The sequence below is a fragment of the Podarcis raffonei genome, chromosome 9 (genome assembly GCF_027172205.1).
Source record: "Podarcis raffonei isolate rPodRaf1 chromosome 9, rPodRaf1.pri, whole genome shotgun sequence".
Taxonomy (NCBI): domain Eukaryota; kingdom Metazoa; phylum Chordata; class Lepidosauria; order Squamata; family Lacertidae; genus Podarcis; species Podarcis raffonei.
Window position 1 is genome coordinate 33,759,897 of NC_070610.1, and position 72,089 is coordinate 33,831,985.

Here is a 72,089-nt window from a genome sequence, read left to right on the forward strand (position 1 = left end):
GTAATTCAATTCTTTGCTTAAAATGGAATTTTAAATGAATGTAATACTTTTCCATATTAAGTTTTTAAGCTTTAACTGAATATTTTCATTTTAAACCCAACCCAGTTGTATCATCGTTTTTAAAACTGAATAGGCAATAGACTGCAAATAGTCTACTGGGAGGGGAGGATATATTATTAAAATATTCTTATTGGTAATGACCTTGGCTCTAAATATTTGTTTCAAATATCTGATATGCTCTAATTAGAAGACTTCCCTTCACCTTTCAGGGGATGACAGATGCAGACCCTCCAAGTATCCCTATTTTCCAGGCACAGTCCCAGATTTACAGAAGCTGTCTTGGTTCCTGATTTGATCCAGATTGACCCACTTTTCCTTAGGACATCCCTATTTTCATTGGAGAAATGTTGGAGGGTATGGAGTTATGCAACGTAATCGCCAAGGATGTAAGTAACTATACAATCTTTAGAAGACATCTGAAGGCAGCCCTGTATGGGGAATTTTTTTTAATGTTTAATGTTTATTATGTTTCTATATATGTTGGAAGCTGCTCAAAGTGGCTGGGGCAACCCAGTCAGATGAGTGGGGTATAAATAAAATCACAACAACTATTATTACTAATGTTATTATTGAATAGAACGTCCCTATTTTCAGCGGAGAAATGTAGGAGGATATGGGGATATTAAAATGAAGGCCAAACCACGGGATTATAGAACAGTATACACAGCATCCAAAACTGATCTGATTTGGACCAGCCATCACAGGAAGATGCAATACACAGACTATTCCATCTCTTGATGTCCAGTCTCATATCTTGTGGGTGAGGGGATGGGATTCTAAGCCTGTAATCAAATTTACAGTTACCTCGGGGAAACACCCATTATATTCAGTGTGTCTTGCATCTGAGCAGACATAAATGGGATTGCACTGTTAGAGCACATCTATAGATGACTTCGGGATTGAGACAAATAAATGTTAATGCCCACTTGTGTTTGGCAACCAACGTGAAATGAGACATAGGCAGATTACTAGCATATCACGCCATGCAACACCGATGAACCTTAAGTATGCTAGGAAAACAGGTTATTGTGGTAAACCAAGTGAGTTTTTTCAGAGGCAACTATAAAACAAATAGAGTAATTACAAACATTTAAAACTGTATGCCATTAAGATATACTTTAATATATGTCAATGTAACCCAATATTACAGATGTGCAGCACAATCTTAAGCATCATTATTCAGGAGTAAGACTTCCTTTGTGTTCAGTGAGCCTTACTCCCTTTGAAAGTGTGTATTCTTAATACAGTGGTACCTCGGGTTAAGTGCTTAATTTGTTCCAGAGGTCCGTTCTTAACCTGAAACTGTTCTTAACCTGAAGCACCACTTTAGCTAATGGGGCCTCCTGCTGCCACCGTGCCACCGGAGCATGATTTCTGTTCTCATCCTGAATCAAAGTTCTTAACCCGAGGTACTATTTCTCGGTTAGTGGAGTCTGTAACCTGAAGCGTCTGTAACCTGAAGCGTATGTAACCCGAGGTACCACTGTAACTAATATACTGCTCCTAAATAAAGGTTAAACATCATAAAGTTTAATAAGAATAAGTAAACCAGACACACAACAAAACACTGTTTACTGTCTCATGTTTTCATGCTGACAGTCACTATGGTTATTACTAAATACTGTTAAATTTGTTAACTTTAATTCATTTTGCAACTACCGTACTAAGGAAAATATCCTGAAAAATAGATAACACTCTAATATTTGTCACTGTATTCTTTTTGGTGCCTGCTGAAGATATTCTTATTCAAACAAGTCTAAACAGGTGTTTCAAAAGTTTGTATGTGTTTTAATTGTCTTTCGTTCACTGTAGTTTTAACTTTCTTAACTTTAATTATGTTTGCAATTTTAAGTGATATTTTTATGAAATATTACAGATAACAGATAATGGTTTCATATAATGTGCAGATTTCATATTAAAGTAGATTTAGATATTTAGGCTGCAACCCTATACCAATTATATGAAAGTTAGCTCCATTGAACTTAGAGGGATTTGCACCTGAATAGACATGAACAGGTTTGAGCTGTGAGGCTGCAGTCATATACACACTTATCTGGGAGTGTGTTCTGGACTCAATAGGACTGACTTTTGCATAGATATGCAGAATTGCGCTGCATTTTTCAAAAAATGACATTTTCGAAGGTTTGTTATAGTTGCCCTTGAAGAAAGATTTCATAGCCAAAATGTTCTGTGCTCCCCACAAACTTTTCCCTAACACTTTAGGGGATTTTACCTGTTGTATTTTTACTCTTGTCTGATTTCAGTGCCATATGTTTTCAAATAATCCCAGTGATGTTAAAGTAAATATTGGAATGTTCTCCTGTCTGCTTTTTCTTCATGAACCACCTCTGAGCTCTGTATGAATATATCAGTTAGTGGAGACCTTTTCACTTTGCTCATTGGCAAAACATTTGCAGGGAAAGGAATTTATTGACTTATTTATTTTCGCAACAGTATAGACATTCTGGCCAGATACATAAACTTGCAAGGCACTGTAAACAGATTGTGGAAAGTTATTGATTTTATTTCATTATATTTCAAAAGCTCTTCATATAGCTGTAAAACTCAGCCTGGAATCTAATATTCCCTGCCTGCATTTACTGAGCACTTACATTTCCTCTCTTTTCCCCAGTGATGCTTCAGTAAGAGGTAACCACCTTCCAAAGTGTCTGGCCTTTCCAACTATTTAAGAAATTTTTTCACGATGAATCTAACAACTGTTGGCTTAATGGCAACGGAATGACCCTCAGCACAGCATTTATAATAAAATGCTGTATCGTAAACACATTCATGTGCTCAAGCTAAGCAAGTGTCTGCCACAAAATTAGATCCTTGTTTTAAAAGACTTCTAAATGCGAAATAGTTTTTCCGCATCTGAATATTTAAAGACAGTTTAGCACTTAATAGGCCATGAACGAGCCTCAGTGTTGATATAAAAATGTGCAGGGATGCTGTTATCTGCCATCCAGTTTGTGTCTTACAGGTCACTGCTGCTAAGTAGGTAATTACAGGCATAAAAAGGAAATATCTGGAGAACTGGATGTGGAAGAAAAACTGGGTTCAGATTAATTCTTTATGTGCAAATTATATTTATATCTTCCTTTTCCTCCAAGGAGCTCAAGGGAATGCACATCATTTCCACTATTGCTATTTTTATCAAGACAACAACCCTGTGAGGCAGCTTACACTAAAAGGTAGAACTTGGTTCTCCCCAGTCCTAGTTTACACTACACCACACTGGCTCCGTTACTTAGCTGTGAACTCTCTGGATAAACTTGGGTAAGTCAGTCTCTCAGCCTCTATATGATGAAAGATATCACTCCTCAGAAGAAGAGTGAAGGATATGGTCAGAAGAAGTGAAGGATGCAGATGGGATAGATGAGGACAAGTCAGAGTATATCATTGGACAAATGGAAACTTGAGGAAATGGCCTGCTTGGTTGACTTACTCCATGTCACTCATTTCTTGCTGCTCCACTCTAAATGGCACAGACAACAGAATACTTAACATAGTGATCAGTAGTTGTGTGTTGCACCATACTTGTTAGGAGTGTGCAATAACCACAAGTTACTGTTCATATCTTGATCTGGGGCTTCAGGAAACAGCCTGATTAACTCTGTGCTTTGTAGCCTGCCTGCCATACGAGTCTGCTTTATTTTTCTTCCTTGGTCCAATTCACTATTGAGAATTTATTTTAAAAGCTGTAACTTTTTTCCTTCATACAAAAGTGATTCTAATTTGCAGGCCTTCTACCCCCTCCATAGCAGATAATATGTGCCGGCTTAAAGGCAAATAGGACCCGTAGCATCTTTAAAGTTTGTGATGAGCATCTTTAAAGTTTTTCTTTTTAAGGGAATTTTTATATATAAGCCGCTTTGAGTCCCATCAGGGGGAAAAGTGGGACATAAATAAAACATATAATATTAATAAGAATAGTGTTGAGAGAAAAACAGAGACAGAGATCTTCTAACGAATGTTGTTTCTATGAAATGAAAGCAGGTGAAAGAAGCGACTACCACTTGAGACTAAAAGCAGGGAAACACATTTCTGAATGGTCTCCTATGTAGAAAAAAGCTCATATAAGTATAGCAGATCAGGGAGAAGGCTAATCTCACGCAGAAGGCTAAGCTTTTTAGCCCTGCCGTGTCAGTTTTCTACTTCCAGGGAGCTTTTATGTGGAGGAGCATTTTAAAAATGTGGTATTTTTACCTGCTCTCTGAATTGGGGCAGAATGTTCTGCCGTCTCATTCTTCTGCATACATAGCCCAGGCATTAAGAAAGCACATTTTCCATGGCTATTAGCTACCATAGCCTTCATTTAACATACAGGGCACATTCTAGCATTTGAGCATATTTTGTAAGTACTACAGCATGTTTAATAGGTTGCTTTAGACTTCTACTTCCAATGGCACTCCAACTTTATATTTCTCTTTTCATGAGAATGTAGACTACTAGGAACAGAATGAATTTGCACCCCATTCACTGTCGAGGGCTTTTAATCAAAGGCAGCATTGGGCAATGTTGCCTGGTGCCAGCTGATATCTAATAAAAAAAGAGAGATGTTACTGCAAAGGTCAGCTTTGACCCCTTTGTTTAATGTGAACAGAATCACATGCTTTCAGAAGGCACAAAAAGCAACTTGCCACTTTAGGAACAAATACAACCACGGGAATATGAGTGAAGGAAGCTTAGATGGAGTTTAATAAAAGAACTCAAGAAGTTATTCCGTCTTCTCAAGTATAGCTTTTATTTCAGCACATGGGGGGAAAGAAACAAAAGCATTTTCTCTCCTGTACTGCTACAATGAAATGCCAGAGTCCAGACCCAAAGAGAGAGAGAGAGTCCATATGTACCTGATGCATTCTGCCAGAGTAAATGTTTCCTTGGTGGTAGGAGGTCTTGATGGAGTGGGAGGGCAGGAAGAGTTTCTGACAGTGTTAATTGGCTCAAATATGATTTTTTTAAAAGAAAAGAACAGTCAATGTCTAAAAATAGAACACGTGCAGGGTTCATGTGCCTGTGAGTCAGAAATCCTCTGACTATTTGAGGAAACACACAGATTTGGAAGGCAACGTGTCCTTTGGAAGGTGAAACAGACTTCTTCATCTTGATGATGCAGGGAAACTCTTGTGGGCCACTGTGAGTAAATTAGTTATGTTCTGCTGAGTCCTCAAGGATGCCAGGATTGTTGACCAGCTAAATAAAACTCCTCTGAAACCAGAGATTCTAAAGAGCAATGGAAAACACCTGATACTCCATAATGGGGGAGTGGAGTTACCAATGTCTAGGAACTATAGATTTGATCATTAACCTTTACTGCAGCTTCTAGCATACGGAAAAACACAAGAATGTAAGAACAGCCTGCTCAGTCAGGCCAATGGCCCATCTTGTCCAGCATCCTGTTCTCACAGTCAACAGCCAGATGGCTGTGGAAAACCAAGTAACATGCTGTGGATTTTTAAAGAACATACCGTATTTTTCGCTCTATAAGATGCACCAGATCATAAGACACACCTAGTTTTGGGAGGAGGAAAACAAGAAAAAAGTATATTCTGAATCCCAGAAGCCAGAACAGCAAGAGGGATCACTGCGCAGCTGTTCTGGCTTCTGAGATAGCCACGCGAAGCCTCTTCAGGGCAGATGTTCTGGCTTCTGGGATAGCCGCGTGAAGCCTTTTCAGGGCAGCTGTTCTAGCTTCTGGGATAGCTGCTCAGCCTGCATTCGCTCCAGAGGACGCACACACATTTCCCCTTACTTTTTAGGAGGGGAAAAGTGCATCTTATGGAGCGAAAAATACGGTAGTCCCTATTCATTCATCCAAATGTTTTAGAGCAGTGACACACATGATCATGTGCTCATAGTATCCAACGCAAGGCTTCATCTACAGACATCTGCATTCAACAAATGGCTGTCAGTGCTAGGGCTATTGTTTCAGGCAGGCAGGATTGGGGCCAGCAGTGGAGACCCACTCTGTCTTCAGTGTTTAAGCTCTCTACTGACTTGTAAATAGAGGTGGAGAGAAATTTGATTCTGTTCACCTTTAAAGTGAAATCTACTTAAATTGTCCTTTCTGGGAGGAAATGCTTGAATCAGACCGATCGCCCTTTGATACTTTGCACTCCTTCAAATTTTGCTATACAATTCAATAGCCAAATAACTATTCTGTTTGTTGGCTTTTTCCCCAAAGACAAAATAAAGGCACTCAGTTCTTGTGTGGAATTAATAACAGCTAAAAGGAAAACTGGGAATTAGGAAATGTGGTTTTATAAAACAAAGTGGTTATAAAAGATTGTAAGGAATGAGATTTATGAAGAAATTGAAGGCACATGGAAAACATGGAGAAATCGAGGTTCTTCACAAGTGGGAGGAAAGGAGAAGTTTTATTTTGGAAAACCGCAGATTATGTGAGGCCTACAGATATGTAGTGCCATTCATAGCTCAAGTAGTGATGGCCAGACATGCTTTCGTTATATTTCTATTTCTTATTTTATAACAAAATCAAACAGCTATCGATGATGAACAATGAAATCGCTACACATCTAAAAACCTTGCAGTTGGTGACATGCAGTTACTGACAGTCCCTGGGGCTCTTGTTTTCATGACAAGCACCCTCTGTATGTAGAACAGCAGGCTCCTGTGCACTAATAGTGCCAAGTCTGGAGCTGTCACCAGCATGCCAAAGAGTAGGAACAGAGCTATAGGCACACCATTTTCCTTTGTTTCATTTTGACAGCATAGGAGGATTTGGTTTTCTTTTTTGCTCTTGGCATACTTATTAGGGCAAATGCTTCCTTCTACAAATCTATTGCTCTCATAAACATTTGAGGAAAATGGGAAGAATACAGAATACCATATTGACTTTCCCAGTTTTTACAAAAAAAATTGTACCCATGTGTATATGCCTACCAAATCCACAACTTGATGGAGTTATCTGCTTCGTTTTCTGATGTCAATGACAGTTCAAATCACCTTGATCTCCCCAGAAGCACTTCTCGCCTCCGGATCTGATCCGGGAGAAGATCTGGTAACAATGCCCAGGCCAGGAGGAAAGTGCATTACATTAATGAAGGCCACTAATTAGTTATTTAAAAACAAATGAAATGTTATTCATATACTCTTTCTCTCGACCAATTGCCCATTCCCCATCCCCACCCCTCGTGATTTTTCAGAATGACACAGGGAAAACGATATTACAGGGTAACAGATTGTGTTTGTTTTTATTCTGAGGCTGTTTGATAGCAGAAACTGCTGCAATTATTCCAAAACTTTCTGTGAGAAGTCACATAGACGGGTATTCTTTATGATGGCCACAGTGCCGGCTAATTATAGCATTCAGTTGTTTTCAGATCATGTAAAAGGCTAAAATGCAGACCTGGAACCTAAGAAGTAAATCACTGAAAGGATAAAGACAGTGAATGAGACTGGGACAGTAAATGCAAGTAACTGCTGTTGTTGAGCTTACAACGTCTGCTTACCACCCTTCCCAGTGAGCGGTGGTTGCATACCAATGCAGCGCCTCTTCTCTCTTCAGGTGCGCCATACCATCTTTGTCTGTCTCTCTGTCCCTCTTGGCCACCACAGAGGTTCACGGGTTCCTGCCAAAACCCATCTATTCAAACGAGCCAATCCAAGGCGACTGGGGAGGGGCATGGTGAGCGAACCTGAGGGAGGCAGGCTTCCCTTGGGTCCACCCACTATCTACTTAGCCCGGCCGACCCACAAGTGCAGCGGACAAGCTGAAACGTTCTGCAACAACCCACGAGGTCACTCTATAATTTGCTCATTTGGAAATGGCAAGAGTAAAGGTGTGTGGAAGAGTGGTGTGATGTGCCCATAAAACTGGTCACTGAAGTCACAGTATGAGTCAGATAAATAGGGCCAGCTTTAGAAATTTTGGGAATTTTGTGAGAGGTGGGGAGTTTTGAAATAGGTCTGGAGTACACTACATCAGCTACCCCTGCTCTAGCATCCTCCAGTTGTTGCCAGACTGCAACTCCCATAATCCTCTGGACATGCTGTCTGAGACTAATCAGTGTTTGGAGTCCGAAAACATCTGGAAGACCACAGGTTCCTCATCCCTGAACTACACTACACTGGCTCTCAAAGCAACAACAGCTAAGATGGGTTAGATACCCCTGCATTTAAGGATCATGGAAGCAGGTGATATGAAAGATCTCTGGCTTGGAGGCAGATATTCACTGCTGATTAGAAGCGACAATACTGGGTTAGAAGTCTGCTGTGGTGTAAGACAGCTTCCAACATTCTTCCTACTGTATCGGTGTAGAATTATGTATGGCTTGAATTTCTTGAACAAGTGCATGTAGCATCTTCTCTGGGGATGCAATGTCTGTTTCATAATATGCTAATCAGACTAGCAGAATAAGGCAGGTACTTGGCAGGTCTTATATTTTTGCTCTGATCCTTGGACAGCTCTACAGTAGCAGGGCTCTTTCATCCTAGTCTTCAAAATATGTGTTGCTAATGGTATAATGAAGTCTGCTGTGCTGCTAAGGAATTGTCCAGTCGTCGTCATCACCATTATTATTATAAAAACAAATAATAATAATAATAATAATAATAATAATAATAATAATAATTTTATTACTTATACCCTGCCCATCTGGCTGGGTTTCCCCAGCCACATTGGGTGGCTCCCAACACAGGACTAAAAACAGAATAAAACTTCAAACATTAAAAACTTCCCTAAACAGGGCTGCCTTCAGCTGTCTTCTAAAAGTCAGATAGTTGTTTATTTCCTTGACATCTGATGGGAGGGCATTCCATAGGGCAGGTGCTGCTACCGAGAAGGCCCTCTGCCTGGTTCTCTGTAACCTCGCTTCTCGCAGTAAGGGAAACTGCCAGAAGGCCCTCAGCACTGGACCTCAGTGTCCGGGCAGAACGATGGGGGTGGAGACGCTCCTTCAGGTATACTGGGCCCAGGGGCGGACGAAGGGAGTGTGGTGGGTGCAGTCCACCCCGGGTGTCACCACTGAGGAGGGTGACAAAATGCTGGGCGGCACTCACTGTGGGGCCTGAAACACGCCTGAGCCACGCATCTTTCCTGGGAGAGACGCAGTGACTTGGGCACGCGCAGGCTCCGCACTGCCCAAATGGTCCGCCTGCTGCCTCCCCCCCCCCCAGGTATAGGGTGGCTGAGTGCGAGGAGGCAGGCAGAGTGCGGAGGCCCCGTGGTGCGCCTTGCCCCTATGAGTGGCTCACCCCACCCTTGGGTGTGCTGCCCCAGGCGCCCGAGCGGTTTCCTCCGCCACTGACTGGGCCTGAGCTTTAAAGGTCAGCACCAACACTTTGAATTGTGCTGGGAAACATACTGGGAGCCAATGTAAGTCTTTAAGGTCTTCCTTTGAAGATGTAGGTGTTATCTGAAACACTTCAGAACATCCTCTGACTGGCTGGGTTCCTCCTTTCAAACTCTACAAGTATTTAAAAAGGGTTTGGGGATCACACCTATCTCACCTTTTATTGCAGGAGGGAAGCAACAGAACATACTGTTTTCATGTTTGAGAGATAAAAAACAAACATGAACTTAAACTGTTTTGGTGGAGCAGGTGGTGCAGAAGTGGAGCTTGATTTGCAGGAGTAAAATGAGAGAAAGCTGCTCTAGAAAAGAAACATGAAATAAATGAATGTGTTTCCTCCTGTGTTACCTGTTTCTTGAGATATGGTATTGGGATATGCACCTCGATACTGACCACCTCTGTACTACCCCTTCCCTACCCATCAAGATTTCTCCAATGAAATAGGGGTGTCCTATTCAGTGATGATGTTATTTATAACCCACCCCACTGACTGGGTTGCTCCAGCCACTCTAAGCAGCTTCCAACATTTTAAAAAACATAATAAAACATTAAACATTTTTTTTTAAAAAAACCCTTCTCTATACTGGGCTGTCTTCAGATGTCGTCCAAATGTTGTATAATTAATTATCTCCTTGGCTTAGGGATTGCATAACTCCATACCTTCCAACATTTTTCTGATGAAAATTGGGATGTCCTTAGAAAAGTGGGTCAATCTGGGATCAGATCAGAAACTGGAATGGCTTCTGTAAATCCAGGACTGTCCCTAAAAAACAAGCACACTTGGAGGGTCTGCGGTTCAGCAGACACTTATAAACAATAGGTGATTTAATGGAGTGTGTACAGTGGTACCTCGGGTTAAGAACTTACTTTGTTCAGGAGGTCCGTTCTTAACCTGAAACTGTTCTTAACCTGAGGTACCACTTTAGCTAATGGGGCCTCCCGCTGCCGCTGCACCACTGCCGCACAATTTCTGTTCTCACCCTGAAGTAAAGTTCTTAACCCGAGGTATTATTTCTGGGTTAGCGGAGTCTGTAACCTGAAGCGTCTGTAACCTGAAGCGTCTGTAACCCATGGTACCACTGTACAGAGAAAGCCTTGAAGCCATGGTAGAAAAGGACTGGATTCAAAATGTAACAACTCAGGCATAGAGGTTGCCAGCTGAGCAGCACACCTGCATGCCTCTAGTGATATTTTAGGTGTACCTATTCCAGGTTTCCCCTGCAGAGTTTATATAGCAGTAATCCCAAGTTGCTTTTGTTAGAGTTAGAGTTAGAGTCCCACTGACGTTTCACCAGCCCTCGCAGATCTGGCCTCTTCACACATCTCTCTAGAACCTTAGGCCCTAGAATTTAATGAATGTGAAACTGTGTTGTTTGTCATAGGTATACAATGAGCAGACAGTCCACTCACACGTGAATCTGCTTTGAAAACTGCATGCTTCCTGTAGTCGTGTGGTACTGAAAGGGTAGGAAGTAAAGTGGTACTGCTGAGGAGGTTGAAAAGGCACTTAGGAAAAAACAAAATGATAAAATCTGTTCTCAACCTCTGGTCATGAAAATCCCTGCGCCGTTCCAATTAATGCAATTTACTGCATCCAGCACTATCAAAACTGATGAGTAAGGTCAAGACCAGATCTTTCATAGCCTCAGCTGCCCCTAAAATCTAACAAAATAAAACTAATAAGAAATGATAAAAATCAAGAGTAGCAGCTAGAAAGGCTAAACCTCCATGGAGAATAGGAAGGAGATGGAACACAATGTTGTTTCAGGAACAGCTGAAAAAGGTTGTGGGTGGGTTAAAAAAATAAAAAATAAATAAAAGGCAACATAGTTCTAAGAAGTTATTTATCACAGCAAGTCTCACCAGAGCCTTCTACATTATTGGTCAATGGAGAGTTTGCAGTTCAGGAGCCAGAAAGCTTGGTGGGCCATGCTTGCAACTTTGCTGATGACTTTCTGACAGAAGATAACTTTGCCCACACTGAACATAAGAATATAAGAAGGGTGTTTGTTTGTTTGTTTGTTTGTTTGTTTGTTTGGCAAAAGAAAAAATATTGGTAAATAAAAAGGAAAATTTCCTGGATGAGAAAGATCCAGGTTTGGGGCAAGTACTGTTTGGTGAGAGAATCTTTGCAGAGATTTAAAATCACAAAATATTAAGCAAATTAAAGAGTGGAAATATAGGCTGTCCGACCTTTTAAATATCCCCTTCTAAGTTGCTTCCAAACTTCCCCACCTCCCATAGCATCGAAAGAGACAATACATTTGGTAAGTTAAGCATGGTTTACTTACAAACTCTTCAAAGTTTAGATTCATGTTCTTTTCCATACAGCATTCAGAAAAACACAGGCAGTAAAACTTAGGTTCCAAAATGGTAAATATTTCTAAATTAGTTGTATAGAAACACAAAGGTGGCTTGTTTAAGCCACGTGGTTAGATTCACATAGTGGAAAATGGAAGAACAAAGGCTTGATAACCCTTCCTCCCAAGGTGAGGGGGAGTGACCTGGCTAAACCTGGCAGCACAGCTTACTCTATGGCATTAACTCTTTCATGCATTAATTAGACTTAAGCATGCTAGTTAAATGATGCTGCCTATCCCACAAAAAGAGCCCAGCTGGAGCAAGCCAATCTAGTCCAGCAACTTGTTCCCACAGTAGCAAACCAGATGCCTGTAGGAAGCCCAAAAGCACTGCATCATGGGACTGCCCTATGTGAATTGGTGTCCTTGTTATTTCCTTGGTGATTGTGGTTTCTGTTTGAACATTATAATGGGTTTATAGTCTTTATGTACTCCACCTTTGGTGCAGCTTATAGACCACAAACAAGCAATACTTATGAGCTTCAGCAGTGGTGGAATTTTGTACACTTGTTTAAACCAATTGAATGGAACTCATGGGAGATGCAGTCTAAAACATCGGGAGAGCACCAGCTTGGAGAAGACAGTTTTAAAAGATGTATGCACTATATATACCCACTGCTTTTTTCAGCTGGAGCTTACAGGAGCCATTGCCATTCTAAGAGAACAGGGCAGGTGTTCATAGTGAGCTCTGGTACCTCTTTTTCTAGAAAAATAGCACTGACTATACCCCATAACAGGGTGGCCTACAACAACAATAAAAGCAAATTTAAAATGCATACAGTGGCTCAATAAACCATATTGTATTGATTTACAGGGCCCTAGACAATTTGGGTCTAGGATACTTCCAGGACCACATAATCCCTTATATCTCTGCCCAATCACTGAGGTCTTTGTCACTGTTCATGGTCCATGTGGCGCAGACACGTGGTTCATCTCCACCAGGAACCATAAGTTCAGTATTGTGGGCCCAAATTTATGGAACCTTATTCCAGCTGAAGTGTCCTCCCTGCTGAACTTCCAGTGCCTACTGAATACTTTTTCATTAAGGCAGGCATTTTAATTGAAGTCTGATTCTATCGTTTTAATTGGTTTTTATTCTTTGCATTGTTCTTTTCTAAACTGCTCAGAGAATATTTTATTTAAGTGGTACTTAAATTGTGTATATATATATATACACACACACAAACTGCATTTAAAGCATCACCCAGATAAAAGAAATAAAAAGCAGGGACAGGTTAAATAGCCTGAGAAAAATTTAAAGAGAGTCTTTACTTGGTACCTAAATTTGTTGAATGTTCTATAAATCCAAGGACAAACATAGGAACAGCTACTGCTTCTAGATCAAGTTGTTGTCTAAACATAATGGTTTTAACTTTGTTCTATATGAAGAAAGCAAACTTGAAGGAAATACATTTGGGCATTGTGTAACGTTTATTAGAACAGGGACGTTTTGTTCAGCATTCCCCTACATAGCTTGTTTTCCTCTTTCCATCAGAAAGCAAATATAAATTGGGACAGTGTAGGTCTTTGTTAACATAACCTAAATAAAAGTGTACTCAAAACCTCTAGTTCAGATTAAAAATAATTAAGCCTAGGCAGTGTAACAGAAAAGAGAGAACATGAACTGGGTTGTAGTGAGTAAATGGAAACATAGCATTGACGTAACTTTGCCCTTAGTCTTTAAAATGCAATTTAAAAATGAAAGAGCAACCAAGCAAGAAAAAAATTAGATGAAGGAGTAATGGAGAAGTAGAGCTGTGTGTCATCAGCATATTGCTGACAACATACTCCAAAACTCCAGATGACCCCACTCAGCCGTTTTATGTAGATGTTAAACAGCACTGGGGATAAAATCAAACTATAAGGAACCCCACACTGAAAGCTCCATAGGGTCGCAGAACACTCCTTGAGCATCACCCTCTGGAAATCAACATCCAAGTAGGACTGGAACCACCACAAAGAAGTGCTTTCGATTCCTCAGACAGCCATTTCAGAAGGATACCATGGTTGATGGTATCAAAAGCAGCTGAGAGGTCAAGAAAAATGGAAAGGACACATTTCCCCTGTCTCTTTCCCAACAGCAGTCATTATGCAGGGTGACCATAGCAATTCCTGTGCCAAAACTGGGCCTAAGCTCCAACTGAAATGAATCTAGAAAATCAGTTTCCTCAAAGAGCATCTAGATATGGTCCTTGACCACCCATTCAAGAACCTTACCCAAGAAAAGGAAATTGGCAACTGGCCAATAATTACACAGATTTTCCAAATCCAGGGAGGGTTTCTTGAAGAGTGGTTTTACTACTGCATCCTTCAAACAGGCAGGCACCATCTCTTCATGTAGGGAGGCACTAATCATTTCCCTATTCCAGCCAGCTCTCCCCTCCCTGCTAGTTTTTATCAGCCAAGAGGGGTAAGGGTCCAGAGCATAAGTCACCCTGACCGATCCAAGCATCTTGTCCATATCCTCAACTGAAACTCATCCCACATAACAGGACCAGACAGTGCTCGGGATACTTCTTGAGATTCATCTGCTGTCATAGTGGAGTTAAGTTCCCAGCAGATGTAAATGGTTTTATCCTCTGCTTTGCCAACAAGTCACAGCAAGTTATTGTTGGTTCTGTCCCCTCCTTTACACCAGACTGTAAAAGGCCCCACAGGACCCAGAAAAGCTCTGCTTTTCTGCAATGAGGATGCAATGGAGGCAGCAAAGTATGCCTTCTTTGCTGCCTTCACTGCCACTAGATAGGCTTGATGATGAGGCCTCACCGGTGTTCAATTGCATTTGATTGGAGTTTTCCCCATTCATATTCGAGCTGTCTCCCAGCTTGATTATGAAAGCCAATCACTATTTTTTTTTACGGAACATTGATTTATGAAGGAGAAAATAATAGTAGTATTAAAAGCAGTAACTAGAAAGCAAACGTTCTTTTCTAGCCAATGAGATACATATAATTACTTAGGACCCTTGAGAGAAGGCAAATGTCCACCGAGTTTGGTATTGTGTACAGTGACTGATAGTGGTTTTCTTGGATTTCATTCAGCTGGAGATACCATGAATTGAAGCAAGGACCTAGAATTGAAGCATTTGCTCGCCCACGGAAGGTTGGCTCTTCATATTATATGCTGCAAAGGTTTTTAAAAAAATATATTGCTTGGTAAATAACCTCCAGCCTACCCTGGTTGATTGAAAACATATATATTTACTTTTTATGTAATGAAAAGTACAAAATGTAAAACAAGCAGCAGAGAGAAAATACATATTTTATAACTCTGCCAAAGGCATAAAAACTGTTCCTCTCCCAGTCGCAGTGATATCAAGTTCTTCCACAGATGTTATCATTTTCAAGTTAAGCAGCCATACAAAGATTTGTAGTTGACAGCAAGACAATCTAATCATGCCCATATTGATGGAAAGGGAAAGAGGTCAATGTTATTCCATAATATAAAATGGTTTCCTGACATGTTTGAAGGATTTGCCATTTTGATGTTGGCTTTGTTGGTTTGTGTCTTTCCTCTTGGTATGAAATCTTTAAACCAAGAGCGCATTTTCCCCTAACAGTTTGCCTTTTTCACAGTGTGCAATCCCATCCATTTAGAACACCAAATTCTGAATGTTTAATCACAGCCTGGAACGGTTTGCATTTTCCTTCTTTAATAAAGATACAAATGAGACTGTTGTCTCATTTGCAAGTTTCAAAATAATTTGGAGCTTGATATGCTCTATTATCTACTTAATTATTGAAAAACACTGTCATGTTCTTAGAATTAAAAGCATAAATATTGAAACTATGAAATTAAATACGTAGCTTTAAATAACTTTGCCAAAATACAAACTAAACTCGTGCTAAACGCATCAACATATTTCTAAATTAAGGTAGGATCTGGTAGGAATTCAGAACCAGCAGTGATTGTCAGGACTGGTTCAGCTGCAGTTCAGCACAGAAACTCAGAGATGAGCAGTAAGATTGATTATTTATTCAGAGAAACAAAACACAACAGAGAACTCCATGGCAGGACTAGCCCGAGTGAAGCAGTTGCCTGGACTGAGGATCTGAGCCTCCCAGTTCCTCCTAAGCCTTTTTCCCAGCTGGCTGCCTTCCCAACAGTCACAGACTACTTAGATACCAGACTCTCTCTGTCTTTTGTTCTGCGACATGTAACACCCTCCTCGTTTTTGGGGATAGATGAGAAAAAGGGGAGAAGGAAACAGTGGAACTGGCAGGGGCCTGGGGATCTGTTCTTCTCCTCCTCAGTTGCCTCAGTCTCACTTAAACCTGTTGTTTGCCCAACCTCCAACTCGTCTGCACTCCATTCTTCCTCTGACTCGTCTCCTGCATCCCACCACCATTCTCCTGGCTTGGAGCCTTCATGCAGGTTTCTGGGAAGGCAGATAACAGAAGTAAAGAGAATTGTGGCAGTCTTTATATTGGGAAAGCCAGGGATTAAGTTTGGATGGCATACCATGAAAGAATGAGTCAGCTGATGCCAAATGGTGTGGTATAAACTGTCACATCTGAAAAAACAGATGCAATAAATGTTAAAATTAAATTTGTGTACTGCAAATCACTAATGAATAAAATATTGCAAGTAAACCCAGTCTTAATCCAAGTTGCTCACTTCATTTATATAAACTTCCATAATGATTTCAAAGTGGAGATTGACTAAGATTCTCATGGGAGGGGAATTTAAATCAATATCACTTCTGTTTAATGGATTTATACTGCATATGTCCTAATTCTCCATATGTCCTCTTACCAGCCCCCAAGTTTTCATAATATTAAGATTGCAAAGTACACAAGGAAAACAACAACCTTGGTTACGAATTACATTATTTGCCATGGGAACCGCCACATACAGATTTCTTTTGTTGCTATGGTAAGTGATACTTGTAGCAGTTGAGAACAAGAGAGTGAGTGCATTATTTAGGTATACCTGGAAAAAGAAATACAATTAAGGGAGGCCCCTTGTCATTCTTTTGTTCTACATAAATCCACCCCCAAATTCAACAAAGCTGAAAATATTTATATGAGCCATCTTCCAATAGCCATCGTCTCTACAGGTAAGCTTGCAATCAAGTTAAAAAGAAATTAAAAATACATCCAATAAGGGGAAAAAACTTATAGAAACAACATTGAAACCTTAGCTCAGATAAAACGGCATTGAGAGCCAGTGTAATGTGGTGGTTCAGATGTCTGACTAGGATTTGAGAGCCCAGAGTGCAAATCCTCACTTGGCCATGAAGCTCACTGGCTGAACTTGGGTTTGTTGCTCTCAGCCTAACCTACATCACAGAGTTGTTATAGGGATTAAATGAGGAGAGTGAGGACCATGTAGAACACCCTGAGCTCCCATCTGGAAAAAAGATGGGGTATAAATGCCATAAACAAACTGTTAAAATGTCCAGTCACTAGTGCAAGAACATCAGGCACAGAAATGATTGGTTGGTTCTCATGTTAATCATATTCAGAGTAGACCCATTGAAATTAATAGATTTAAATTGGTTGTGTCCACTAATGGACATCATTGGTGGTATAGTGATTAGAGTGCTGGACTAGGAAATGAGAGACCAAGGCTGCAATCCAGCCATGAAACGTACTGGGTGACCTTGGGCCAGTCATTGCCTTTCAGCCCAGCCTGTCTTATGGGGTTGTTGTGGGGAGAAAATGGACAGGAGGACCATATGCACCACCTTGAGGTGAAGGATAAATAAAAAATAAATGTAGGCTGGAAGAAAGGGGGATAGCAATGTAAAAAGAAGAGTATCTGTGATGAACCAAAGGTGGACTGTTCCAGAAGCTCTGCTTACACCATGTTGATAGTCAAGATGACCCCATTCTTAACTGGTAGTAGCTGTAGCATTCAGCTCTTACGTTTCTACACAGCTTGCTTTGATAGCCACTAAGTGGCCTGTTTGGATGGTACTCTTATCTGTGGGCTTGGGAGGTTGGGCGCAGAGGCCAGTAAGGGGGAACATTGGTAATGTTGGGACATTTGCCACCTGTGTTCCCATGTGACATATGCTGTTCTGTTGTATAAAGAATGTATGCATCTTTGCTTGGGTATGGACTGTCCATCATGTTCTTGCCTGGCGGTGTCCGTCTTGTGCAAGATGCAAGACAATGGAATAAAGACAATGGAACTGGGGTCAGTTCAGTCTGGGGTCTTTAGCATCCTTGTTTGGAATTCCTGTCCCACAGTTCTAAGGTGCCCTCCTCTTACTCAGTGTATAACATTATTATTAATACTGGATACAACCCCATACATATTTTACCCCACAAATGCTATGTACTTGACTTACACACATCCACACACACACACACCAGTAAGTGAGAATAAAAATCTCTAACTAGATTATCCCCATTTCCTTAGCTAAAGATTACATCTTCAGATAAACACATACTCAGATAATGATGCGTTTATTAATCTTGTTAACACTTGATAGAAAATGAAATACAAGGTGTTCCTAGGTGTTTCAACTTAAGGTCAGCATGCCAAGGCTGTAAGCAAGAAGAACGACATTCAACACCTACTGAAGAGCTTTCAACAACATTTGTGTGTCATTAATTTAATGGCATATGGAGAAAGATTAGAAATATCTCAAGCTGTGTAAATTATCTAAATTTCATTTGAACAAAGCTGACTGGTAGCAGTTTCTGCTGGATAGTGATGTGAAGAGGATGCTGATAATCATGATAAGAAAGAAGACAGCCTATTTATTTAAAATCACAGGTTAACAGATAGAAGGGCCTTCTCTTGCTTGAGTAGCTATGTAAACAACTGACATCTTTCAGTAGGCAAAGCCAGTGGCGTAGCGTGGGGGGTGCAGGGGGGGCCGGCCGCACCGGGCGCAACATCTGGGGGTTAGGGTTAGGGGGCGCAAATCCATGGGTTAGGGGGCGCAAATCCACGGGTTAGGGGGCACAAATTACTTGCCTTGCCCCGGGTGCTGACAACCCACACTACGCCACTGGGCAAAGCTATTATCACAAATCTGCTTTCATGAACCATTTTTCACTCTCCTTGTTAGATAGTTACAGTGTTGTGATAATACTGCAACTGCACTATTTCACAACCACTGCTTCATATATACTCAGTTTTCTACACTGGCAATATCCCTGTTTGTAACATGAGAAGGAGCGGGAATTTTGAACCTCCTCCAGGTATTTGATCAGACCACAATGGCCATCAGTTGAGCTAGCCTGCGTTGACAAATCCTTGTGTGCAACAAGTAGGTGAGGCAGTAAGTTTATAAAATATATAAACTTACAAACTGATGTGGAAATGTGGAAAGCAGTGGAACTAAGCAGTGGAAAGCAAGGAAATGAGGGAAACAGATTCAGTTATCCCTGCTTACTATAAGCTGGAAAAGTCCCAGAACTTCTGTTTCTTAAGAATATGGCATAATGGGGCAGCAGTGCTCACCTGACCTCCCAACAGCTGTGTCACTCCTGCTTACTGGGAAGAAGAAAGTGAGGCACAAGAAGGTTGGTGCAGTATAAATGCACAAGCAGGAGCCTCAGAGATTCAGGTCCAAGGCTCCAGACTGCCAGTCTTAAGCAAGACTCAGTGTCTGATACTGAACCTATCCGTTAGTGGTATGGGCTACACATATTCCTCTGGACCTTCCCCTTAGGTGGCCAAGTCCTGGCTGCTGCTTTGACCTAATGATCACAACAACATGTGGATGACAACTATAGGGATGCTGATCCACAAGATAGAAATAGAAAGCACCACCACCCAATTTGCAGTGTGGAGGCTAAGATCACCCAAACCACAGGAGGATCTGCTTCAGACAAACGGCTCATCACAAGAAACAGGTCTCAGTGACAGTGTTTTTTAAGTAAATGCCCATGAGATTGATTCATACATGCAGGCAATCTCCATGTGGTTTAACATAACAGGGATTTTACAGGTGGCAAAATTGCTGCAACTCATTCAGGTTGTCTTGCTTGCCTACCACCTTAAAAGCATGAAATAGGTATTTTGAGGTTGGGGAGGATAAGTAACTTACATCTGAGTGCGGATCTTCTTGCAGCTAATGTTGGAAGCTAAAGATCTCTGCCTATCACACTAGAAAGAGAACCAACTGCAATAATGAATAATTGAGTTACAAACGTTGCTTATTATAGAAGAACTGTCTACATATTTATGACTCAAGAGACAATTGTAAGATTCAAGATTGTTTCTGAAGTCTGAGCTTCCCCCCCTCCCACAACTGCACTTTACAGAACAATCAATCTTAACAAATAGGAAAGCAAGACTAGAGGGCAAAGAGGCTAGAGAGCTAAGACAGCCAGACAGAGCTAATTAGTTAATGAGCACAAACCAAGTTAGGTCTAGTACAAGTAGTGAGCATTTAGAGGAAATGTTAACTCCTTCATTGCACTGAATGGAATTCTGGATTTTGCCTTTAATATACAATCCTATAATATACACTCCTGCATGCTCAGAAGCTAACCTCAGCAAATTCAATGGAACTTACTCCCTGGTGTGTGCAGGACCACTGCCTAAAAATGTGAATATTGGATGAGTAAAAGTATTCCATAATTTAGAACAAGGTTCAATTAGAAATACTGAAATGCAACTGAGTTGCAAACGGTATAATAAATTCACATCCTGTAAAATATCCAGTAGATCAATATGTTTGCTAGCAAACTACCGGCATTCCAGAGTGAATAATTCAAACATTAGTACAGGTTTATTAATTTAAAATGAGATGTTTTCAAGTAGGTTTGGACACCTAAGTTATTTATTATTTCTAAAGCACATTTCAATGTACAAATTGATTGCAGGTCTTAAGGAAGAACAAGGCTGCTACTATTGCAGACCAAAGTGGCAATTTAAAAAGAGATCATGATCTGGTTCATGTTTTTACCAATCCACCTTTTAATCTTTTTTTTTTTTAAACAGGAACTAATTGCACTTGTTTGCTTAAGGGAGAGGCTTTAGCATATTGGCAAACAGCCAGATAAGCCAGTGTCTGGGAGAAGAGAGTGCTAAATGCACAGTTCCCCTTGTCTGGTCCTCATGCAGATCATGAGGGCCCACTGCCAAAACAGGTTGGCTCTGTTAAGGCTGACAATCACTTGTTTGCAGGGACTGGGTGACTGAATCTAGCCTCTGTTTTCTCCTCTAAGAGATTGGTGTAGTTAAAGTCAAAAGGTGCCATTGTATGTTTAGCATATAAACATTCATGCATTCAAAATTAATCTGCACTGAGACCCATTTTTCAAAAAAATAATAATATGAGGAACAGAAATGCACCATTTGCACAAATACAAAGGTTAATTTCAACATCTCTATTTCATTTTCATTTTAGGAGTACTTTCCATTACTGCAAGAAGCGGTTTTATACAAGGAAGAAAATGGTTTGGCATCTTCTGTGAAGTCTGCCAACACAATAGGAACTGGAACTGACCACTTGGATTTGGACTGTTTACTCAAGCATTCAAGTCTCTGAAATGTATGTTGTCTTTTGGCCAAAAGCAACCTCTCTGGGGTGAATGATCCATATCTTACCAGTTAATGTTGGCATCCGTTGGTCTCATGAAACAATGGAAGAATAATACTGTATTTTTTTATTATTAGAATTGTTTATTAAGTTTATTGGTCACTTTTTCTTGTAAGAGGCAACTCAAAGCGACTTAAAAACAAAACAAAAACAAAAAGCATATAGATACATTAAAAACCATTAAAATAATATATTAAAAACACCTCACTCACTCTAAGAGGCTGCACATAGTTACAGGCCAAAGGTCTAGTTAAACAGGAACATTTTTGCCTAGTGCCTAGTGCCTAGATATATAATGATGGCACCAGAGATTCTCCCATGAGAGAACATTGCACAAATGGGGAGCCACGTTCTCGTGTTGTCACCCTCCAGGTCTCTCATGGAGGAAACACATGAAGAAGGGCCTCAGATGGTGATCATAGTGTCCAGGTTGGTTCATATGGGAGAGGCAGTCCTTGAGGTATTGTGATCTTGAGCCTTTTAAGACTTTATAGAATATGATCTCAACTTACAGGTATGATGATCATATGGAAGAAAGTGGTCTTCCAAATACGCTGGCCCAGATATATAGCACCATAAAAGCATATAGTAATGTTTTATAAGCAAACCAATAGCAACATCCTTGTTCCCAAGGGAACTGGTCTTTGATATTTGAGATGTATAGTTTTAGGAACCACCATAATCTTTTGATTATAATTTGTTTTGAACTGATGGAAGTCAGCTAATAAATCAAAGTAATAAAAGCAATATTATCAATAATACAAATACAATGAGATAGTTAACAAAGAGATAAATGTGAACTAATTCAGTTGCAGTGGGAAAGGAAATAAGGGGTTGATCAAATCGCCTTGTGGAAAAGGTATTTTATTGTGGAATATTTTAGAGAGGTCTTATATGTATTATGCAACAACATCACCTTATTTAGGGAGTAAATAATGCTTTACTAGATATTTATGGTTTATGAATATTTTCATTATCGTGTTAAGAGACAACATCCAGAAAAGTAGACTATAGAAGGGTTTGCAAAAGGGGAGAAAAATCAATATTTGTCTGCAAACGGTGTTTAGCCAAGCGGTACATAGTTGTGAAATAACTACTGAGCTGTGAAATTGACATTTGAACCAATAAACTGGACTTCTTCCATCTTGAATGTCTTTTACGGCTTTTTCACTTATGACAATCTGAAGTGACAGTGATAATGAGAGAATTAGAGCAGGGTTCCTTCCTTCTGGAAGGGATGTTACTGTAGACAGACAGTACTGTAGAAAAAAGTACATTTAACTGACAAATCACTGACACTTTGGGAGCTGTTATTTCCCCATCTTGATTTAAAAAAAAAAGATCTAGGAAAAGATCTGCTGTAATGTCATTAGGTTAATAACTTAGCAGGAGAGAGAGAGCTGTGCATGTTGCACCATTTGAAAGGCTTAAGAAAATCTGTAGTTTTACAAGGATTTTGTACACAAGTGAAAGAACATAATTATGTACTGCTGTTTGAGCATTGCAGCCTAACAGTTTCTGCTGGATACAGGAGTTCCTACCTCCTTGTAACTTGCACACATAGAATAGAACTATAGAATTATAGTATTGGAAAGAACCATGAGGATCATCTAGTCCAATCTCCTGCAGTGCAGGAATCGTTTGCCCAACATGAGGTTCAGATCCACAACCCTGAGATTAAGAATCACATGCTCTGCTGACTGAGCAATCTGCCCAAACCCACCCACCCTACTTTGTCTCAATGTGGGATTAGGTGATCACTATGGAGGCAAGTTGGAATTTGTGGGCAATAGCATTCAGTGTTGGGGACACGGGCTGCACTCTGGTCTAAACCACTGAGCCAAGGGGGTGAGCTCCCGTTGCTCAATCCCAGTTCCTGCCAATCTAGAAGTTTGAAAGTACACCAGTGCAAGTAGATAAATAGGTACCACTCTGGCGGGAAGGTAAACAGCGTTTCCGTGCACTGCTCTGGTTTCGCCATAAGCGGCTTAGTCATGCTGGCCACATGACCCGGAAAAACTGACTGCAGACAAACATCATCTCCCTCGGCCAGTAAAGCAAGATGAGTGCCGCAACCCCAGAGTCATTCGTGACTCAACTTAACTGTCAGGGGCCTTTAGGTTTTTAGTATTCAGTGTTAAAGATATAAGTTTAGTATGCACAAAATTTTACATTTGAATGCATTGTACTCTAAAATGCTATGCAGAAAAGTTTGCATTAGAAAAGAGAGATTTGTCTCTAGTAAATGCAGCAGAAAAGGTCAGATGCTTCCATTGAGAGTTTAGGCTAATTGATGACTCATTGCTGGAAACTTGAGAACTCAAGAGTTTCCATGTCATGGGAGCAAGCAGGCATGGAAGAGCTGCCAGCTCAGCATGTCTTGAGAAGGAGCTCCCAGTATATAACAGAGAAGCGACTAAGCTCCGTAATGATGATCAAGGAAGATGCTTGTATCAAATCTCTCTGGGATCAGAGATAGGAAAATTACTGAACTGTTTAAGGACTTAAAGAAGAGGGGACCAGATTGCTTGCTTGTTTACTTTGTATCTTTGTAAGTTTATTTGTAACTACTGTTCTGCAGTTAAGCTTTGAAACTCATTCTTTGTGGTGGAGCGCAAATTCTTGTCAATCCTACACAAGGTCTAAGTCAGGGATTCTGCTTGCAGCAACTCCTCTCATCCCTACTCTGCACTGCGTACCAGGGATGGGTGAGCATGAGTGATTTTCCTGACTATCTACCAGGTTCCTGGGATCAATCCTGTGAGGTTTCCCCTCCCCCATTTTTGATTTGATTACTTGGATTTTATTGACATAATTTTACTGTTCAGTATATCATTGGTTAGGGACACGGGTGGCGCTGTGGGTTAAACCACAGAGCCTAGGACTTGACGATCAGAAGGTCGGCGGTCCGAATCCCCGCGACGGGGTGAGCTCCCATTGCTCAGTCCTGCTCCTGCCAACCTAGCAGTTCGAAAGCACGTTAAGTGCAAGTAGATAAATAGGCAGGAAGGTAAACGGCGTTTCCGTGCACTGCTCTGGTTCACCAGAAGCGGCTTAGTCATGCTGGCCACATGACCCGGAAGCTGTATGCCGGGTCCCTCGGCCAATAAAGCGAGATGAGCACCGCAACCCCAGAGTCAGCCACGACTGGACCTAATGGTCAGAGGTCCCTTTACCTTTACCTTTTTATATCATTGGTTGATGGTTTTTCATGAAATTGAAAAGCAGAATATAAGTGTCAGATTGGGGGGGTGCAGATAGATCAGGAAATCTTGATCCTAGTAGTTTATGCACTGGTTAGTCCAGGACTGGATTTGTGCCATGTGTTCTATCTAGGGCTCACTTGTGCTTGATCTGGAAGCTGCAGTTAGTGCACAATGCTGCAGCATGATTGCTGACAGGAGTGAGGCCTTGTCAGCATATAACACCTATGCTTAGAGATCTGCACTGCCTGCCAATTTGCTACTGTGCAAACTTCAAGGTGTTACTGTTAGTATCTAAACCCCTTAACATCTTGGTACCACGTTACCTGCAACATCTCCTTGCTCCATATGCTCCCACTTGACTGCTTCGATCTCTGGAACTGACACTGTTACAGGTGTCAGAAAATATTTGTTCTGCACATGTAAGAAATCAAGATTTTAGTGGAACTCTCTGCCTCTTGACAGGCAGCTTCACTGTACTCTTTTCCTCACCTGCTAAGAACATTTTTTTGTTTAGGCAAGCCTTCCCAGATATGTTGATGTGTGGTTTAATCTGTTTTTAGTTCATTACTGATTTTACTTTATTTTATTGAATGATTTAAATAGGTGTTTTTAACTATCTTTACTGATAATTTTACTTTTAAAAAAATTCTCTTTGTAAACGGGTTTTGTTTTGTTTTTACATTCAAGTGATATATAAATTTCATGAAATAAAGATATAATAAGTAAATAAATGTTGTGAGCTCCATGGAGCTCCTTGATGGATCACTTTGGGGCACAATCGGCCTTCAATCTTCCAAGGGCATTGTAAAATTATCACATGGTTCAATCATTGACCCCTGACAGACCAATTCAATTACAGCAAATGGCATTTTATGGATGCAGTTGGATTAGAGAAGGTTGTTTGTTTGTTTTTCTTTTCTTTTTTGCATCACTGGCCCTGACTTAGCACAGTAATTCAAAATGAATTCACATGTGAAGATATAGAAATCATACTGGCTCGCTAGTCAAAGTTCCATGCCCTCCTCAGCAGTGTTCTAGTTTATATTACTGCCATGGGCAACATTTGTACCAGGCTTGCCCCAAACAGATTTCCCTTCCACTATTTTTAAAATATTTCTTTTTGCTAATCACATTTTTATAGTAAACTGCACACATCTGGGCTTAGAAACCGCAGGCTCATTCTACAAACAGCCAATGAAAATTGACATTTCTTACATCCCAAGGTTAACACAGCTGTCATTAAACACTGTTCCACACTTTTTTGTTCCTTCAGCAGTTATTTGTGCTATTTTAAAATCCTCTCCTGAATACAGGTGGGAATAAACACATATCAGACCTAAGATGGTGCAGTAAATGTAACTGCCATTACTCATATACGCCCCTCTCAAAAGAAAATGTTATTACAATGCACAGGAAGGAATGAGAAAATAAAAATAGTGTTATTATGGCAAAATGAAAGGATGCAATAAAGCACTGCTGAAAGATGACTGAAAATACAATCCTTCAATGCATCAGGTGACCAAAGTCACTGCTTCACTGGGGTAGAGATATAAAGCCCAAATGCTGGGTAATAGTTTGGAATCTGTGTCCTTGTGCCAGGTTATGTGTTCCTAAGCCCTTCTAGAAACCATTACAAACCAAATAGAATGATCTTTTCACCCTCAGCACATAGACTATTTGTTAATATTCTGTGATATCACAGTGGCTCAGGATCTGGCTTCAGTTTTTAGGCTATTTAATAGCTATGTAGCTGAGCACCAGATTAAAACTATTTGCCCAGGCCTTTTTTGATTATGGTAGTTTAGCTGAGTGAATGGGCTTATTTCTGTTAAGTATAATTGTTCAATTCACACGGAAGTGGAGAATGCCTGTGTGTACTGCTGAAAGGGTTTAATTGGAATATTCCATTGAAGCTAAAGAAGAGCAAGAAAATCTCTCTAAGCACTTAGATGGGTTGATAATTAACTATTGTTGCCCTCTGCTAGCTAACACATGAGTGTTTAACCTTAGATCACATGAGAAGTATTGAATTGCAAATCACCATCTTGGGGAGTTGTATTGTTTGCCAGGTTGGGAGAAGGTTGTGTAATCTCCATGAGTAAATACAGCTCCAGGCCAAATGGAGGCTCTAAGGAGAGAGAGAGACCTTTGCTTCTAGATCTGTTTGGAATCATAGAAAATACTGGCAAGGAACTGGTGCCCTCAGGTGCCTTGATGCTGACCCCTAAGCTAGCCCATTCAGTTGAGTGGAAGCAGTGAATTCATGCACACATTTCTTTGCACAAGCACACTTTCCTCATCCATTGAAATGAATTAAGTACATTTTGGTTTTGGAGAGCTGAACACATACTAGAATGGGTGCTTTTTTCTTTTTTTTTAGAAGGAAGATAGACTATGCTTAATGATTCCCTCCAGGAACTAATTCCTCCCAATTTATGTCTCAGAAATAACTAGAGGAAAAACAATTCAGCACTGAAAATGCATTCAGAAAGAATTAATATTAATTAGCAGTTATCTGAGGCTGTTCATGCTTAGTCCTTAAATGCTTGACAAAGAAATGCAAGCACAATTTTTCATTATTATTCTTTCTTTAATAGGGGAAATTCCTCTGCTTAGGCAATTACTGAGAGCAGCAGAAAGACCAAAAATGAAAGATGAAAAGATGCATTGTACTGAAAAGAGATACAAACTGCTCCACGGGGAAGTCTCCACAGAGATACAACACACACACACACACACACACATGGCATTTTACAGGTTTTGGACAAAACTGCTTTGAAGAAAGTTTTTGAGGTTTGTGAAATGGATTTCACTTCTGCATTATCACTGAGCAATGTGATCCAAGAGGGATCTCAAATTACAGCATCATCTTCATTACTTACAGTAGGCTATTCAGACATCTTATAAACATCTCACTATATGTTTTTTAATTGGCACTAGTAAAAAAAAGAGAGAGGGAACTATTTGAATAGTTCAAATGGGGGTTATTTATTAACCATTTATTCTGATTTTGTGTGTAGTGTGTGTGGGGGGGGGGAGAGAGAGAGAGAGGTTAGATGATGTTGCATCAAGACAGTGTTCTCACACACATTCCAACACATTTTCCCATCACTTTTGTTGCCGCAGAAAGTCTGGTCTTTGGGAAGGCGAGTGCATTTGCTGTGCAAGACTTCCAAATAAACTATAATTGTGCAATCTGAATCTGCCGGAATGTGAATGAATTGCAGCTGAAAGCAGCAACAGTCTGGGAGAATCTTGTCCCACTGGCTCATCTCAGGGTGGCATAGAGTAATTCTAGGAATGCCTCTAACATTGTGTTCCAACCACAGATAACATGTTGCTAGGAATCAGCTCCATTGACAATACTTACCTGGTCCTATTAGGTCTGCACATACCATCAATCCACTAAACATGCTATGAGATATCTTATTACTTTGGGACTCTGCATTGACTTTGCATTCAGGATGTTATTGGGCATCTGCACAAAAGCTAGGAAGAGCTGACATGTATGGAAATGAGTCAACCTCTCATTGAGAACTCAAAGGCAAGGTCAGCATGTCTACCAAACGTGTCTGCATTTCAGCAACCCTTGTTTCTGTCAAAACTTAATTAGGGGAAGTCTATCTCAAAATGCCTTTGCAGGAGAACCATTTCAAAATTAACATCGCCTCAATCTGAAAATAAAGCGGATCCTCTCTGCTGTGCTTCAGATTTCCCTAATTAACTATATCCCTGGGCACTTTCAGCTGTTTTTTAATGGCATCACCTGGGTCTCTCTGCAGCTCCCGTCCACAATGCTGTCACACTGGTTCCCCTTCCTGAACATTCCCCTGGGGCCTCCTTACATTGTTTCTGTTGGGATCCCTCTGAGTTATCGTCTTTTCATCATCCATGCTCTTGGTTTTTCAGCATCCCCTAGGCTCTCAGCTGATCCTCAACTATACAGTGGTACCTCGGGTTACATACACTTCAGATTACATACGCTTCAGGTTACAGACTCTGCTAACCCAGAAATATTACCTCGAGTTAATAATTTTGCTTCAGGATGAGAACAGAAATCGGGCTCCGGCGGTGCAGCGGCAGCAGGAGGCCCCATTAGCTAAAATGGTGCTTTAGGTTAAGAACAGTTTCAGATTAAGAACAGACCTCCAGAACGAATTAAGTTCTTAACCTGAGGTACTGAGGTATATATATTTAAGTGCAGTTTCTCATTAAGATGCTTCTGCGTGAAGCTTTCCTGATTGGAGTCCTGTACACACAAAAGACATGGTGCCCCATGGAAAATAAATGCTTCCAAATGCAGGTTGCTGGAAACCATAGGAGAGAAGAGTATTCATGCTCTGCTTGCTGGTTTCCCACAAGGATCTGGTTGGCCACTGGGAGAGCAGGATGCTGGATTTGATGGGTCATTGTCTTGATCCAGCAGGCTATTCTTATGTTCTTATAATAAAGAACCGACATAGACGAGGACGGGGACTTTATCCAACCACAGCACAATATTTGGAAAAGTGCAAAACCAAGTGGTTATCCAAGTTCTGATCTTCAGCTTAGTCTGATATATGCAGATAAGGTCACTTTGTGCTAGAATGTGCAATTTCTTGAGTATCTCTACTTTCTAGAAAGAATCAGAGTTACTTCTTTTTACCATTTGAGACTGAGCCTGACAGAGCTTATGCAGGATGAAAGTACATAGAGTTGAGGCTGTGATTTTCTTTACTTGATTTAGGAGACTGAGGCTGCACCACTGACTCTCCCTCTCACAACATGTGGCCTCTATGGGTCTGTGTTCAGTCTCTAACATTGAGGATGGATGTCTGCAGCAAGAAAGTTTACATGTATAGACATAGATTTCCCTGCAAGCTGATACCTTACATCAGAGATGGGGAAATTGTGACCTTCCAGCTGTTGTTGGACAACTCCCATCATCCCTTACCATTGACCATACTGTTTGGAGAGCTTAGAACTCAAGTCCCATCCAGGGAGTCAGGATTCCAGTTCACATGGAAACATGTGGACATTTACGCTCAATGCATGGACATCAAGGCTACAAAACTGTGCAGTGGCACTACTTAGCACCCACTTCTCCTTATCTGCATGACGTAGGGTTGCCACATTTAAAAAGCAAAAACCAGGACACCCCAAAAGTTCTTCACCTTTTTTTAGGAAGACCCTAAAGTTAATTCCATGTTTGAACTCCTGCTATATATGGCAGCCCTGGCATGGAGCCCCTTCACATGAATACAGTGGTACCTCGGGTTACATAAGCTTCAGGTTACATACGCTTCAGGTTACAGACTCCGATAACCCAGAAATAGTACCTCAGGTTAAGAACTTTGCTTCAGGGTGAGAACAGAAATCATGCTCCAGCGGTGGGGCAGCAGCAGGAGGCCCCATTAGCTAAAGTGGTGCTTCAGGTTAAGAACAGTTTCAGGTTAAGAACGGACCTCCGGAATGAATTCAGTACTTAACCCGAGGTACCACTGTAATCTGTTTACGGGAGATAGTTTGAGACAAAATTCTGAGCAGCTGCTTCCCAGCTCTATAGATGACACTTGTCTGTGGGGGGCAACAGCGTCGTATTGAACGTCCCATCATTGTCCTTAAGCAATATAAAAATTGAAGAAGGTGTAGAGCGAGTCAATTTCTTTGCCCTATTTTTTACTCATTAAAAACCCTACCTGATAATTTTTATATGTATGTACATTTTACCATTCTCCCAGATCTCTGTGCACCTATTTCAAGAAAAAGGGGATCAGCAACATCACATGGGGAAACAAAATCAACAAGATTGTCACTGGATCATTTCATGCCTAGTATGAAAAATACAAATTAAGGCATCACAATATTGAATGGAAGGATACAAAATGTTCTTGAAAATGAATGATCTGCAAAAATGCACTTTATCTTCTATCCTTTCCTGCCTCAAGCGATTCAGAAATTTGACAGTAGTTGTATATTATGTCCAGCACATAATTAACCTGAATTATTTTTGTCTTACTTATTGCCTTAAGTCTAACTCAAAGTTATACATATTCATATTGATGACCCAGGACATGAGCACCACATTTTCACCATGTTTAACTTTATCTCTTTCATTCATTATCATTTCTTTCAGCCATAGCATCTGTATAATGTTTCTTCTGTGACAGGTGGAAATTTATTCAATTTGTCCAAAATGCTGCAGCTGGAGTTCCATTTAGATAACATTTAATTCTTGTTTTAAAACAGATGCTTAGGCTGCCAGTCAGGCCCAAAATATCTGAAAGTCTGCCTTGTTCGCTACAAGACCCTCTTGTTATTTCTGCCACCCGCAACAACTCAGAGATTGGCAGGCCAAGAGAGGACATTCTCTGCGACAGCCCCTATGTTGTGGAATTCTCTCACCATAGAGGTACATCTGTCAAATTTCAGCTAGAGCATTCTAATTTATTATGTCATTTTTATATTTAGTATGTTTATGGAAATATATCTCCTGTTTATGCAGGCTTATGAAATGTAGGTCACTGATTTCTCCCCCTCCCCCATCAGTCTGCTTCATTTGCATGAAACATGACCTAGAAAATTACTTTCTCTTTCTCTCACCTTTGGGTGAGTTTCCATTCTGAAATAGTGATAAAATAACAAAAAGAAATGGGTTTACAGTCTCCTGTGTTTCAGTTCTATTGCTAGCATCAATACACACTGCAAGGGAGTTTTGACACAAAGTGCTTTCTGGGTTCCTAGCTGGTGTGGATGCACGTAAATGTCTGGATATGTATCTCCATCTCATATCACAGTGCTTACTTAGACCTAAACTGCAGGATAAGTCTTATGATATAAATAAGGATGCACATATCTATCTGGGGCCACTTGCTTCTACATGCAACTAATTGGTCACAACTAGAGCTAGACTGGGGTCATTTTGGAAACTGACACACAATTTATACTGTTATGAGGGGTTGGGGTTTCTTTTTTTTGGTTTTTTTTTTTTTGAGGGGTTGGCTAAATGCCTGGGCTGCTTTCTAATTCATGGAATAGCCAGGCTAGCTTCCTGGTGAGGTGATAGCCTGGATAATGGACCATTAAGGGAACAAAGGAAGTGGATCTGTGCTAGATAACTGGCTGGTAGTTAGAAAGACAAAGACAAAGGCAAGAGCTGAGTGTGAAATAGAAACAAAGAGGGAAGGAAAGTCCTATTGGGGTGTTAATGTTGTGAACTCCTCCATCATAGGGCTCAGGTTGTTTATATTTGTAAATGAACAATATAACATAAAGACACCACAGTCTCCATTGTACCTCATTCCAAAAGAACCACAAGCCTTGGGTAAAGGTAAAGGTAAAGGTACCCCTGCCCGTACGGGCCAGTCTTGACAGACTCTGGGGTTGTGCGCCCATCTCACTTAAGAGGCCAGGGGCCAGCGCTGTCCGGAGACACTTCCGGGTCACGTGGCCAGCATGACATCACTGCTCTGGCAAGCCAGAGCCGCACACGGAAACACCGTTTACCTTCCCGCTAGAAAGCAGTCCCTATTTATCTACTTGCACCTGGAGGTGCTTTCGAACTGCTAGGTTGGCAGGCGCTGGGACCGAGCAACGGGAGCGCACCCCGCCGCGGGGATTCGAACCGCCGACCTTTCGATCGGCAAGCCCTAGGCGCTGAGGCTTTTACCCACAGCGCCACCCGCGTCCCCTAAGCCTTGGGTAAGCACCTGGAAATCCTGGAATCTCACACTACTCAGTGATTGGGGTGCCATGCAACAGTATCTTCTGAGATATGGCCATTCAGTTGGTTGATATCTTTGTTGGGGCTAAAGCCACCCAAGTTTTTATGAGGTAGTCTTCAAATAACAAAAATACTTGCCCTCCACTTGCGTTTTTAATGAACTTATCCAATGATAATTTAGCTTTATTTCAGGAAAATTGACACCCATCTCCATGTAACAGTTAAACGACAATGTATCTCTCCTCAGCAGATTTTAACATTGCATTAATTTGAGCTATTGATGAGTATTAACTGTGAATGTAAATGACTGTTGTGACTGAGGTTGCCACACATCTGGAATTTCCTGGACATTCAGCCCTTACAAATAGCTCAACAACTCTTTGATTTAAAAAGCTCAACAACTTTTGTGTCTGGATTTTGTGTCCTGATTTGTGTCCACCCTAATACCAACCGAATGCCAACTCAAAACATAATATTTGTCCATAGAATCCATATTCATTTGAGAGTCATCAAGTGTTCTTTACTAATCAAGACATCACATGATGTAACTGCATATGGGACCCAGCTCTGTAACTTACCAATTTAATGGCACTTTATTCTGTCTAATTGTACATAGTGTCACAGCCCTGTGTATTGAGCAAGTAGTAACAATGCCAAAGATGAGTGTTAACTATTGTTCAATATCTAGGACTATAGCACTATGTACAGTTAGATGGTGTAAGTGTAATTAAAGTTGATTAAAAGTTGTGAGCTCAGTTAATATTTTAAACCCATCTGTTTTCCATCTTTAAGGTGCTATCCACATCTAGAACTGCAAAATCTATTAATAATGCGATTTTCTGCTCCACATGTATCAGCACTCTGCCTAGTTTGTTAATGTGTATGTGCTTTCCCCCTTGATCCCAAGAGAGTCTATAACTTTGTCTAGATCAAAGCCTTGCACAATAAATGACGCAGTACTTCAGTCGAAAAGGTTATTCATGGTCATTTAATGAGACACCATATAAATGCCAATGAATAAAGAGATGTATTTAATTTGCCCAGGATGCTATATATCTGGCAATTCAAGTGATCATTGACTATGAAGTTTAAATTTGATTTTCGTTTTCAGGAGATGTTACCTATACTCATTATAAAATATAACAACTCCTCCTAGATGAGACACAGAAAAGGGCCTTTCTGGTAGAACCTATGGAGCAGAATGAGACAAAACCTTGAGTATCCAGGACCCAAGCCATTTAGGGCTTTAAAGCAAATCATCATCACTTCATATTGTGCATGGAAACTAAGGGGCAACCAGTATAACTATTGCAGAATATGTAAAATCTCAGGGGTGAGTTTCTACTTACATATTTGATGCTGCGTTCTAGACCAAAGTGAAGTTCCAGAAGACTCTTAAAAGGCAGGCCCAAGTCGATATCATTGCAGTAATCTAACCCAGATTCACATAAGGTATGCATTAAAATGGCCAGGTCTGATGTCTGGCAGGAACCTCAGCTTGGCAAAAGCACCCTGACTGCAAAATATCTAGATGCAAAGCTGAATCCAAATGGCAAATCTGATTTTTCAAGAGGAGTGCTACCCTATTCAAGATAACCTCAATTCCTATTGATGGGACACATATCAGCTCACAAGACAATCTTTCCCAGCAGCTTCATGTAGTTTGGAGACATTCATCTTTGAGCCAAGACCTAAGTTATCCACCAGCACCTTTTAGGAATGAGCCCCAAGGAAAGATTAGAACCTCAGAACTGAGCCCCAAGGAAGGACTGGAACAGTGCCTCCCAAGCACATTGCATCCAGGTTATCCAGAAGGATGCCATTGCTGATGGTGTGCAATGCAAGATACCCAAAGCTGTGTCAGTCACAAAACCAGCCTGAACCCAAACTGAAATGAGTCTAAGTCAGGGGTTCCCAAAGTGTGGCCCTCAGATGACCAGTGGTCCGTGAGCTTCATTCCGGTGGTCTGTAGTATAAATAAATGAGTATAAATAAACTAAATAAATCATACAACACCTAGCACAGTGTACTGCACAGGCAGAAAATCATTAAGTGCTCTACCAAGACCCTCAGAAATTTCCAAATGATCCATAGGAAACAAATTTGGGGACCACTAGTCTAAGCAATTGTTTCACCCTCAAGCATATGAAGTCAAGACACGCTCAAGCATTTGGCTCAAAACTGGGAGATTTGAGGCTGGCCAGAAATTATTCAACATGTTGGGATCCAGGGAGACTCCCTTCCCCCAAACAAAGCTTTCACAACAGGCAATGGGTGGATAAGCATTTATCACTCTGCTTACCCACCAAGCCAAGACTTCTCTGTCTGCTTTAATCAAAGGCCAATCATGCAAGAGGGCAATTTCACATATCCAGAGGTCTTGTCCTCATCATTAGGTCACACAAATTGAACAGTATCCATCATAAGAGGACAGGCAGCTACTGAAGGTACTTCCATAGGATCCACTATTGTTATGACAGCTAAATCTAAATCAAAGTGGGTGAAGGTAACTATTTGCACAGCTTCTAGCAGAGGGAAGTGGAACCCGTGGCCTTCCATATGTTGTCATTGACCATGTTTGATGGAGCTGATGGGAGTTGGAGTTCAACAGTATCCCGAGGGCTACTGGTTCCTCAGCTCTGTTCTAGCAGACGTGTTGCAGTGGGCCACTGAGTCTTCTTTTCCCAATTTTCCAGGCCCTTGACATAACAAACCTTCAAGGTTGCAGAACCCTCATGCCACTCAGGTTGTAGCTGGAATTGCAGTTCTTCTGCCTCTCCCTTCTTCCACCTGCAGACTAGGGGAACAACTCAGGGGACTTTGGGATCTGAATTGCATCCACCACCTCCATCTCCAGCTCACCCAGGGACCACAATACACTGATGATGATACTTTCCTGAGTAACATAACCTACCTAGTGCAATGATTTCAAGGGTACTGCAATAACATCTAGAGGTGTGAACCCCTGTTTAATTAATCATGCACCTGCATAAAATTCCAATAATTTAAATATCAGGGATACAAATGTACAGGCTGAATATATTGGTAAAGCCTTTATGTGTGCCAGTGAAAACCGTCAAATCCCATTTAGTACATTTTCCCACCAGGTATAGTTTCTCAGATCTCCAGATGTTCCTTTTTCAACATAATCTCTTGTTGGAACCTATTCAATTAAATGTAGACAGGTGAATGGGCAGCATGCCACTGCAACAGATGGGAATGAGGCATCCTAGGCAAGAATTATGTACAAACAGTTAAAATGCGATCTGCTGGAAATCCAGACAAAAATGCAACGGAGGTGGCATTCAGCACTCCAGGAATTACACTAAGAGAGCATGGTTTTAGTTATAGAGCTGAATGCTCAACTGTTGAATAGGTTCCAGAAAAGAGAGGCCATTTTTATTCTTGGCACATTTCAAATCAATTCTGATATTTTGATGTAATCTTTCTTAGATTTTAGACATAATTCTTAGAATTTATCTAGAATATCTGGATTTTTAAAATCTAAAATATTATTTAGTGCTACTAACCACTTGTTTACATGTGGCTTGATACTACTTTTTCTTAGTTGCATATAATTGGGATACCAAAGGAATACAGTATAAAATCAGTTAAAATCACCATTAAAAACAGAGAAACTTACTGCCTGCTGAAATTAAAGAAAAGCTCCTCCCTTGGGCAGCTCATAGCAACTGCTGAAGAGCCCGTAAGGAGGAGGACAGGCTGTCGCCACTGAGGCCCAGCCCCATGTGCCGCACCAGCTCTGAGGGGCAGGTGGAGGACAAGAACCCCCTGGGTGGGAAGAAAGGCGGAGTAGAGTGGGGCACAAGGAGACACGATGGTTTTTTATATATATAAAAAGCTTTGGGTGACTGCATCTAATCTTGCCCCTTTCTAAAATTTATTTATTGGTGTGTGTTTTTTATACCAAAGAATAAAATAAAATAAAATAATCGGGATTAAGGGATTTTCTCAGGACCACCAAGGAACCATTGGTGTACTAGTGGTGGCACTCACCCTTCTTCTGATAGGAAATGCTCTGCAGCAGTGCAGGGAGGCCAAAAAAATGGGGGTCAAGGAGGGTCAGTTGCAGGGGATTAAGGATGTCCCTATTTTCATATGAGGAATGTTGGAGGGTATGGTTTTGTATTTTAAAATGTAAAAGACTATTAACATTTTTTTAAAGGTAACAAAACATATTGACTCCCTTTATCATATATTTCAGCCATTAGTAACCCTCCCTGGGATCACTTGTTGATAAGTGAGATAGATATGCAATATCTATCTATCTATCTTTCTGTCTATCTATCTATCTATCTATCTATCTATCTATCTGTCATCTATCTATTGTTACAGTGAAGATGCTTGCCAATTACTCCAGACTCAAAATCTCAAGCTCCAGGAGAGAGTTCTGTTCTTTGAAGACAGTCATCCCTGCCGAGATTATTTTATTTCCCCCTCAGAGCTGTACTGATCTTCGTTTCTTCTCTAGTACAGTTTCAGCAGGAACTCTATTGCCAATGCAGAAGCCCACTGAGCAAACTATGGAAAGGAACTAGCAGCATCAGCATGACTGCAAAGCAGGATTAAGACCAATGGAAGAGCTGCACCAGAAGAGTGAATAACAAAGCTTGCTCTCCATCACAATAAATCATCTAAAACTCAGGCAAGGAGGGAAAAAACAAAGAAAAAATATTCTTATGGCATTTAGAAGACTAAAACTCTTTAACTGTTTTTAATTGTCCTTTTTAACTGGCTTGTTTTACTGTACATTTTAATTAAGGGTGTTTAAATGCTTTGGTGGAATTGTTATTGTGTGCAGATTGTACTTTAAGAACAACAATTTAAAATGTTTATTTGGAAAATGCAGCAAATTTTCCCCAATTAAACTAAATTAAACATAAGTCAGTGCCAATCTTTCCTTTCCCCGCACATCAGAGTACACCCATGCCTTTGTTAAGATACGTTTTCTGAGACAGAAGTATGCCTATGTCTTTCTTCAACAGTACAACTGGTTCATCTGTTGCACATAGGGGCTGCCAAGGAGCAACAGTCTACTGTCCCAGACAGAACGTCCTTCTTCCTTCTCCTTTAGCACACACATGAGCAATAAGGAAGGATAGAAGCTCTGTTTTGGGAGTGGTGCATATGAAGGCAGGGTACCAAATACCTCTATACTACTGCAAAGCGATCTAATGGACAACAACAAGATCCATTTCTATTGTACAGTCTTTGTACTTTATTGTAACATTTATATATGTTATATAATTGTCTTTTGTATATGTATCCACACATAATGTACCACCCTTATCACATAATGTAAAGGGATTATGGCACTTCAAAAATGAAAACAAAATCTAATACAGTGGTACCTCTGGTTGCGAACGGGATCTGTTCCGGAGGGCCGTTCGCAACCTGAAAAGAATGCAACCTGCGCCTGTGCATGTGTGGGTCGCGATTCACTGCTTCTGCTTCTGCGCATGATGTCATTTTGCGCGTCTGTGCATGCGCAAGTGGCGAAACCTGGAAGTAACCCTTTCTGGTACTTCCGGGTTGCTGCGGACACAACCTGAAAAAACGTATCATGAAGCAAACGCAACATGAGGTATGACTGTACTGTCCGTTTCTTTTGACATTGAATGCATATGTCCCAGAAATCTCATTACTTCTTTCATTCCATGGCCCCACTGTTTAGAAGTGCATGTTCTTTCTACCACTTATAAACATTTTACAATAGTAATAATAGTATGAGAAATCAGCTCCTCTGGTACAATGATAGTATGGTTAAGATATCATAGAATCATAGAATTGTAGTGTTGGAAGACTCTGAGGGTCATCTAGTCCAACCCCCTGCAATGCAGGAATCTCAGCTAAAGCATCCATGACAGATGACCATCCAACCTCTGCTTAAAAACCGCCCAGGAAGGAGATTCCACCACTTCTTGTGGGAGCATGTTCCACTGCTGAACAGCTCTTACTATCAGAAAGTTTTTCCTGATGTTCAGTCGGAAAATCCTTTCTTGTAACTTGAATCCATTCATTCGGGAATCTTTAACCCACCTTTCCACTTTATTTTTTACAACACTCAAGGTGGCACAATATGAAGCAAATTTGTACATCTTTGAAGAGTCATTTATTTGATCCTTCATGAATGCACAAGCTTTTCAGCTGCACATATAATTTCACTCTTTTTAATTATGCAATTTTGCAGATGAGCAAGGTCAGGATTCGACAGTGATTACCATAGCATTTTGCAAAGCGTACTTTTGCAAAGTAAGGCAAATTATTTGTAAAGTAAAGCAAATTATTATCAAAAGAGTTGAGAGCTGTTGAGTACACAGTTTGCCATAAAGAATCTAAACAAGGCCAGAAGGTTTAATTGAGTACATTGTGGTGGCAAAGCGAGAGGCACAGGGTCTAATGGTGCAACCCTATGTCAGCTTAATGGGTAATAAACTGTATCGAATTCAACATGGCTTCCTTTTGCACAGATATGTACAGGATTGTGTTGCAGTATCATGTTTTCTTGTTCTGTATAGATTTCAAGAGCATTTTGTATGTGTGTTTGATTATGTGCATTAGCAGTACTAAGCAAATTTACCAGGAAGTACACAGCACATAGGCTAAAATTACATGACCCCAGGAGATCCTTCAGTTTCATCCATGAGTGGGGCACAAGCCCATAGACATGCCCTGCCCCAATGAGCCTGGGCATGGGGGCTCCTCATCAGACTTCTGTGTATTTCACAGGAAGGTATAAAGATTTTTTTAATGGACATGCAAGCAAAAGGAAGAAGGGGCTGTCAAGTTGGCTCTTTCCCCCATTGGCCACTTTGGGGTTCAAAATCATTCCTTTGCCCCCAAGTTGCTTTACCAACAATGGGTAAAGAAAGTACCAGGACTTTGAATTAATTAATGGATAAAGACAGAGAATTTTTCAAGATGCTGTACCCACGATGCATAGGCTCACAATGCAGTAAACATTAAAATTGGAGGAAAAGGAGAAAGGAAGAGGGAAACAAGCAACTTGGGATTTCAAATTGCCATACTGAGTTATAAAATGCCAGTATGGCCAATGGGAGCTGTACTCCATCAGCATAAGGGCAACCACAAGTTGCCAACTCCTATGCTCTTCCACTGTATTTTATTCCATCAAGACTTCATAGAGTTTCCTCCGTGGTATGTTTTTATGCTGCTGCTATCTTTAAGTAGTTCTTAACAACATTTCTGTGATTTACTGACACGAATTGTTTTATGATTGTGTGTTTTCACTTCTGCTGTGAGCCAGCGTGAACATTTCATTTCATAGAAAGGTGGAATATAAGGATGGAGAAAGGAAAGACTGAGAGAATTCAAATCAGCACCATATTCAAGTATGTGTTCCTACAGAGATGTAGGCATTCCTCTCAAACCAACCAGTTATTGAATGTTTCTTTTGGAGAAAAAAGGAGAATTGGGAGCTGTCTTTTACTGACTCCACTCGTCCATTTAGCTCAGTATTGCCCACTCTGGCTGGTAGCACTTTTCCAGGGTATCAAGCAAGAGTTTCTCCCAATCCTACTTGGAAACACATCAGGGATTGAACTTGGGACCACTGCATGCAAGATAGATGCTTTGTCACCGAGCTCCACTGCTTTCTCAAGACATTTAATATTAAATCAAAAAAACACAAATCAAAATTTCAATTTATTGTTAAAAATATATTACTTTAAAAAACGAGCTCCTGGAATTATGCATGGGATATTATGTAAGGAATACTAGTCCTCCCCACTTCCCTTTCAACAGTAGATCCGATTCTGAGAAAAGCAAGTGATCAGTTTGTGTATGAAGATGTACCAAATTTCAGATAAGATGGAATGTGGTGGTAGATTGTCAGATCAATCCCGGAGAATGAGAAACCAAATTTACCACACTAGGGCTAACACAAGAGACCTATACATAGTTTTGAGTGGAGGTACATCGATGTGAGTCAATTATATCATCCAATACAACAAGGGCAGAAGCTCTTGGTAATTCCAGGCTCTGACTAAAGTTCTGGAATTATTTATACACTCTACTTGGAAGTTTAGCTGGAAATTCAGGAAATGAAATTCTCATCAAATTCATTTGTGCAGAACCACATTGTTCCATTCATTCCAATAGGTGTCCCAACTTGTGAATTGCCTTGGCTTCATTGTAAACAAATATAATCCATTTAATTTTCATTTAGACACATCTGTGGCTTTAAGGCTTCTTGTACTTGGCCTGACCTTATCAAATGACCTACCTTCCTCTTTTCCAGTAACTTGAGGGTATTCATTGCCCGTAGGCATTGTCTCAGCTCTACACGGGACTAAGCTGTGGCAGATCTGGCTTTCTTTCAGCATTTTAATAGTATCTATTGCAAAACCTTGCGTTTTTCTTTTATATAGCTAGAGGGCCTGTCAGGCTGATGAGTGTTTGCTACATTTTAGGCTCTTAACTAGATTTCTCTTGCATGTTTTACCATTTACCTCTGCTGCTAACTTCTCTTAGGTTCATATAATGTGTCCCTTTAGGGGATCTCAAGTGCTCTATTTTAATGGCTTGAGTCCAATGAGCAGAACCCATGTGGATTTATAAATTATAGTACAACTATAAAATACCATAAATGGCTGAGCAGGACTAATCCTTTGTGGTCAGGTGGGAACACTTCTGCTCTTGTTCCTGCAGTAAGAGGTTATTGCTAGAGGGTGTTTTTTAAAAAAGGAAAGTCCACACTAAAAACACTTAAATAAGATATAAGAAGAAGAAGAGAGTTTGGATTTGATATCCCGCTTTATCACTACCCGAAGGAGTCTCAAAGCGGCTAACATTCTCCTTTCCCTTCCTCCCCCACAACAAACACTCTGTGAGGTGAGTGGGGCTGAGAGACTTCAAAGAAGTGTAACTAGCCCAAGGTCACCCAGCAGCTGCATGTGGAGGAGCATGGAATTGAACCCGGTTCACCAGATTATGAGTCTACGCTCTTAACCACTACACCACACTATAAATTTATATGGACATTTCAACAACTTTTAAAGCCATAGAATCAGAGTTGTAAGAACTCCCTTTCATGTTTAAATCAAGTGAAAAGGGACTCTGGGCACTGAAGGTGCTGGAGATGATGGGAGATGATGGGTTTGGAATGCCTTCTAGTGACAACGTGTCAGCCAGCTGATGCTCCAGCTCTGCCTGCTCCTCCTCTCCCATTATTTCCCAACATTCCCCCCTCATTTGCCTCTGAGCTGTGACCTCCCGCAAACCACTGTTGTAAATCTTTACTGTTTTCATCTTCCTCCTCCCTGGAAGGGTTAGGATGGGGAGGTGGTCTCCACCACTCCTCCTCTACCCTGCCCCTGACAGTCCCATATATTGTGTGGCTTTCCTGGCTCTGTTCCAAATATCCACGTTTTGCATGCGGGTGTCTGGTGTTGAGAACCTTATGTGCACCATTCTTCTGCGTAAACCTGACCTCCAGATATGGAGAATTCCAGATTGCCCAGAGATCAACAGTACATGCATTTGGGCTGAATGGAATTGGGCTGATTTGTGCCTCATCTTGATTGTGTTGAAACAGCTGCAAATTTCTACAGAGTGGATCGGGTAGTGATTTGTAGTTCCAAACAGTCTCTCAGAAAGCCAACGAGACTGTCTCCAAAATGTTGCGATAATTAACTACAACACTATATAAGAAGAAAACCAGAGTGTGGAGAGGAGAGGAGCTAAAGGAGGCATAGAATGATCTCACTCCACCCAACATTTTCAAATTGTGGTGTTTGCAGAGGTGAAGTCTTAAATGGCTTTTTAAATGCTGTCTCTTAGCAAGTGTTTGGTGGAATTGGCTGGCATTTGTTCAGCTTCTCTTTGTTTTCTATCCTTTCCCAAACAATCCCAGTTTCATTCATGTTTTTATTTATTTTTAACAAAATGTTTGTATCTTAGCATTCCCCCAACTCCAATTGTTGCTCTATCAAGCAGTATATAAATTTTATGAAATAAATGAAAACAAATACTTTAAAAGGGATACTTTAAAAATACTTTAGCTATACTAGAATATAGCCTTTCACAATAATGCTTTGTTTGGGGCTTTAGAATTCTTCTAAAATACAGTATTTCTCTTCCATTTATCCCTTTTTTCTATCTTAATGTGTGGAAATTTGGAAGTTTTTTTCCTAATTGATTTGTTGTCCCAATTCAATACAGTGGTACCTCAGGTTACAGACGCTTCAGGTTACAGACTCCGCTAACCCAGAAATAGTACCTCGGGTTAAGAACTTTGCTTCAGATTGAGAACAGAAATTGCGCAGCAGCGGGAGGCCCCATTGGCTAAAGTGGTACCTCAGGTTAAGAACAGTTTCAGGTTAAGAACGGACCTCCTGAACAAATTAAATTCTTAACCAGAGGTAACACTGTATATATTCCAGGATTCAGTAGTTCCAGTGTACTTCCCCTAAGTCACTGGGTTGCTGAGAATGGCTTTGGCAAATTTTGCTCCATATGAGATCTAAATAATTTTAACTAAAGCAAACAAAGCAAAATAACCTCCATATGGTTGACCCTGAGCTCATTCAAGGAAGCAAGGAACACAAATGTGAGAAATAAATGATCTCTAGTGATGCACAACTCAGTTTATAATGAGCAAGTGAGTAGCAATGTAATGTGTATGACCTTTTTCTAGGGGGAACTATCTGCTGAATATTCTATATGAGAGCTCAAAAACAGCTGCTCTCCATGTTGTGTCAGCAATGCAAGAATAGCTCAATGTGTTTCAATGGTGAGGAAGTCCTTCCATTAGTACACATTGCACACTTCTGCTCCCTTTGTAAGTGTCTTGTCTGTGAGCCCTTTGATGATGGGAGGGGGATTTTGCTATCTTCTCCACTGCTGCCACTCTAAACGATGGAAATATTATTTGATGTCCTAGCACAATTCCAAGATTCATTCTCAAATTACATGTAGTGGTTACTTTCAACACCATCCTTGGTGGCTTCTGCATGGTGACAAAAATATATATAAAAGAGGAATTGTTATTAATCAAGTCGGATACCCGCAGCACTCTCCAACATTTCACCAATGAAAATATGGGATTAATAGGGACATAATCCAGACTAAAAAGGAAATGATCATCTGCACCTGATTACAAACAGCCAAAGTAAATGAGGCAAGCCAGAGATTACCATGCACATCAAATAGCCATTTTACACATACAAGATGTTGTGAAGGCACCCACAATTTGGTTCAATTTAGTTCTTTTGCAGGGGGATGGACTGGATAACCCTTGGGATCCCTTATTTCCATTTGGTTCATTTTATATCTTCAGAGGATCCCAACTGGGTCATGGTACCAGCACTCCCGTGGGCAAATTAATGAGACCTAAGGAGTGCCTGATAGATGCCATGCTCTCAAAATATTGCTCTGTCATGAACCAATGACCCATAGAACACCATCTGCCTGCCTCCTACACACCCACCCATCTTTATCCATTAGAAACAGGGCTCAATCATTTCAAATCTGCACCAGTTCTTTCAAAATGGCAGCTTCTCTCTCATAATCCCTGGGTCAGGGGATGTGGTGGCAGCAGCAGCAAGGTCTCCCTCTTTTCTTTCTTTCCCATGTTACTTCCTCATCTTCCTTCACTTTCACAGAACACTCTATCCTTTTCTTCTCCAGTGATTCCCTCTTTGCAGCCTCCCAGGGAAACAATCTTAAAAGTCATAATCAAACTTGCAAGGCTTAATTAGAAAGGAAAGTTGAATATACAAAGAGTGATCTGAATTATGCTCCCATAATCTGATTTCTTCTTACCTTATATAATATTTCTGCTTTGTTTTCTTCTGCAGTTTAATATTCTGGTATTGCTTGGGTCAGACTGACACTTAGGAGTAAACAAAGTGAAAATATAATGAGTCCTGAGAGGCAGTGAGGGCTGCTGCTGCTGCCGTTTTCTTCATGTACTCTCTCAAACCAGTTAGTTATTTAAAATAAAATCACAAAGGCTGGTGTGCGCTCTCTCTCTCTCTCTTTCACACACACACACACACACACACACACACACACAAACTTACTTTCTACTCTTTTTCATGTCCATGTACTTTCTCACAAAAAAGTAACATTCCACTTTTTAAAAAATGTTTTGGCATGCCTAGACTACCATGGCTATCAGATCCTGTAACACTTTTAGCACTTACTGCAAGGAGAAATAGACTTTACACAACAACATTATAAAAAGGGGAGGGGGGACTTACCTTTGGGGTTTTGTTTAGGAACAAGAAAATCCATGGATGATTCATAAGATCTCCTTGGCCTCATTTTTTCCCCTTGGCAATCTCTACTATCTTTGTTTTCCTCTACCTATTTTTCCCAACAAAAAAGTATGAGAACAGAATGTTTTGAGAAAGCATCCTGCTCTTTACCTCTCTAACCCCTGAAGCTGAAGGAGAGAATAGAAAACAAAAAAGAAATGTAACATTGTGCCATTGTTGTTTCCTATCATTTTGTCTACTTCAGTGTATGTGCCTAACAAAACAATGCACAAAACTGAAAAGAAAAGAGAAAAGAAGCTTAATATTCCATTCAAGCACTTGCAGTGCATCTTGAAAGTACTCCAGAGCTAAAAAAGAAAAAGCATCAAGATTTCATCGTAAGAGGCTCCTTGTTTACAAAATTGCCAAGAACTTTCACGTTCCCAGACTTTATAGCTAAGAAGCACTCTTCATTGCTGTCATTTCTCTGGGTTGCTTCTTTGGGTCATGTTACAATGCACAGAACAATCACGCAGCACAGTCCTATACATTGCAACTCAGAAGTTCAAAACTCAGGGCCTTGGGCTTCAGTCTTAAAACACACTTACTAGAAGAGCAGAGAGTAAGCAAAACTCCTTCCAAGTAAACATGCCAATGATTGTGCTATTGGGTTTTTTAAAAGCATATCTATTCCACCTTTCCAAAACCTTAATGTGGTCTAAAAATAATAATACCTGCATTGCAATTCTGCTAGTCTTGCAAGACCTTGCTCCTTGCTTGTCTGCTCCCTTCCACCTGACCTGCGAAGACCTTGACCGTCTCCAGCTACAAAGGCTACTTCTGCTGTCCAGGATATCTAGAGACCATCGGGGTGGGCTATTGATTGGGGTTTATCCTGGGACAAGATTTACTTCAGGAAATGTAATATTTTTGCTGTTAATCTGGGTAATGTTATTGTCAGACCTTATTATGAATATTCAGTGGATTGTTGAATTTCACTGTATCTTTATTAAAGTGAAATGTTAATGTGAGATGTTCATTGTTTGTATGACTACTTAAATTCTATTATATCTTGTAACTGTTACAGAATTGTGTAAAATGTTATGACGTTGTGAGACCTCTTGGAACATGGTTTATTGTGGAAAGGTAGCATGTAAATTGATGGTGGCGAATATATATTTCAACAAAGGAACAAACTCATTCCCAGCTCCCCCACCTGCTACCTCCCAAAGCTTACCAAAAAGTTCCTAGCAGTTCTCAAAACTGTTTGGATTTCATACTGAATTTTGAAATGCCCTGGCAACAGCAGAGGTGGGTGAGTGAGCACATAAACATTAGCTGTTACCTTCTTAAAGTTCAACAATGCTGCAGTGGTATGACATTTGTGAATAGGCAAGAATGATCCAGAGATTTTGGACTTTACTTTAGGAGTTTGTTACTTGCTTTTTGCTGTAATGGTTTTTATCCTCCAATGCCCGCTCCAGTGCCTGAGTTGTAAAGATCCTGAACTTCTGCATGAAGGGCAATTATGGTATTTCCTCCCTACATCTCTGGCCAGAAGCTTCATGAAAATAAACCAAAATGCTATGATCACTTTGACACAGCCTTAAATGTAAATGGACATGCCTCATCTTACCTCTCCCCACCGCCGCCCGCCAAATGCAGCCATGACATCAAACCCTCGCTGCTTGTTTACTAAAAGAGCCTGCTAAATATAATTTCATACCGTTATGCATTGATTGCCACATTCTATTTCTAGAAGATTGCTGTACTAACCATGCCACATATCACTGTTTCCATCAAGCACTTAGGGATTTAGAAACTGCAAACTCTAAAGAGGTAGAATGTAAACATTCACCATCGCTGTCATTATAAAACTCCCAGTGCTGTTCACACTTGGTGAATCACTTTTTGCAGATAAATACCGGGCATGTTTGCTGCCAGCTATGATGATTAAAAGTGTTGCTTTCTTCAGTTATACTCCCTCTGCAGAAACAGCGACAACACCCCAAAACAAAACTAAATCTTTCAAATACTCTATTAAGCAAGAATGCAAACACATCTTATCTTTTCTTGGTGAGTTAATGAGGCACCATTTTGTTATGTCCACATAACAGATTCATATCATCTGAATCGATGACAATACCATGGTCAGATTTTAGGCAAGACCTTCATTCCATTTGCAGCTTTTCTTTATTAAATCTGACCTTTGGAGGTCCAAGTCTATCAAGTACCAAACAAGTGACGCCAGGGCCCCATGAAAGTAATCTAGAGAGCCACCTTGTCAGATGCCATGCAGTCAGTACAGATGGGCAAACTCCCCTCAGCTCACCCTAAGCATCTTTGTTTCAAAAAAGATAAAGCTTTCTGAGAAAATGCTTTCTTAAAAACCACAATCTTTAGAGTCTTTCATAAGAAAGCTAAAAGAAACCCCACAAATAGATAAGGAACCACTTCACTCTTCTGCCAGTACACAAATCCCTTCGCAGTCCTGAAAGGAAAGAGTAACCTCCATGGGGATCGCTTGTGAGAGCTAGGAAAGGCCCTTCACCTGTCTCCTGGCTTAAAGGGAAATAAAGCTGTGTGCATTGTGGGGCTTTGTGCTGCTTCCTATCAGCAGCAAAACTATCTGCCCAGGGGATGGTTGTAGCCTCTGCTGCAGAGGAGGCTCCCACCCAGTGCTTCTGGGAAGCCCAGCCAGATGGGCAGGGTATAAATAAAATTATTATTACTCCTTTCCTCTGGCAGAAACTGGCACAGAGATGAATATGAACCATCCAGTGCAGGTTGGTCCATTAAGGTGAATGGGACCCCACCCCACCAAACTTTGTTCTCAGCCAGCCCCACTTTCCTGCCTTCTTACTTAATAGCAAATCCAGAGGGCTAAGATGCTTTTCAGTTTCTTCCTTCCCAGTCTCAGTGTTGCTTTTGTATACATCAACAGAGAGGAAGATGGGGAGGGGAACATACACACCAGCTTCTAGGCACCAAGGCAATTGGGGGGGGGCTCATTCCTTGCAAGTCACATGGCGTCATTTCAGGATGTCACATCAGGTCCCCTCAATCAACTTGAGAAGACGGAATCTCGGGGGGGGGGGGAGACTAGAATTAGTTGTTTTTACCTGTCATCTGTCAATCTGACCCCAATAGGCACCAGTTTCCACTGACACCATCCTCATCTGCCAAAGCAACAACATGGTGAGGACAGGTAGGAATGCAGCCTTTGAGTTTATGGAAAGTACTTCCCTTAGAAAAGAAGACTTTGTTTAGGTGATGCTTGAGATAAAATGTTAATACAGAATAATTAATTTCCTCTTTCACAAAAAAATCTTAATAAAGTTTTAAAGACAAGCAATAAGAAGCGAAAGAGAATTTTCCACAGAGAACATTTCATCTCTAGTGGCCTTTCAAAGGTTATTGGTAGCTTAGCTGTTCAAAATGCGCACAACTGCACAAATGGCAAAGTGAAATTAAGTCAGACAGGCAACAATAATAATATCTGGCAAATTATTGGTAATATGAACTGGTTTTATTTTGCCTGCTTGAGAAAATGGAAATGCTGATGAAAACTTCATTCACAAATTAAAAACTCAAAGGGGGAAATTAGCAATGAAATAAGTGTTCAATAAAATGTCTTGTGGAAGGAAGCAATTTACAGCGTATTATGGGCAGCTTCCCATATGACATTTCCCTTTCCCAGAAACCCCCACCCCCTACCCCATCTACACTAATTACACACCTGTATTGTGGCAATGTGCATATTTCTTAGCCAAAGGGGAAATGTTGCATGTTGCATGCAAAGATGCAAAGGCTTGGGACTTGGAAGTCCCTCACATTCCTATTACCTCTTGGATCTTTGTTTCTTGGGTTCATGACTTCCATGCCCCATCTCCTGTCACACATCACCTTCATATCATTTACAGCTCCTCTCATGATGAGTTTGAAGGTAAAAATCTGATTATGTGGAGGACTAAGTCACACAGGGAGCCTCCAGCTGGACAAAAGATGCCCATTTGCCACACTTCAAAGCTTCACCCTCAAGCGACAGAGGGCTGTAGACTGGATGAAAGCTGGGCAGGGCTTTGAGACTTCCCTATATAAGTCTCAGGCTTATATAGCCAAATGTTTTATTTGTTATTATATAAAAATGATGTTATGCTGGAAAATATTTGTAAAAACCAATAAAAATTAGAAAAAAGAAAGAAAGAAAGAAAGAAAGAAAGAAAGAAAGAAAGAAAGAAAGAAAGAAAGAAAGAAAGAAAGAAAGCTGGGCAGGGCAGGACTTCAGCCTTGCTTCAGCCTTGAGCATCTCGTGTCATCGGTTTATTTGTATGCTTCTCCACAAATTTGTGCCCAAAGTGGCTCACAACATATCAAATGAACAATAATAGGCCTGCTTTCTGAAGAAATTGCTATTCTGCTGAGCAGAATGGAATTTGTTAAAATTTACTCTGTCATTCAACCAAACATGGTTTCTAAAAGCTGCAAAAGGCAACAGGAATTAGAAACAATGAAAATGAAACAGAAAGGAGGGAGTAGTACTTACCACCAAAAGAACACAACAGACTTCCCCCAGCACCCAGGAAATAACAGCGGTGGTACCTAGGAATGTGATTCCATAACCAGAGCACAACTGCAGAAAACACTCTTAACTCCTGTAAGCACGTTTCTAACCTCCAAAGAGAGGGCATCGACTCCAGTAAAACTATAGGCTGCATTCTTATGTATGCTTATCTCTAAGTAAGCCACAAGTCCTATGCACACTTGAATAGAAATCTATATTTAATTTACCTCCCAGTAAACATGTTTAGCCTTATACTGCATATGTTGGCCGTTTGTTTGGAATGTCAAGTTAATACATAATGTTCAAGGAAAACTTTGTAAGTTTTAACCAGGTGGTGGAGGAGATATCTTTATAAGCGGACTTCAGTTCTTTTTGAGACATGGTTATATTCCACTTATGATAAAGGCACAGCTTGGATTTCTAACCTACCATAAAATCCTACTAGGGACTAAATGGATATTCATTACCACAGGACACTCAGTAATTTATTATGGAGTCTTGAAGGATATGTTTGGATTTCCAGGCCATCCACCATCAACATCATACATACTTGTCATTGTGATGCCACAAGCTCTTTCTGTATCTTGAAATAAGAAGAAGAAGAAGAGTTTGGATTTGATATCCCACCTTTCACTCCCCTTCAGGAGTCTCAAAGCGGCTAACAATCTCCTTTCCCTTCCTCCCCCACAACAAACACTCTGTGAGGTAAGTGGGGCTGAGAGACTTCAAAGAAGTATGACTGGCCCAAGGTCACCCAGCAGCTGCATGTGGAGGAGTGGAGACGCGAACCCGGTTCCCCAGATTAGGTGACTACCGCTCTTAACCACTACACCACACTGGCTCTTCTTCCATAAAGAAGGATTCTGTGAAATTACAGACACTTGGCAGTAACCACAGACTACATTCTTAGGAACTTGATGGTGTTGTGACATCAGTGTTAAAGAGCAACAATGCCTTGGGGAGGGGGACTTTAAGAGCAGAGAAGCAGCAGGGGGGCAGGGAAAGTTCTTAACTCTTACTTCAGGGGCTGCTCTTTTGCTTAAAATTGTTCTCCCACTGTTTTTTCCTTTCCATGAGATATCAGTTGCACATCTGCAGGGCAAACGAGGACCAGTACAGAAGATGGTTTGTTCCTTAGGGAAATGCTTTATGACTGCCTTCTGTTAATTTCCTTTATTGCTAATTTAAAAGAGTAATGACAAAGTAGATGTTTCCCATTCTCTAGCTCAAACTATTCATTTCAATCAGTGGTTAAGAGGGATTTAATTTCAGATGTTTCATTAATCCATTCAGAGTAGAATGGTTTGATTTGATTATTTTTTTTTAATCTACAAGGATTACATTGTAACAATCCGTGGGGAGAGAGTGAAAGCATGCACTGTTACACTGCAAGCAGTCATGTGCAGTGTGTTAAAAGTGACCATTAAGTTCATGAAGCAAGGTAGGGTTTTCCCATGCAGCCGGTCAAGGAACAAAACTACTGCTCTAATCTCATACATTGAGTGCTACTGTAGGACCTTATTCTCACTATGCTATACCTCAATGATGTATTTCCTTGAAAATACACAAAATGGATCTTAATCAGGATTATTGGGGAAGGTCCCCTTACCGTGTGCCTCCTTTTCTATGCCTGTACCAAACAGTGGTGGGTTAAAAGCTAGTTTACACAGTCTTGTCTCTCAGTTGGTTTCTCTGCACTTAAAGCCCAGCAGTTTGAATGTGTGGACTGACTCCGCTGAGAATCAGAGTGCTTGATGTGATCTGTGATGATGCACAAAGTCTGTGATTGTATCTAGATGTAGTCATGCTTTGAACAGACTCACTGAAATTAATGGACTTAAGCTAGTCATGACTAAATCCCATTGATTTCAGGGGTATAACCCAACTCCATGTGTGCCTAAACCTGGATCCAACGCTGTTTTCCTATGTGTGCATCAAACAAAAAGCATGCATGTATGAACTAGTGCTTACATAGCGGAACATATGAAAATAAACATTTCTCAAGTAGCTTTGCAATTGAAGGCTCTAATCCTAAAACACTTGCCAGGGAGTAAGCTGCCTTGAACATAGAATTTACTTCTGTGTAAGCATACATTTGATTGCACCTTAGTGATTATGCATGCTACCAAACAAAGTCTAGATATCAGGTTGTACCCTATTCTAGTCTCAGCACACAGTTCGGGACTAGAGCCATACTGCTTTAAGCCTCTAATATGTACAGTGGGATTTGTGCAAGTTGGACATTCCTAATTCACTTCTATTGTGAGGAAAGAAAGGGTTCTCATATGCACTGAGCATCCCCCAGCATTGTAGCAACCACTCAGAGCTCAATGAACAGTACAATGGAGACCTGTATGTGCAGTGGACCCAATGACTAGTCTGCAGGGGGGGGAATGTTATGAAAACTACTGTGAATCAAATGATGATATTCAACTAAGTTTTACACAGAGCAGACCCACTGAAATTCATACACTAAGTAAAACTTGGTTGAATACCACCCAAAATGTCTTATTTGTTGTGTTGTTATCTTCTCTGACAGGATACACATCAACTCTGGACAAATACAGCTGTGAAACATGACTTCTATAGCTGATCTCTAACATTACTATAATTCTGCTCTAGTGAATTCAAGGAGTCTGGCTTCTCATAAAATCAGACACTTTCCAAAGAAATAAAAACAGGTATACACAAAGGGGAATATTCATCTCTCAGTCTTTTGAAGAAACCCTTTGGTCATATGTCAACAAGTAGTTTAAGTTTCATCCTGTGCTCTCATATTTCAAAGCTTCCTCATCTTGTTGAACTATAAGAATATCCTTCAGCCATCTTAACTGTAATTGCAGGAAAGAGGAGCCAGTTAATTGATTGCCTTTAAACAATTAGTACATTCCTATATTTTTTCATTCCTGTTACAACTTACATTAATTATTGAAATATTAAAGATGGCATGCCATAATCAAATGTTAATTTTAGCACCTGCGGAGACTGACATTCTAAATGAAATTGAAGGGCAGGGAGAATTTGCTCAAAAACAATCTGATCACAACTACAGACGTCAAATTTACAGTTCCATAATTTTAAGCTAAGATTTGGGACTAGTGTTTCTTTCTTGTTGGTCCTATGGGAGAGAGGTTAAAAATAATAAAGCTTTCTTCAGCTATGTTTGAAGTAAGAGGAAGAACAAGCAAATAGTAGGTCCTCTGCATGGAGAAGATGAAGAACTGCTATTGCTGACAGAAGGCAGAACTTCTCAACACCTACTTTGCCTCTGTCTTCACCCAAAAGGAAAACTGTGTCCAATTTAGTGATAACAGAATAAATGATGCAAAGAGGGAGCTAAAGTCCAAGATGGGAAAAGAGGAACACCTTGCTGGTAAGTTGATTGTCTTAGAGCAGGTATAGAGAACCTCCAGTTCCTTGCAAGCTAAGATTGGTTCCATTCAGGAGGCCCCAATGAGAGTTCCCAAGCGAAACCACTCCCTGCTGAATTCAAATCCCATTGGAATCAGTTCCACTCAGAAGCTCTGATAAAAGACAGCGTAACTGAAGCAAGCATGAGGCATGCTGGTAAGTCACTTTTCCTTTGTATTGACTCTGCTGCACATTCTTCAATCAAGCAGAGGTTCTATGACAGGAAAGTGCAGGAAAGTACATTTTATAATCATCTATCTGTTAGGACTTTCAGATATTTCACTGGCCACTTTTGGCAGCTGCTGGGATCCGCATGAAACCTACCTATATTTTCACGAGCAAAGTAACATGTCAGCCTGAAGGATATTTTGGGCTCCAGTAAGAGGTTTCTTCATTATCCATTTACAATTTCTCTCTGCACAATGTTGCACATTTGCTATAAAACATTAAACTTGCAAATGAAATGAAAAAACTTGCAATGAAAAACTGATGAGCTTTTCCCATCTTTTCTTTCCACCCTAGTTTGTGGCAGTGCAAAAAGAAAAAAAGCCATTTAGGTCAAAATACTGTATCCTAGATATTGTGCAATACTTTGAGCATTAAGACAGCAAAAAATCAATATGGTTTATACTGCAAGAAATCAAAAAGGGGCAATATATTTCCAAGAATAGAATTCTCTGATGGACAAATTTTCCTTGCAGCTGCCCATCTGTTTGGGTAAAAGCCCATTATTTTTAGTTGTTCAGAAATGATAAAAGCCACCTCTGTATTTTTCCACTGGCTGTATGTATTCCTCTTGTCCAAAGACTCAACTTACAGACTGGCATTGCTAGCTAACCATCCAGGGATTGTAGAGTAAGGAGTCTAATTTGAATGAACATCCTGAGATTCTAAATGACATAATGCTCTCACAGACATATACATTCAGAGTTTCACAGAACACTCTGTTGTATATCACTTCATAAAAATTTCAAATAACAGAGTGATAGATTTCTTAATAATAATAATAATAATAATAATAATAATAATAATAATAATAATAGGAAAATTAGTTGAGTATTGGCTAAGCAGCTAAATATTCTATAAGTTGATAGAGCTGGAAGTTTTTCTACTAGTGCCTAGGAGTCACTTCTCTCTTTATGGGGATATTGACAAGTTGGAATGTTTCAGAGGAGGGAAATCAAGATGATCAAGGGTCTGGAAACCAAGCTTTATGAGGAATGGTGAATGAAGCTAGGTGTGTTTAGCCTGGAAAAGAGGAGACTGAGAGGAGATACAATTGTTGTTGTTGTTGTTTAGTCGTTTAGTCGTGTCCGACTCTTCATGACCCCATGGACCAGAGCATGCCAGGCACTTCTGTCTTCCACTGCCTCCCGCAGTTTGGTCAGACTCATGTTTGTAGCTTCGAAGACACTATCCAACCATCTCGTCCTCTGTCGTCCCCTTCTCCTTGTGCCCTCCATCTTTCCCAATATCAGGGTCTCTTCCAGGGAGTCTTCTCTTCTCATGAGGTAGCCAAAGTACTGGAGCCTCAGCTTCATGATCTGTCCTTCCAGTGAGCACTCAGGGCTGATTTCCTTAAGAATGGATAAGTTTGATCTTCTTGCAGTCCATGGGACTCTCAAGAGTCTCCTCCAGCACCATAATTCAAAAGCATCAATTCTTCGGCTATCAGCCTTCTTTATGGTCCAGCTCTCACTTCCATACATCACTACTGGGAAAACCATAGCTTTTACTATACGGACCTTTGTTGGCAAGATGATGTCTCTACTTTTTAAGATGCTGTCTAGGTTTGTCATTGCTTTCCTCCCAAGAAGCAGGCGTCTCTTAATTTCATGGCTGCTGTCACCATCTGCAGTGATCATGGAGCCCAAGAAAGTAAAATCTCTCACTGCCTCCATTTCTTCTCCTTCTATTTGCCAGGAGGTGATGGGACCAGTGGCCATGATCTTCGTTTTTTTGATGTTGAGCTTCAGACCATATTTTGCACTCTCCTCTTTCAGCCTCAATAAAAGGTTCTTTAATTCCTCCTCACTTTCTGCCATCAAGGTTCTGTCATCTGCATATCTGAGGTTGTTGATATTTCTTCCAGCAATCTTAATTCTGGCTAGGGATTCATCCAGCCAGTGTGGTGTAGTGGTTAAGAGCAGTAGTCTCATAATCTGGGGAACCGGGTTCGCGTCTCCGCTCCTCCACATGCAGCTGCTGGGTGACCTTGGGCCAGTCACACTTCTTTGAAGTCTCTCAGTCCCACTCACCTCACAGAGTGTTTGTTGTGGGGGAGGAAGGGAAAGGAGAATGTTAGCTGCTTTGAGACTCCTTAAAGGGAGTGAAAGGCAGGATATCAAATCCAAACTCTTCTTCTTCTTCTTCAGCCCAGCCTTTCGCATGATGAATTCTGCATATAAGTTAAATAAGCAGGGAGACAAAATACAGCCTTGTCGTACTCCTTTCCCAATTTTGAACCAATCAGTTGTTCCATATCCAGTTCTAACTGTAGCTTCTTGTCCCACATAGAGATTTCTCAGGAGACAGATGAGGTGATCAGGCACTCCCATTTCTTTAAGAACTTGCCATAGTTTGCTGTGGTCGACACAGTCAAAGGCTTTTGCATAGTCAATGAAGCAGAAGTAGATGTCTTTCTGGAACTCTCTAGCTTTCTCCATAATCCAGCACATGTTTGCAATTTGGTCTCTGGTTCCTCTGCCTCTTCTAAAGCCAGCTTGCACTTCTGGGAGTTCTCGGCCCACATACTGCTTGAGCCTTCCTTGTAGAATTTTAAGCATAACCTTGCTAGCGTGTGAAATGAGTTCAATTGTGCGGTAGTTGGAGCATTCTTTAGCACTGCCCTTCTTTGGGATTGGGATGTAGACTGATCTTCTCCAATCCTCTGGCCACTGCTGAGTTTTCCAAACTTGCTGACATATTGAGTGTAGCACCTTAACAGCATCACTTCCACTGGCCTTGTTATTTGCAGTGCTTTCTAAGGCCCATTTTACTTCACTCTCCAGGATGTATGGCTCAAGGTCAGCAACCCCACTACCTGGGGTGTACGAGACATCCATATCTTTCTGGTATAATTCCTCTGTGTATTCTTGCCACCTCTTCTTGATGTCTTCTGCTTCTGTTAGGTCCTTACCACTTTTGTCCTTTATTATGGTAATCTTTGAAAGAAATGTTCCTTTCATATCTCAAATTTTCTTGAACAGATCTCTGGTTCTTCCCATTCTGTTGTTATCTTCTATTTCTTTGCATTGCTCTTTTAAGAAGGCCTTCTTACCTCTCCTTGCTATTTTTTGGAAATCTGCATTCAATTTCCTGTATCTTTCTCTATCTCCCTCGCATTTTGCTTGCCTTCTCTCCCCCGCTATTTGTAAGGCCTCATTGGACAGCCACTTTGCTTTCTTGCATTTCCTTTTCATTGGGATGGTTTTTGTTGCTGCCTCCTGTATAATGTTGCGAGCCTCCACCCATAGTTCTTCAGGCACTCTGTCCAGCAAATCTAAATCCTTAAACCTGTTCCTCACTTCCACTGTGTATTCATAAGGGATTTGATTTAGATTGTATCTTACCGGCTCAGTGGTTTTTCCTACTTTCTTCAGTTTAAGCTTGAATTTTGCTATAAGAAGCTGATGATCTGAGCCACAGTCAGCTCCAGGTCTTGTTTTTGCTGACTGTATTGAGCTTCTCCATCTTTGGCTGCAAAGAATATAATCAATCTGATTTCGATGCTGCCCATCTGGTGATGTCCACGTGTAGAGTCGTCTCTTGTGATACAATAGCCATCTTCAAATATCTCAAGGACTGTCACATGGAAGAGGGAAGAAGCTTGTTTTCTCCTGCTCTGGAGGGTAGAACTCGAACCAATGGTTACAAGAAAGGAGATTCCAACTAAACATCAGGAAGAACTTTCTGATAGTAATAGATGTTTGACAATGGAACAGTCCCCCTCGGGAGGTTTTGGACTCTCCTTCATTGGAGATTTTAAAGCAGAGTTTGGATGGCCATCTGTCATGGATGCTTTAGCTGAGATTCCTGCATTGCTGGGAGTTGGAAGGGGGTTTCTTCCAACTTTTCAATTCTGTGATTCTATTGCAACCCCACCTGGCTGGGGCTGTGTCTGATTATGAAAACTACAAGAGCAGGGCCAATTGCTTGAGCCCTTTCCACAGAATTAGCACCCTGCTTCCCAGTGGTGTGCTGATTCTGTGAGAGAGACACAAGGAATCTGTCCTACCCCCATAGTTATTCATACCTCCCAACTGTCCCATTTTAAGTAGGACATCCTGGCTTCTGTTTGTATCCCAGAATGTCCCATTTTTTGGTTCAGAGCTCTGGCACGAGTTCTTGTGACAGAGCACTGAACCAAAACACACCTGCTCTGCTCATCAGCAGGGTTGCCCCAGAGTGCCTTCCATATCCTTCTGACTCATAGCAGAGCCCTAAGCATCATTAATAGATGAGTTGATGGGCTCTGGAGGGCTCTAGGGTTCTGGAGCTGGAGCTGGACAGTAGGCCAAGCCCTCTTCGCCCCCATAGGCTAGGTTTGAAATGTGGGCATAACCTGACATCACAATGGTGCCAGGTGACTTGTTTTCACCCATGTGCTGCATGGTGCTTTGAAGTCCCAATTATCAGTCAATTGTCAGATGTTCAAAGCATTGCAGGGCTCCCTGCAAGCACTGACAACCAGCTGATCATTGGTGCTTCCAGAGAGCCTTGTGCAGCACTTTGAAGCCCTGCAACCAGCTGAAAGTCAGGGTTTCAAAGCTTTCTTGACCCTGCTATGACTTTACCTTCCCTACACCTGAATAAAGGATAAAGTTATTCCTACTCAGAGTGACTAAAGGCCACATAGGATGTCAGAGCTCCCCACAGCTGATATCATATATGATCCTAGGTGTAGGGTAAGTGGGTGTGGCTTGACCAGAATTGTGTCACAGACCAAATGAGAAGGCCTGCAAGTCAGATGTTCTCCACTCCTGCTGTAATCAAAGTTCATAGGGGAAGAGCAATGCTTTGCATACAGAGGGTCCCAAAGTCAACCCATGGGAATCTCTAAGAAGGGATGGATAATGACTCCTGTCTGAAACCCTATAAAGCTGCTACTGGTGGTCACCATAGCTGACACTTATCTAAGTTGTACAATGGTCTGACTGAGTATATGGCAACTTTCTGCTGTAAAAAAAGGCAAAGAATTATGTCATTCATGCAAGCAGGCTGCCGTATAGGAAAAGATGGACTAATCTTGTAAACATTAAAAAGTGTGCACTATACATTTTATCAAAGACTTACTGCATTTCAAATGCTAATAATATCAGCAGAGAAAAGGGATTTTGCAGATTTTAAGTACCAAGTTAAAGCAAAGCAGCTGGTAGGCTTTTTGTTTTATTTTTTTAAAAAAACACCCAAAGGCAATATATTAAGCTTTTAAGAATAGTGGGTTCTGTCTTGTCATGGCATATAGAGGTAATTGGGCAAATATTTGTAGAGAAAAGGCATTAACAGTGTCAAAAATGATGACATTCTGAAATACAGAAAAGGAAGCTGAGCTGCATAGCTCAGAACAGCGGCAAGCTCACTTAATATGTTGTGCTGATGGTGGTCACTTCCAATTATGCTGATGAGCTAAATAAAAGCTAAATTTAAACAAATACATTCATGGTGTGCCCTTTGCTGTGTGATCTCATAGGCTGATGTGATTTACAACTTCAGTACTTATCTGAGAAAAGAATACATAGATCCTGTTGTACATTATGAACCTTGAGCTTTTGTTACACAATTAATTACTAGTTCATTGAAAACAATAAAGATAAGACCATCCCCAGTTGTTCTTCATTTTTTTTTTTTTTTATTTTGAAGTTTAAGTTAAGGCCTTGTCTTTCACAAGGCTAGTGCAAACAGTAGATTGAGTGGTTTGTGGTTTTGACTCAGACTTTGTTTTATTGCACATAACAGTCAAAAGCTCATTACAGTCATGTAGAATTAACTCCTCATGGAAGACACTGTAGTAATTCCATTACATTTGGAACTTACTCCTCCCCCCCCCAAAAAAAAACCTTTCAATCATTTTTCTGGCAAGAGAACTGTGAACCTTCTTTCCCTGAGTGCGCTTTGCATACAAAGGGCTCATGTTCTGTTGACTTTCAGTGGCATGATATGCTTGTAGCACTACCTCATAGCACACATTGCACAGCAAGAGCTTCCAGAACCTTTACTCTCGGGGCAAAGAGATGAGTTTTGCAGTTCATTAACAGTAGAAGTGGTGCCTTGTGCAGCCTGTGGAATAGACTAGACTAGAAACAGCCAAAACAGCTGGTTGCCATGAAACCCATCAAGCAAAGACTTTGGCATGGCACTTAACTTTATTAGAACTACAAGATGTCATCTGGTGTACAGAACATGTGTTTTAAGTCTTTAAATGATACAGGTCTATGAATCTCTTCACATGATATTCCTAGATAAAAGGAGCAGAAGTTAGACAAAACCATTCTATATTTTTCAGTATGCTCTTTGCTCTTTTCTTCAGGGAATTGCCTGCATCACAAACTCATATTCCACCCCCCCACCCCACCTGCTAGGTTACAGAGTTTATGTTTCTGGTCTGAAGATGAAAGGATGATGCAGGCCCATATCCATAATATTGTGGACATCCCATTCCCTAATCTATCTTACTCCCCTTGTATCTATTCCTCTCCATCCACAGTCTATGTGTCTTTCCATTTTGGGTATTCTCTCCAGCCTAAACAGTTCTTGGATGACCATTTCCATTGTGGCAGCCACATAATGATCACCTGGCAGGTGCATCACCAGTGCCAGGACTGGGCCCCTAAATGGCCTGGGCATTGGCAGGAAGCTAGATCCTCAAGCAGAGAATAAATGGAGTGTTGCTACGTCTCTTGTCAGCCCAGTGGGTTGGAGAAGATCCAGTTGATTACTATGGGGGTTAATGAGAAGTAAAGGTGCACAGAGCAAGACTGGTGAGGGATGTGGTCTAGGCAGACAGAGAGGCCTTGGGCCTGAGGTTCCCCACCCTTGCTCTACCTCGAGAAGGCCCTCCATGAGAATCCATACTTTGTTAATCTTTGAAAAGTCTAATTTTAAAAGGTAAATAAAATCTATTTCTTTTTTAAACCCAGTCTGATAATCTTCTGCAGGGTACTCCCATTTGGACACAGACCTTCAGATATTCACTTCAGTGGGGAGCACTGTTCCAGCCACACATAATGTGTGGGAAGCTGGTCTTCCTTTGAAATGAAGGGACAGTCCAAACATTCATCAGCATATGGTCATTGGAGCAACATGGTGTTGGGTTCTGCATCAGATTTAATTTCAGAATCTCCTCCAGGAAACAAGTGAGCACTATGGACCAAATAAGGTAGGAAAAAGCTAATTGTGGAAGCTGGCCCATATGCAGCCATTTCAATATATTTTCTTCTACAGCTCTCGCTTTATGCTAGAAATGCTCTTTCCTAATATATACCCCTAGCTAGAAAATCACGATGCCACATTAGTAAAGCTTGCTTCAGGTTTTTTCTGGCCTGTTCCTCCGCTACCAACATATAATAGACTTTCAGTGACAATCAACTCTGCCACATGCTGGCTGCCACTCTCCCACCTGGGACCCCTGCTGTGCTTGCATGGTGGTATTAAAAGGTTAAGCACTAATCAGCACTGCAAACAACTCCTTTGTGCTGGACTGGTACCATTCTCTGAGGATTTGGTGCAATACAAAAGCCTAGATTAAACGACACATTCTACTGTGCATCTGCTTTCCCTGAAACTTCTGCCTTCAACGCAAATGCAAGCTGAGTGTTGATGGTTCTTGCATACCAGTTAGAAAAGACAAAGCAGATGAGAGATTATCTGCAGATTTCTTGAATACACAGCACAAGATAGCTATTCTTCCTATAATCCATTTTTCAATAATATGCTTTCCTGTACAATGCTCATGTATATAATGCTGTCATCATATGTAGCATTCTGTAAAGTTCCTTAAGCAAGTGGCAGCTTACGGCCAGAGCACCATGTCCCCAAATGACCCTGTAACCTACATTTTGACTGTGCAGGAGGCAACAGAGGGAGAGACAAAAGGAGACTGAAAGAACACAGACAAATGCAGTTACTTGTATTTATTGATTTATTTGTTATATACCACTTCATATTTCAACAGAATCGTTTAGTGATTTACAAATCCCCCTCAAAATAAGAAATGCAAATTCCACATTCAACATCAAATACTACTACTATTATTACTACTACTAATGGCTTCACATTTCATGTATCAATGTACAGAAGTAAAAAGAAAATCCATATACTAAACATCACAACACATCAAAATGCAACATCACTACAATGTATCATCATAAAAATGTCATAGATACTGGAAAAATCGTTCACCTTCACTCTACACAAAATCTACACAACCCACATACACAGTCATTCAACAATCTCCTTACACCCACCATATCACTCCATCCACTAAGTTCTCCCTTTGATAAAGCACTCAAACATTCAACTAACAGGCAAATAAGTCCACTAAATAAATACAAAAAGTCCAATAGCAGCATACAAACACCCGGACCCACACTAATTTCCTCCACATCTCTCACTTGAGGCAGTACAAATACCTTCTCCGCTCATCTCACCTAGGGAGATGAAGTCCTTCCCAACAAGCAGTGTCTCATCCTATGGCCATAACCTACATGGCTCTTGGTTTCAAAAGAAAGTTTAGAAAGTAACAATAGTCTCAAAATTGCATCAGCACAGATGAATGCTTTCAGCCCATAAGAATTCATAGCTCAGTGAATGTGTACCACACAGCATAATCATGACCTTCCTGCTTATCAACCACAAATGATGTCCTCATGGTCTTGTGGATAAATGATGCATACATGGAGCTGCAATCAAGCAAGGATTTCCTCTCTGAACTTTCCCCAGATGTTTGCAGAGCTTTACCTGGCATTGAGGGACGCGGGTGGTGCTGTGGATTAAACCACAGAGCCTAAGATTTGTCGATCAGAAGGTCAGCGGTTCGAATCCCCGCGATGGGGTGAGTTCCCGTTGCTCGGTCCCTGCTCCTGCCAACCTAGCAGTTCGAAAGCACGTCAAAGTGCAAGTAGATAAATCGGTACCGCTCCGGCGGGAAGGTAAATGGCATTTCCGTGCGCTGCTCTGGTTCGCCAGAAGTGGCTTAGTCATGCTGGCCACATGACCCGGAAGCTGTACGCTGGCTCCCTCGGCCAATAAAGCGAGATGAGTGTCGCAATCCCAGAGTCGGCCACGACTGGACCTAATGGTCAGGGGTCCCTTTACCTTTACCTTTTTACCTGGCATTGAAGAAGCCTTTTCTCCCATGGAAAGTTGTATGTTCACAAAAGCCACTGCATGGATGTTGGAGGGCTAACAGAGTCAAAACCATCCTTTGATACATTTTGAAAACCAGCACCCTGAGTAGAGATTGCGTATACTGCAGTAAATGCACACAAGACTTTTCTCAAAACTGAATGCAGTTTGGTTTCAAGGAGAAAGAAACCAAAAGGAAAGCCTTTTATTTCCATTTTTAAAATAAAATACTTGTTCACAACTTCTTTTGCACTCATTGCCCACTCCATCCAGGAGGCTTAGAGGGGCTTGGGAAAAGCTGTCAGCAGGCTAGATTTTATGCTTAGCCTTTACACCTTCTATCACGAAGCTAAGTAAATCACTTGATCCATCATCTTAAAAATAAAGGAAACTGTTCTATGCCAGATTATCACCATTGTCATCCCTATCGTCATAGTAAATTACTACACACACAGTAATTTACATGAGAAAGGGCACCAACTGGATTCCTTTTCTCATCTAAAGGTAAAGTGACTTTAGCAAATTAAGGGAGCTTCACACATTAAGCTTAGATCAAAACTATCATGTGATAAGAGATAAAATAATAGTGTTCCATGCATGCACCGGAGCATTTAATCAGCTCCCTTCTGACAACAGCATTTGTTCTTCCCAGTCGCAGACATAGGATGCTTAGCCTCCAAAAGGACACACTTGCCTAATGGCCTGACTGCACATGACAGGGCCAAAGCATATGTGAGCTGGATTAACCCTTCTCTTCCCCAGTCCTGTAAAAAATGAAAGGAAGAAATCTCAAAGCTGATATGAGTCCTAGAAAGGAAAGTTCAATTGCTAGTATCTGCTACAGGAATGTATTTTGTGGGACTGTAATGCATATGGTCAACCCTCTGCCAGCACAACATGGCTCCAATCCTGCTGGTGCCCCCTGATGTTGATAACTTAATAGTAACACAGGAAACTATCTAATAGTGAGTCGGACCATTGCCTCATCTAATTCATTCTTGTCTGTACTGGCTGGCAGCAACAGCTCTCAAAGAGTTTCCTTCAGGAATCTTTCGCAACCCTAACTGGAGATGCCAGGGACTGACCTTGGGATTTTCTGCATCTTCTCATCCACAGGCCTTTTCCTCTAATGTCCTGCTTGGCCCTCAGATGAACTTTGCATAGTATTTCAAGATCTCTGGATTGCGGCATATTGTGGACCACAGAAAAGGTGTTATGGAACTACTTTATTAGGTTTTGTTTGAGATTAAACAAATCAGATTGTTTTTCATGTTAATCATAGACCTCTTTGAGCTGGAATCACAGACTTGTAGAGTTGGAAGGGACCATGAGCATTATCTCATACAACCCTCTGTGATGACAGGAATCTTTTTGCCCAATGTGAGGCTTGAATCCACAACCCTGAGATAAAGAGTCTTATGCTTTACCGACGACTTAAAAATTTGTACAGTGGTACCTTGGTTCTCAAACTTAATCCATTCCGGGAGTCTGTTTGACTCCGGAAACAGTTCGAAAACCAAGGCACGGCTTCTGATTGGCTGCAGGAGCTTCCCGCACTCAATCAGAAGCTGCGGAAGCCACGTCGGACATTCAGCTTCTGAAAAACGTTCACAAACTGGAAGCTGATTTGTTCGGGAGCCAAGCCGTTTGAGTACTGAGATACCACTGTACTGACTCTCCAATGATGTTTAATTGCTGTCTTGAGCTGCATAAGGAAAAAAATATTTAAGCACATTAGCATAATTTCTTGAAAGTGGGGTTATTTTCAGTGTATTACACCTGGTTAAATATACTGTAACCCATTCTGATTTGATACCCTGTAAGCATATTTATAGGAATGGTTGGGCTCACTGAAGTCCAGTCCATTCCACTTTTGCATGGGGATGGGACTATGTCCATTTCGTCCCATTTCTCTGTGGATTTTTTCAGGGGAAATCCTTTAAAATGTGAGGGCTGCAGAACTGCCTCTGTCCCTCTAAATTATATATCTTTTTCTTTTAATTTTTTGGAAAAGACATATTCTTGGAGTGTCTAGCCTCTAAGGCTCCATGCACTTTGAATGCAGTACAGCACAGATAGCCAATATGGTGCCCTCCAGCTGTTGTGCTTTCATGAGCCCAGCCATCATGGCCAGTGGTTAGAAATGATGAGAATTGTAGTCCAACATCTGGAGGGCCCAACATTGACTAACCCTGCAATACACCTCTTTGAGTGACTGTAATTGATGACCTTCCATTACTCATGATCCATCTGAATTGAATCAGTTGGATCTGAGTTTAGGAGATTCCCACCCACCCACATTGCTACTTCTTTAAGTTCTATCATCAAGGTAAACATTGTCAGCGGTGTTTTTATTATAGATGTTTAAGATATGCATTTCTCTCTTATGTAGCCTGCACACTAAAACACAAGCACTGTCCATTTCCCTCCTCAGTCTAAATCCTGTTAGCCAAACTCAGTAATTATAAGAGACTTCTACAGCTAACAGTATATCAACGTTTTGTTCTCCCTCCCTCTTAGATAGTATAATTGTTGCACTCTTGCTTATGCAAGAGTGCATGAACTCCTTGGGATGAACTGACTCATTTCTAATACAGAAGTAGCTTACAGTACCATGGCTAATGCAGCTATGCTATATGAAGGTTTCTTCCCTCAAGGCTAGCAGATGAATTTTGTGTTCTGATATACATTGGCATTTACTCTATAGGGAAGCACTGTTTAGAAAGCATGAAAGGCAAGATAAAATAAAATAAAATCTCAGTTTGTCCACCCATTACAGATAAGAAATTGTAAAGGGCATTGTTACCAAAATTTATTTCAGACACTTATACCCAATTTACCTTTTTGTATTAATAATAGTTTATATTTCTATGGCAATGCATGTGCGTATTTAAGTACTGGAACAAGAAATTTTCTGTGCGTTAACATTTTGGTTTTAACGTAGTTCTGTTTGTTTCTGTTCATAGCAACTGTGTTATGTGTCAGCCCTGGTGTGGATGGATTTCATAACACTCCATGGAAACAGAGGGGGTGGAGCTTGTTTTACAATCTGGATAGACTTTGGCTCCCAGTCCTTAATTTTTATAGGAAAGCTTTTCTATAGAAAAACAGGCTTCAGGCACAGGCTAGCTGTTAACAATGCAAAAAAAAAAAAAAAAAAAACCACACACACACACACAAAAAAAAAACCACCAACAGAAAACAGAAAGGAAGATGGGCAATGGGTAAATCACCATATATACTAATAGTGAATGCAGCTACCAGGATCCTAGCCAAAACAGGGCAACTGACAAGCAAGATGAAGGCGCTTTCCTTTTGGGAGAACTCTAAGGCTTACGAACAAAAGATCTGGAAGGGAGGCCTAAGGATGTCAGCCCCAAACCAAACTGCACAGTGCGTGCTAAGAGTGTTCAATAGACATAGAGTATTTGCTGGAGGAATGGAAAAATGTGGGAGAAGAATGGAATGGAGAGTCGTGGAAGAGGCCATGACTGGCTGATTAGAATCCTAAACAGGAGCACTCCACACTGTAACATTTTGTGGCAGGTCACCCTTTCACAGACTCATTGGGAGTGGTCACTGTGGTGGTTCTGCAGTGGCACCCTCTTGACATCATCACTGCCACTTACTGAGGTGGGGGCGGCTCGGGACAGATCACTGGTTACTGGTTATGTGGTTACATCAGTGGGAGTGCCTGTGCATTGGTAAGCAGCAATCATACTGGTGTCAATAGCACCACTCCACACTGACAGCTTCTGGTACTAATGGGAAGTGTAGGCCTTAAGCTTTGTATGATGGCCAGATGGAGAGAAAGGAATCAGAGCTCTTTAGTCAGCTATTAGTTCAGGAAGCAAAGGGTGGATAATTCCATTGCCAGCTAAACAGGGAAAATAGAAATGATTTGCAGCCTGCCATAATCTGACTGCAGCAATGGATATGTGGGGTGGTGGCACAGGGTGCTGAAGAGGTGACACTTGCTTTGATAATTTCATTCTCATTTACCATGTCTGAAAATTGACTCATGTACAGCAGAGCAGTCTATAATCTTAAGCATGTCATTATAATTCACTAATCCCTTACTATTACTAGCGTTTCTGTAAGCTGTTCGACAGCCTGCAAGAAGAAGGGCAGAGAATTCTCTACCATCATGAGTTTAGCATACATTACTATTAGTCTAGGTGTCTTGCATCTTACAACCCCATCTATAATCTGAGATGGCAAAGAAGAATTGTAAGTAAATTAATAGCAATTGTGGTGGACGAGAATGGCCCCATGAAAACAGTATGCCAGGTATCTCAAAGTTGATAGGTAGGGCTGCCATACATCTGGAATTTCCCAGACATAGACAAAAAACCTCAACAACTTTTGTGTCCAGATTTTCATGCAGACAAACATACAGTTTGCATACTTCTCTTTGGCTATCTTCTGCCCCATGCATGGCCTACCAGAACTAGACCGAATGTCATTTTCACATCTTGCTTATCATCTGGTTAAGTGTTAAGTCCAAAATCTAGCACTACCTTCCAACTAGCAGCACTTCGATACATACGAAAGTCAATGTGGCGTTTGCCTCCTAGGTGGGTCATAAGGAAAGGGTTAAATGAGTGTGAAGTGATTGGCCAGTGGGAACCCAAGAGGAGGAGTTAGAGTTAGAGTTAGAGTTGGAGTTGTATGGAAGTCATTTGGGAGTTGGAGAAGGAAGAGGGAGGATAAGTCTGTGGGTTGGTCTAGTTTTGATGTGAGAGAAACTGTCAGGAGGAGTCAGATAGACAGTTGGGATAATCAGTTAGGAGTTATTAGGAAGGTATAGGTCACTAAAGAAACTAAGATTAAGAAAATGACAAGAAAAATTATCTGAAACCATAAACTTGTTAATGCTTATAAAATAAACTTGCTTATTTGATTTAATGTTAACAACTGTCTGGACTCAGTGTGTACCCGAGAGAAACGGGTTGGTGGCAGCAGGGAAGTGATCATAGTGGTGGCACAGGGATCAATAGACCGTCAAACATCTGGGGACCCTGTGTGATCGCCACAGTCAACTCTTTCATTACTGTTTCTTTCTCAGGGTGGGGGGTGGGGGTGGGGGTGGATTAGCCTAAAAAGGAAGAAGCACTTGGATTCATAAATCCAATAAATCCAATTTGGCAAACAAATCCAAAACAGTATATAAGCAGCTGGTACTTTCATAATCTGAGGAACTGCTACTGATTGATTTCTCTGTTCCACAGGAGTCTGCTGTGGAAAAGGGAGTACAAGAGAAAAGTGGAGGGCAAATTGCAGGATGGAGATGAAGAGCTGCTGCTTCTAGATCTCTTCACTCTAGGTGTGCCAGGGGACTTGGAGGAGCAACCAGGGCTTAAGGAAATGGTGGCATTTTCCTCAGTGGAGAAAACACACAGGAAAAGTTTGAGGCATGTGTGCATGTGCCAGCAGATTGGGGTGGCATGCAACACTATTATGACTATGTGGTGTGACATGTGACTAGGCCTCAGGATATCAGGGTTCAAATTTCCACTCAGCCATGAAGCTCATTGGGTGACCTTAGGCCAGTCACCATCTGTCACCCTAAACTACCTCACAGGGTTGTTGTGAGGATAAAATGAGGCGGGTCATGAACTCCTTAGATAAAGGCAGGATATAATTTAAATAAATAAATATTAAATATTAATGAATACTACTGCCATTACCACCACCAAGACTACTATTACATTCCTAATTACATTCCTAATTGATAGTTGAATGCAGCCTTGAATGGGGAAATTCTGTATTTTTTCACAGGTTTAGTTTGAAGGAGATCAAAGGAAAATGTGCTCCTAAGAAAACAAAGGTCCCAGCTGAGTGACTTTTTGGCTGCTGGTTGGTATTCAGTATGTAATGAACTGAGTAAATTGTTTGCCATTCACCTCCTCTGGGTTCTGGCATTAAGTGGACTGTTGATATATTGCAAACTCCTTTCATGCCAGAGGCCCTCGTTTCACACCACCTCTCATACTTACTGACAGTAAAATTCTGAAATACAGGACAGAGGAAAACGGACTCCTTGCTATAAGAATGCCATGCTGTGGCAAGATCAGAGCAGAGCTTTAACTAGGATACATTTGCACAAGCAAATACTTGAGTTCTTCAAGACAACACTGTTGCAAACGCTAATATAAATTCAGATAGACATGACATAGACATTCCCCTTTGAACCTCTAGAACATTGTGCTTCAGGCTGTGAGCGTACCTCTGAAATCTTCCATGTGCGTTATTCCAGGCTGTATGTGTGTGGGATAATCAGAAAGAAGGAAATGAAAGGGAAATGTGGTTTTATCTGTGTGGAAAGTGAAATATGACCTACATTTAAAGAGACAATGCGCCCAATCAGCCAGAAACACATGCCACTGTACGCTCAAGTACAAACTGACTTGATTGAGTGCAGCAGTGATGAAATTTACAATCTGCCATTCCAACCTGCAGTCCTACAGCTTGTTTCAGTATGGGGACTGCAGAAGTCAAAATCCAAGAAGGTGGCAAGTAGGAAAATTTGCCTGGAATGTTTCCAGGTGGAAATAGAAAGGAAGTCAATCCCATCATAGTTCAAACAGACTGTGGTCCTCATGTGGCTTCCTGAATGACTGGATTGGGATGCTGCCAGATTCACAAGCCAACAAGGCTTGCAAACAGAGGCAATGCTAAAATGCTACATATAGAACCTTAAAATAAGGCTGCCATTATTAATCTGAATTTGTGCTGGGCTGAATTTTGTAAGTTTCAGGGGTGAAGTGAAAATACTCCCTACACCCCCCCCAATTTGATAAATCTTCATATGTATCAAATTTTAAGAATTTAAAGATAAACACCCTTCGGTAAATGTTTTAAAACCACCAATCCCTGAAAATTATTGAATATGCCCATATTCATTCATGTGGGATGAATGATCCCATGGGAGTGAGAGAGATACTCAACACATCTTTATTTTTATTTATATATTTCTATACTATAAATATAATACTATAACTGTGTACTCTGGGAAGTTCATGATTTAAAATAAATCAATACAATCAACTGTACTAAAAACAATCAATATAAAAAACACATAATTAATAATACATGGCAGAAAGCCATACGTCATAAAATCAATAAAGCAACACTTAAAAAACACCAGAAAGGCAAAATTTACGTATTCTATTACCTTTTTGTACTCAGATTAGTGTATCTGAAAACAAAGTATTTGGCTCTGAGTGGTTTCTTCGGCAATCCATCAAAGCTACTGTACATTTTTCTCATCCAAACCATTCTTTTTAAGCGTTTACAATTGCCTTTCTGTTTGAACCTGCAGTGACTCCACAGAGGTGCCATAACAAATTAAACCCGTTATCATTCTAGAGTTTCAATGGATCTTTAAGCCCACACAACAAACTGAAGTCAGGAATTTCACATGCACACAGAATGAAGGCCTTGGGCAATACAGCTGAAGCAACATCTTAGCATCACCACTACTTTGGGTCTTGGGGAATTATTGTTTCTTTACAGCACTGAATTTCCATCAGTTCCTTACACTGGCACGACTTACAAGAATAACACCCTTAACGTGTGAAATTATTTCAGATGCTTAGTAATGCTATGTCTTACCATTCATGCGTCATGTGGGAGTCCTTGTAAACAACATCTGACCATCACTGTCCTGCTATTTTAGATGCTGTGTGCCTTATCGTTTATATATAGTTGTACTTCATATGTCCAGGCTATTGCTTGCAGCAATGTTTGTACTAGCTACCTCTTCTTCAAGTTACTATAAAAAAAAGTCACCCATAAATAGCAATACTAGCCTCAAACACAATGCATAATATATGCATATTCATTTTTTAAAAAAAAGTACAGCATGCCCATCTGTCAGTAAGAATGTCCATTTTCATCTGCATAAGCCACATTATAGAAATAACTCCCCTTTATCTGTTATCAGAAATTTGTCCTAAGTAATTTTTAAATCATCATCATCATCAGTATCTAAACTCACAGTAATTCAAGGAACAGAAGCTATAGGGTACATCAGAAGACATTATCATAATCGTATTAGGTCTATAATTTACTGTCTTCAGTTCCTGTAAAGTAACAATATTTTAGCCCTGCTGATCCCTGATCCCTGCGCACATTAGAAATAAGCAATCACAGAACATTGGCAAAACAGCCTATCCTGCAATAGATGCAGTAGTGGAGTGGTGGAGCTCATGTAACCTCTGAAAGCTGAATTGCTGCAGCTTACCTGGAAGGACAAAGTGATGGAAAGGTTGGCATGGCGCAAACATTCCTGCTGATGTGTTTGTACCACACCAACCTTTCTGCCACCTCCCCATTTCTGTCCAAGGAAGCAGCAGTGACTCAGCTGTCAGGAGGACAGGTGAACACTGCTACTCTGTCATACCATCTGCTACTGACCAAATGTTGCTGTCTCCTGTGCAACCTTGTCCCTGCATTTCCAGAGAACACTTCCCATGCTTCTCTTGCAAGTCTGAAATGAAGTAGTGGAGCACATGGTGCTTCTTTACAAATATTTTCCCCAGGTTTGTGTCTTTGATGTTCCAGTTCTAGGGAGCTCTGTGGCATGGACACAAATATTGCCTTTGCATTCTGCCTCTGTTGATGTAGTGAGAAGACAAACCTGACAAATCCCTTACTGTAAAATAAGATTACAAACTAGTGAGGAATGAATTTTTCAATGTTGATATCTCTCTGTTTCTTATTTTTCCAGTCTTGACTTCAGTATGCCACATTTCCACATCAGACTGCAATCTTTTTTAAAAAAAGTCCTCCTGAAAATCAATCAGCATTTTTGTGCACATATTTGTATGCAATTTTGCCTAAGAGACACATTTTTGTGAATGTTCTTCCTGAATGCATCTTTTGTATGTTATTTTCACTAGCATGTGCATTTATATGTACACTTTCTCCTACCGTACACATATTTGTACACATTTTGGAGGACTGTATTGCAAAATTTAGAAAAATGCAAATGTTGAAGGACAGTGTTTTTTTGGTTCATTTATTGTTTGGGGAAGAGCTAATAAAGTAGGTCCTCATTAATTGTGACCTGAACCAAGTATGTCCCCCTCCCCTAAGAGTTACTAGAAATAGTCTATGTATGCTGTCAGAACATTCATGCTTCTTTTATTTTAATTCATTGATAATGATCACAGCATATCAGTGGAGGAGCTAGTAAAAATATTGGTATGGGTTGGTAGCTGTTGATCTACTTGTAGGAGCAGCTGATCTATCCTTCCTGCAATTTTGGCCATGATTTTTGAAATGTGGTTGATTTCTGATTTTTGCATACCTGTGCTGGTGGGAACTACTTGATTATTTTTGTGAATTGCTCAGATAACTGTGTGTGAGTCAGAAAGCTGCTTAAGCATGAAGAATTGACTAGGAGTGTGCAGCAAGGAGAAAGAAGGAGGCCTGTTTCCAATGGACTGGGACTTTCTAGTTTCAAATAAGCTCTTACTGTGTTGGTGTTGGGTTAAAAGTGTAATTGTGCTTTATGATCCATTTTTGACTGTGTGTTCTAATACCTTTGCTGTTATTTTTCTACAGGGAAACTGTATGCTGCACACCTGGGGGGTTCTGTGCCAAAATCAGAGTTAGAAGGAATGTTTTAGGGGTAAAAGGTTGCAGCTTGGTTAAGGCAGAAAGCAGGAGAAAGGGTCAGACCATTATGGCTGATTTCTGTTCTGCATCCACAGCTGTGGTCACAGGAGAAGCAAGACACCTTTTGGGGTGTCAATGCTGTGAAGCCCTCCATTGTAATCTCAAACTGTATATATGTGTAAATAAACCATCTATCCTAAAGACACTGCAGTCTCCACTGTGCCTCATTTCCAAAAGGAAACACGAACCCTGGGTAAGTGCCTGAAACCCCTGGGATCTTGCAGAGATGGTGGTGGTGTGCGGGAGTGGTATTACAGTGGTGCCCCACAAGACGAATGCCTCGCAAGACGGAAAACCCGCTAGACGAAACGGTTTTCCGTTTTGGAGGTGCTTCGCAAAACGAATTTCCTATGGGCTTGCTTCGCAAGACGAAAATGTCTTGCGAGTTCCTGCGGGGGGTTTTTCCTCCCCCCCCCTTTTCCCAAGCCGCTAAGCCGCTTATCAGCTGATCCGCTAAGCCTCTAAGCCGCTTAACAGCTGATCCGCTAAGCCACTAAGCCGCTTAACAGCTGATCGCTAAGCTGCTTATCAGCTGATCCGCTAAGCCCGCTAAGCCGCTAATAGCGCTAAGCCTCTAAGCCGCTAATGGGCTTGCTTCGCAAGACGAAGAAACCGCAAGACGAAGAGACTCGTGGAACGGATTCTTTTCGTCTTGCGAGGCACCACTGTATTTATGATGCTGAA

The 72,089-nt window shown here is 40.8% G+C and overlaps 1 long non-coding RNA gene across 1 annotated transcript; it reads left to right on the top strand.

Annotated features, from left to right (window-relative positions):
- The first annotated feature begins 23,623 nt into the window (after positions 1-23,623).
- Positions 23,624-37,060, top strand: LOC128420977 (uncharacterized). Its single transcript, XR_008332192.1, has 3 exons — positions 23,624-23,956; positions 30,175-30,267; positions 36,649-37,060. It is a non-coding gene; the product is annotated as an uncharacterized LOC128420977 (long non-coding RNA).
- Positions 37,061-72,089: the final 35,029 nt, after the last annotated feature.